The 72,089-nt window shown below is 32.6% G+C and overlaps 1 protein-coding gene across 1 annotated transcript; it reads right to left on the bottom strand.

Annotated features, from left to right (window-relative positions):
- Positions 1–34,832: 34,832 nt before the first annotated feature.
- LOC141326087 (opsin-VA-like) lies at positions 34,833–70,509 on the bottom strand. Its single transcript, XM_073834785.1, has 5 exons — positions 69,667–70,509; positions 61,682–61,892; positions 52,164–52,281; positions 48,799–49,038; positions 34,833–36,926 (listed from the first exon to the last, which is right to left on the bottom strand). The coding sequence occupies exons 1-5, from the start codon at positions 70,004–70,006 to the stop codon at positions 36,687–36,689; spliced, it is 1,149 nt and encodes a 382-aa protein (XP_073690886.1). The 5' UTR covers positions 70,007–70,509; the 3' UTR covers positions 34,833–36,686.
- Between the last annotated feature and the right edge of the window lie 1,580 nt (positions 70,510–72,089).

The following is a 72,089-nucleotide window of genomic DNA, read 5'->3' as shown; positions in this document are numbered from 1 at the left end:
AATTGCAATCACACAATTCTGAGAAAAAGTCCAAATTGTTTGAATCATGCAATTCTTAGGAAAAAGTCAGAATTGTGAATTTATATCTCGCTATTGTGACTTTTACATCACAATTCAGAGAGAAAGGGTCAATATTGTGAGTTTGAATAATTGCAAATTCTGACTTGATTTATTGCAATTGTGAGTTTATGTCATGCATTTCTGAAAAAAAAAGTCAGAATTGTGAGATAAAAAGTTGCAAATTCTGACTTGATTTATTGCAATTGTGAGTTTATGTCATGCATTTCTAAAAAAAAGTCAGAATTGTGGCTTTATATCTCAAAATTGACATCACAATTCTGAGAAAAAGTTGTTGAAAAAATTGTGAGATTGTATAATGCAATTCTGCGAAAAGAATCAAAATTGTGAGTTTGTATCATGCGATTCTGAGAAAAAAAAGTCAGAATTGTGACATAAGTTGCAATAACCTTTTATTTTAAGATCTGAAAATAAAAAGTCTAAAAAACAAAATTCACAGAAAATCAAATAAAGCCAAGCTGCTTCAGTCCAATAAGTGTTCATCTGGAAATATGACTAGAGTTAGTCTGATATTTACTTGATAAAAACCAATTGCAACTGCGAAATAAACCTGCGATTCTAAAAACATATCAGTATTTTTTTCCCTCAAAACTGGACTTAAAAAAGTCACTGTTGTGAGAAAAACGTTGCGAATTCTGACTTTATAACTCGCAATTGTGAGTTTATATCATGCAATTCTGAGAAAAATCTAAATTGTAAGATAAAAAGTGACAAATTCTGACTTTATTTCTCGAAATTGTGAGTTTATATCATGCAGTTCATAGAAAGTCAGAATTGTGAGATGAAAAAGACTTGATTTCTTGCAATTGCAATCACGCAATTCTGAGAAGAAAAGTTTATTTTGTTTGTATCGTGCAATTCTGAGGGAAAAAGGTCAATATTGTGAGTTTATATCATGCATTTCTGAAAAAAGGTCAGAATTGTGAGATAAAAAGTTACAAATTCTGACTTGATTTCTTGCAATTGCAAACATGCAATTCTGAGGAGAAAAAGTCAGAATTGTGACTATATCTCACAATTGGGACTTATATCACAATTCTGAGAAAAAAGGCCAAAACTGTGATTTTGTATCATGCAATTCTGAGAAAAAATCAGAGAAGTCGCAAATTCTGACTAGATTTCTTGCAATTGTGAGTTTATATCATGCATTTTTGAAAAAAATGAGAATTGTGACTTTATATCTCGCAATTGTGACATTTGAGAAAAAGTTGTTGAAAAATTGTTTGTATCATGTAATTCTGAGGAAAAAAGTCAGAATTGTGACTTTATATTTCGCAATTGTGATGTTTATATCACAATTCTGAGAGAAAAGGTCAATATTGTGAGTTTGTATGATGCATTCTGAAAAAAAAGTCAGAATTGTGAGATAAAAAGTTGCAAATTCTGACATGATTTCTCGAAATTGTGAGTTTATATCATGCATTTCTGAAAAAAGTCAGAATTGTGACTTTATATCTTGCAATTGTTACATCACAATTCTGAGAAAGAGTTGTTAAAAAAATGTGAGTTTGCATTCTGAGAAAAATAATCAAAATTGTGAGTTGGTATCATGCAATTCTGAGAAGAAAGTCAGAATTGTGAGATAAAAAGTTACAAATTCTGACTTGATTTCTTGCAATTGCAATTATGCAATTCTGAGGAAAAAAAGTCAGAATTGTGACTATATCTCACAATTGGGACTTATATCACAATTCTGAGGGGAAAGGTCAAAATTGTGATTTTGTATCATGCAATTCTGAGAAAAAACGTGAGAAGTCACAAATTCTGATTTGATTTCTTGCAATTGTGAGTTTATATCATGCATTTCTGAAAATAAGTCAGAATTGTGACTTTATATCTTGCAATTGTGACATTTGAGAAAAAGTTGTTGAAAAATTGTTTGTATCATGTAATTCTGAGGAAAAAAGTCAGAATTGTGACTTTATATTTCACAATTGTGACGTTTATATCACAATTCTGAGAGAAAAGGTCAATATTGTGAGTTTGTATGATGCATTCTGAAAAAAAAAGTCAGAATTGTGAGATAAAAAGTTGCAAATATGACATGATTTCTTGCAATTGTGAGTTTATATCATGCATTTCTGAAAAAAAATCAGAATTGTGACTTTATATCTCACAACTGGGACTTTTATATCACAATTCCGAGAAAAAACGTGAGGAGTCAGAAATTCTGACTTGATTTCTTGCAATTGTGAGTTTATATCATGCAATTCTGAGAAAAATCTAAATTGTAAGATAAAAAGTGACAAATTCTGACTTTATTTCTCGAAATTGTGAGTTTATATCATGCAATTCATAGAAAGTCAGAATTGTGAGATGAAAAAGACTTGATTTCTTGCAATTGCAATCACGCAATTCTGAGAAGAAAAGTTTATTTTGTTTGTATCGTGCAATTCTGAGGAAAAAAGTCAATATTGTGAGATTGTATGATGCAATTCTGAAAAAAAAAAATCAGAATTGTGAGATAAAAAGTTGCAAATTCTGACTTGATTTCTCGAAATTGTGAGTTTATATCATGCATTTCTGAAAAAAAGTCAGAATTGTGACTTTATATCTTGCAATTGTGACATCACAATTCTGAGAAAAAGTTGTTGAAAAATTGCGAGTTTGCATTCTGAGAAAAATAATCAAAATTGTGAGTTGGTGTCATGCATTTCTGAGAAAAAAGCCAGAATTGTGAGATAAAAAGTTAGAAATTCTGACTTGATTTCTTGCAATTGCAATCATGCAATTCTGAGGAAAAAGTCAGAATTGTGACTTTATATCTCACAATTGTGACTTTTATATCACAATTCTGAGAGGAAAGGTCAATATTGTGATTTTGTATCATGCAATTCTGAGAAAAAATGTGAGAAGTCACAAATTCTGATTTGATTTCTTGCAATTGTGTTTATATCATGCATTTCTGAAAAAAAAGCTCAACATGCAAACTCACAATTTTTCAACAATTTTTTCTCAGAATTGTGACTTTATATCTCGCAGTTGTGACATCACAATTCTGAGAAAAAGTTGTTGAAAAATTGCGAGTTTGCATTCTGAGAAAAATAATCAAAATTGTGAGTTGGTATCATGCAATTCTGAGAAAAAAAGCCAGAATTGTGAGATAAAAAGTCGCAATTACCTTTTTTATTTTTTATTCAGTGGCTAAAACTGCATCCATAGATGTGAGAGTAAAAAGTCTAAAAAACAAAATTCATAGAAAATCAAATAAAGCCAAGCTGCTTCAGTCCAGTAAGTGTTCATCTGGAAATATGACTAGAGTTATTCAGACGTTTACTTGATAAAAACCAGTAAAGATTTGACAGCAAAAACAGACATTAAGGGGGACATTTGTACAACTCACAAAAATAACTTTTACTTCATTAAATCTAAATTGTCAATCAGACAAAAGAAGACATGGTGTAAATTGTGTGTGGAACAGATTTGAAAGCAAAGTTTTGATATGATACAGCAGTTTCATAGGGAGATAGGGAGAGTGTCTGATTGGTCTGTAATGTCACCAGTGCTGTGTTTGTTTCTGGCCGGATGATGTTTGAAGGTGAGCTGTTGGGTATCATTCAGGTCGAGAGCTGATGATAGATCAGTTTTGACAGATTGAGGACGCGGCGCTGGCCGAACGGCATTAGTTTCTTTTCTCTGTTTTTAATTCAGCTTCTGTGTCCAGCATCTGAAAGTCCTTCGTGAGCGCTGCGGGCTGCTGAATTTCAAGCATGCATTTGTCCTGAATGTGAGTCACTGGAGGATGAAACATGTGGCTCAGAGGAACGCAGATCTGCTGAAGGCTTCACTTGATGCTTCAAGGCAAAACAGTGTCAAACGATGCCGCAGAGAGCGATTGAATAACACCAGCTGAGAGGTTAAAGATGGAGGTTATGGATCAGATCTAGACCAGAGGGATCTTGTGTATATGGACCTTCAGTCAGCTTGAGTTAAACTAGTTTAGAAGACAAGGTGACCATCTTTATGTACATTAGTGCTACAGGTTTAATTGAAATAGAACTGAAATGGCAGGACACCTTAGTTTGATAATTAAATTGCAAAGACGATTTGATTAAATAAATGACTGCTTTGTGTTTTAGGTGCCAACCAACTTCCCAAATCTGTAATAAGCGCTTATCAACAACAAAAACTTTAGAGCTTCCTGCGGTTTTGCATTTAAAAAATTAAGTAAATAAAATTGATGGTTTGAAGGAATGAAGAAATCAAGACAGCTATAATTATTCGTATTGTAATTTCTAGTTTTAATGGAAAATAAAATAATTATTGTTATATATATATTTTTTTAAAATATGAAATATATTTTGCTATCTTTATTTGATATATTAAAATAATAAAATTTATTTTTTGTATTTTTTTTAGTAATTTAATAATAATAATAATAATAATTGTTGTTATTTTATAGTCCTATAAACAAGCAAAGCAAATCTGGAGTGATTATTTATTTATGTATTTATTAATTTATGTATTTATTTATTTATTTTCATTACAATATAGCTGAATCATGTTTTAGCATAAAATGTGACCCTGGACCACAAAGTCAAAATTGTGAGTGTTTATCTCACAATTCTGATGAAAAAAAGTCTAAATTTGTGACTTTATATCTCGCAATTGTGACTTTTATATTACAATTCTGAAGAAAAAAAGTAAAAACTGTAACAAATGTGTAATTAGCACTTATAGACAAAAACAAAAACTTTAGAGCTTCTTGTGGGTTTGCATTAAAAAAATAAATAAAACTAATGGTTTAGCATTTGAAAATCAAGAAATGAAAACAGCTATAATTATTAGTAAGTATTGTGATTTTTCAGTTGTAAAGGAAAATAAAATAATTATGTTGTTTCTGTTAAATATTAAACATTTTGTTAAACATTTTGTAAAAATTTTTACTTTGTTGTATTTTTTTTATAATTTAATAATAATAATAATAATAATAATAATAATAATAATTGTTGTTATTGTTATTTTATAGCCATATTGTTGTTTAATCACACATTTTTGACCAACTTGTCCAGTCCTACAAACAAGCTCAGCAAATCTGGATTGATTATTTATGTATGTATTTATTTCATTTTATTTTGTTGAATCAGTTTTTAGCATAATATATGATGCTGGAGCACTTAAAGCACTTTAAGTCTTAAGTAGCACGGGGATATTTATAGCGATAGATAGTCAAAAATACATTGTATGGGTCAAAATGATACAATTTTCTTTTTAGTATGTTAATTAAAGATCATGTTCCATTAAGATATTTTGTACATTTGTATACCGTAAATATATCAAAACTTAATTTTTGATTAGTAATATGCATTGCTAAGAACTTAATTTGGACAACTTTAAAGGTGATTTTTTTTTTTTTTTTTTTTTTTTGCACCCTCAGATTCCAGATTTTCAAATGTTGTCCTATCCTAAAAAATCCCATACATTACTGGAAAGCTTATTTATTAATTGTATTACATTCAGATGAAGTATAAATCTCCTTTATAAAGTATTAACTGACCCTTTTGACTGGTTTTGTGGTCCAGGGTCACAAATGTATCATTTGCTTCCCCCGAATCGTAATTAAAGCCATGTTCACATTGCTGTTAAATATGGAGTCACTCCTCTTTCAATAATGTTTTGATGGCAAATCGAGAACAAAACTTGAGCTGAAATAGAACTAACGGTTCTATTGTTTTCTTTAGAGCTGCTTTTAAAATCATTTAATAACTTCATAAATTAATTTAGCAAGAGACTGTTATTGAACTGATATGAATCAACATTAAATTGAATAGATTTAAATAATGACTATTGTCTTCGGTAGATTTGCTTTAACGCTAAAACTAAAGTCTCTTTATCTGATTTTGCAATATTAATATTTCTGTGAAGTTGCTTTGAAACAGTCTTATTGTATAAACTGCTTTATACAGAAATATAAAAAGCTGGCTCTTTTATCAGACATTCATGCAAAGTAAGTGCGCTGTGGGAGGAACACATCATTAAAAAAGCATTTATGAACCACTTTTCTGACTGAGGGCATTCAGACAGTCCCAAATGGAACTCACACTTATTTAGATATAGAAATGGGGACACTGCATATTGCAAAACCTAAAATACGCCATCATTTTTGCTCATAAATGTGAGAGTAATACGTCATTTGGAACTGCAAAAGGTCTACTTTTATTTGTGTGCACTCACAATATCAACTAAACATTGTGCTTTTGTAAAATGGCTAAAGAAAAAAAAAGCGCTTTCTGCCGTCTCTGTCTTGAGGAGGAGTGCTTTACAAAAATGATCCAAACTCAGTGAATATTTGCCTCACAGACATGAGAAATGTATCTATAGAATTTTTTTAAATTACTACTTTAAAATGAAACAATTCATGTCATATTGCATAAAGTTAATGTGAAAATTCCGCAGTGAAAATAGTCAGTGGCATCCAACCTGTCTTCACATTTAACATGAAACACTGATTTATGAGAAAAAGAAAACTTTGGCAAAGTTATAGGCTTGTTGGATTTTCTGAGGTAGGCTAAATGTTATGTTACTATAATTATGACTTATTCACCAGATGTTTTGAGTTTTGAGTCCGATTTATTGATTTTATGAGACATCGTGTTTATTATTTTTTTCCATGCATTCAAATATTTTTTCATGTTTATTTTGTGTTGCGAATATTAAAAAGGAAAAAATCATTGATTCACATGCCACTTGATTTAAGGCAATTATAGTTCCCCTTCAGTCGAATCACTTCGACGTTACATGGGATCTCGCCCGAGAGACCGATCATCTCTGAGCCTTATATAAAAAGGCCAATTGCAAATTGGCGAGTGGACGTGCGCGCCGGCCACGCCCCGTACATACGGGTATATAAGATGGCCGCGCGCATCACTCAGTTAGACTTTTGCTTTCAGAGCCTTTCTGCTCGAGCCTTACAACTTCAAAAGAAGAAAGACGAACGTTCCTGAGCTCTTCTCCGCTGACGTGCTGCCATCTAAAAGAGATTTACTAAAAGAGTGTCTTTGGCAGCCGTCAGCGGTATCCTGCGGGCGGCCGTTTTAACGGCCATTAAAAGCCTCCTGCGCTCCAGCGAGCAGCCCCAGCAGTGCACAGAGTGCCGCGGTTCCTCCCTGGGCAGACCAGGATCTACAAGAGCAATTTCTCACGGCCGTGAAGCGTCCTTTTCAGGATGGTATTCCGGCCGTGCGCTACTGGATGTGGCAGTTTCCTCACTTCTGAGGACGGACATGAACGCTGCCTCACATGTCTGGGCTTAGAACATGCTGAGGCAGCGTTCACGGATGGTTCATGCGAGCATTGTGAGTGCATGACCATGGTCACGCTGAAAAACCGCCGCTCTTTTGCGAGACGGCTCCCCTCTGCGCCCCGCGGCCCGTCGTTAAGCCGTCAGTGCTTTTCGGCCGCCGTGGCGAGGCAAAGGGGGGATTTAAAGGTTACGGTGCAGAACGCGCCGCCGGCTTTCAAAGCCCCGCGGCCGTCTGCACCCCAGCGTGGCCCCGTTGAGTGGCCAGAGCAGTATGCTTCCCCGGTATCCGGGCCGAGCATCTCCTTTGGCTCTCCACCAGAAGAAGAGATGTCTGTCGCTGCGTCAGAGGGTGAGTCTGACGGCGAGGCGGATATCTCGCCGGGCCAGCGCCCTCCCGTGGTTGCTGCTCCGGCTGACATGGACGCTGAGCTGTCAGCTATGCTCCTCCGTGCCGCCAGGGGGATCGGCCTCGAGGTGTCAGATCTACCTCCTGCCGATCCCTCTAGGCTTGGCGACTGGTTCCTGAGGGGGGCGCCTGCGGTTCCGCCGCGCCCTCCCTCCGTTCCATTCTTTCCGGAGGTGCATGAGGAGCTGGTCAAAACCTGGCGGGCGCCGTTTTCATCGCGTCTCCGCCCCAGCTCCTCCCCCCTCACCACCCTCGATGGCGGGGCAGCCCGGGGATACGAGTTGGTTCCCCAGGTGGAGCGCGCTGTAGCGGTGCATCTGTGCCCACGTGGCGCCACCACCTGGCAGGACCGACCGCATCTACCCTCCAAAGCGTGTGAGCGCTCGTCCGCCCTTGCGGGCCGCGTCTACCGCGCTGCTGGACAGGCTGCCTCTGCCCTCCACGCCATGGCCACCTTACAGGTCTACCAGGCGCAGGCGCTGAAACAGCTGGACGAGGGTGGTCCTGATCAAGAAGTGATGCAGGAACTCCGCGCCGCCACCGACTTCGCCCTTCGAGCGACGAAGGTCACGGCGCGGTCTCTTGGTCAGGTGATGTCCACGGCCGTGGTCCAGGAGCGACACTTGTGGCTCAATCTGGCTCAGATGGCGGACGCCGACAAAGCTCGCTTTCTCGACGCCCCCATCTCCCAGAGCGGCCTGTTCGGCGACACTGTCGAGGATTTCGCCCAGCAATTCTCGGCAGTCCAGAAGCAGACGGAGGCCATCAAACATATCTTGCCCCGCCGCGAAGTCAACATCCCGCCGCCGGTGGCCCCGCCTCCGCCTGCCCATCGCCGAGGGCGCCCCCCAGCGGCCAGTAGGTCAACTCCAGCTCCCGCCGAGGGTCACGAAGCCGGGATGGCTACCCGGCGCAGAGCCGGCCGCAGGAGAGCGGCGCCGCCCGCCTCTCAGGGACCGGCCCGAAACACTCGCAAGAAAACTGCGAAACGTCCCTGACGCGGGCCTCCAGAGGTGATTGAGACTGCTCTTTAGGGGATGCTAACATCTACGCTCCCCGCTCCACGCTCCCGGTGGAGGGCCGGGAGCCACTGTGTACTTCAATGCTGCAGTCGGCCATCCGTCGACGGCACCCACAATTTTCTCAAAAAGAGCAAAATTCTCACCTCTGGTTTCGGCCTCGAGTTTCTTTTCTGAGCAGCACTTACACTCCTCAGAACCAGACTCGCGGCCGGCCTTCGCCAGCGCGGGATCCAGGGAAGAAGGTAAGCACTGCTTAGTGCAGTTAGACACTTCTCCAGGACGTTCATCCTTCTGGGCTCTGTCTCCTTCCCTGTCTCCCCCTAGGCTGCCCCACCACGGTCACGTCGGTCAACGTTCCCTTGATACCACTACGCTGGTTGATACGGACGGTACGGCCCGGCCCCAGGCGTCCGCCCAGACTCAGAGGTACCCCTTACATTCTTATTCGGGCAGGCGTGCCTCTGTTCTGCCTGCGGAGGTCGCGTTCCTACTGGCGAAGGACGCGATCCAGCCTGCCCCTCCCCCGGGACGAGGTCGGGACCCCTCAGTTCCGACTTCACGTGCCCAGTTAGTGTGGTGGGTTAATATCCGCCCTGGATGGAGCTCTGTCCCGATCCCTTCTCAGGCTGTCGGCACACTCGCTCACGACGAAGCACATACAGCTATGTTTCCGTCTCCAGGGCTGGGTTGCAGCCATCTGCCTGAAGGGCACCCGCTGTCGCGTCTCGATTTCCCCCCGACACACACCCCCTCGGCGGTCTGCTCCGGGGGTCGAGCTCTTCAGTGTGAGGTGCTTCCATTTGGCAAGTCCCCCTCCTTCCTGCCTTTTTAGGCCATGGGAGCTCCCCTGTCCCCTCTTGGCAGACAGGAGTTCGCATCATCAACCGTCTCTTCGGCTGGTGCTTTGTATAGCCCACTCGTGAGTTCCGTTGTGCGAACATAGGGACCTGGTGCTTCGGCACCCCCGCCATCTGGTCCTTCAGGCCAGCCGAGGGGATTCGTTTCCTCGGTTAGGGAGCCGACTCGGTCCAACAAGACAGCCGCCTTACTACAATAGAGCGCGCAGTCAGTGCTGTAATCCCTGAGTTAATCAGACACAATACAGCGGTCCCTCTCAAAATCAGAGACTCCTGGGGCACATGACAGCTCTAGCCGCTAAGAGCTGCTAAGCTTGTTTTATGTGAGACCGCTTCAGCACGATCGAGTCCCATGATGGGCATGGCATCTCGGCTCACTCCGGACTGGCGTTTTCCCGCAGTATGGCCGACAAGCCAGCTCGTGGCTTACCACGGGTTGGGTTGCCATGTACGATGGAGGCTTACAACCTCCCCATCTGCTCCCATGGAGTCCAATGTGGCAGATTTTGCTACTTGCCATTCTCTTGAAGCAGGTAAACTCAACCGTGCAGTCTATCGGCTCTCACGGCAGTAGAGAATCCACCCACCTGCAGGATGGCGACTCCACCCCGTGATGCAGCTAGTTGGAGTATATCGGTAGGCCAGCCACATCCGCTCGTCTTCCGATTCCTCTCATTGCCAGCTGCCTCTTTCAGAGTAACGCCGGCACACAGCTGACCTCCGGGGCCCAAGTACGCCCTTCCCCAGCGAGCCTCCTTGCACAGACGCTGTGCAAGTCCAGGGAGGACGAGGAGTAGTCTGTTGGTTGCGCTACAAGGATGGCCCACCCGGACTCAGGTCTTAGTAACCTCTCCCTCGCGGCAGTCCCTCCCTGTAGGGCACGAAAAGGTTGACACCCCAGACCTCTCCGGCCTTCACAGGCCGTGATACAACTATCACTCGGTACCGAGCTCCCTTGACCAGGCAGGCTTACGCACTGAGATGAGGTCTATTTGCTGGCATTCCTCTCACTAAAAAGAGAGGACCCACAGAGATACACGATTACTGTAATGCTTCCCTTCCTGCAGGAGAGTTTGAGCGCAGGCTGTCCCCTCGACACTCCAAGTATATGCCGCGGCTTCGCCGCATATCACATGCAGTAGATGGAGCAAAGAAGTAGGTAAGCATTTTCTGGTCGTGAGGTTTCACAGAGGTGCCCATAACGCACCCCATACCCTCTTGGGACCTTCCCGTCGCCTTCAGAGCCGTGGGACGCTCCTATTGAACCATGGGCCTCAGTCGAGCTAGCATTCCTGTCATTAAGACAGCGCTCCTGACTGCCCTGGCTCCCGTCAAGAGGGTAGGAGACCTACAAGTTTTCTCTGTCAAGAAATACCTCATACCCTCTGGGACCCCCCGTCGCCTTTCAGGGCCACGGGTTGCTCCCTAGGATCCGTGGGCCTCAGTCGAGTTAGAATTCCTGTCATTAAGACAGCACTCCTGACTGCCCTGGCTTCCTTTAAGAGGGTGGGGTACCGACAAGCTCAGGTTCCTCGGAGGTGCTTAGCACGCACCTCATACCTCTTGGACCTCCCCGTCGCCTTTCAGGGCCGCGGGTCGCTCCATTGGAGCCACTGGCCTCAGTCGAGCTAAAATTCCTGTCATTAAGACAGCACTCCTGACTGCCCTGGCTCCATTAAAAGGGCCTACAAGCTTCTCTGCCAGCAAAGTGTGTCGAGAAATTTGGGCCCGGCGTCTGCCACGTTACCGTCGAGACCCCGGCCCGGTGCCCAAGGTTCCCACCACGCTTTTCCGCGATCAGGTGGTGAACCTGCAAGCTCTGCCTCGGAGGAGGCAGACCCAGCCTTGCGATGTTGTGTCGTTAAAAATGTGAAACTAATGAATCACTCGGCACTTCAGCCGCACCAAGCAGCTTCATCTGCCTCGGATTCAGCAGAAAGGGAATGCTCCCCGAACTGAGGTTGGCTAAATGGGTGGTAGATGCCTTCTCCCTGTTATACTCAGGGACAGCCGTGATCCTTGGTTCATGGCACCTCACCAGCAGATGTAAAAACCAGAAGCTGCGGGCTGGGCGACACCCTACCTTCGCTTGGTTCTACAACCTTGCGTAGAGGCCGTTCTCCCATGTCCTAACATGAGGACTCACAGGCGAGCGGGAAGACCGGCTGGTGTCGGCTTGCTGCGCCATTCCCATGTGGATCCGTGCGCTATTTCCCAGAATGTTCCCTCCGGCGAACCCTGGGTCCTCCTGCCCCGCAGTCAGGGCTAGGCGCGGAGTAGTCCTGCACTGTGATCCTGCCTGGGTCTCCTTCGCCCCGCAGGTTGTGGCTTAGTTTTTTATTATTCCAGCGGAGGAGACCGCTGTTTCCCTCGTGTATCCCTAAAAACCTTTATGGATATATTGAATTATTCTCATTTCCACATGTAAAGATTTCATGTGCTCCGCCCCCCCAACCCATGCTTCAGTACAACTGGCATCCCTGGAAGGGCCCCCTTATTGGGCCCCAGGGCGTTGGGAAGGTTACGTTACACTTCGCCTCCCGGCACGTATACTTGTCAGTACGTGAAGTTGTTGCGTAACGCGGCGTCAGGGTCGTGGCCTTTTCCATAGGGCTAGTTCCCATGTAACGTCGAAGTGATTCGACTGAAGGGGAACGTCTAGGTTACGAAGGTAACCCACGTTCCCTGAAGGAGGGAACGGAGACGTTACATTCCCCTGCCACGTCCTGACGTCGCGCTGACGCCGGCTCGACCGGCTCTTCAGCAAAAGCCTAACTGAGTGATGCGCGCGGCCATCTTATATACCCGTATGTACGGGGCGTGGCCGGCGCGCACGTCCACTCGCCAATTTGCAATTGGCCTTTTTATATAAGGCTCAGAGATGATCGGTCTCTCGGGCGAGATCCCATGTAACGTCTCCGTTCCCTCCTTCAGGGAACGTGGGTTACCTTCGTAACCTAGACGTTATCTCACTACAAACTCAAGAGCATAAAAACACATTTATTGTTTGTATTTTATCATAAAATTGAGAGAATCTGACTTGCTAAAGTCAAAATATAAGTTTAAAGTTTAATAAAGTAGGAATATTTTGAGAAAAACGTTGATATATTTGGAGAACAAAGTAGAAAATCTGAGAATAAAGTCTAAATGTTTTGATGATAAAGTCGAAATTATGAGAATAAAGTCAAAATATAAGTTTAAAGTTTAATAAAGTAGTAATTTTTTGAGAAAAATGTTGAAATACTTGGAGAATAAAGTAGAAAATCTGAGAATAAAGTCTAAATATTTTGAGAATAAAGTTGAAATTATGAGAATAAAGTCAAAATATAAGTTTAAAGTTTAATAAAGTATTAATATTTTGAGAAAAATGTTGAAATATTTGGAGAATAAAGTAGAAAATCTGAGAATAAAGTCTAAATGTTTTGATTATTAAGGTGAAATTACGAGAATAAAGTCAAAATATAAGTTTAAAGTTTAATAAAGTAGTAATTTTTTTAGAAAAATGTTGAAATACTTGGAGAATAAAGTAGAAAATCTGAGTATAAAGTCTAAATATTTTGAGAATAAAGTTGAAATTATGAGAATAAAGTCAAAATATAAGTTTAAAGTTTAATAAAGTATTAATATTTTGAGAAAAATGTTGAAATATTTGGAGAATAAAGTAGAAAATCTGAGAATAAAGTCTAAATATTTTGAGAATAAAGTTGAAATTATGAGAATAAAGTCAAAATATAAGTTTAAAGTTTAATAAAGTAGTAATATTTTGAGAAAAATGTTGAAATATTTGGAGAATAAAGTAGAAAATCTGAGAATAAAGTCTAAATGTTTTGATAATAAAGTCGAAATTATGAGAATAAAGTCAAAATATAAGTTTAAAGTTTAATAAAGTATTAATATTTTGAGAAAAATGTTGAAATATTTGGAGAATAAAGTAGAAAATCTGAGAATAAAGTCTAAATATTTTGAGAATAAAGTTGAAATTATGAGAATAAAGTCAAAATATAAGTTTAAAGTTTAATAAAGTATTAATATTTTGAGAAAAATGTTGAAATATTTGGAGAATAAAGTAGAAAATCTGAGAATAAAGTCTAAATATTTTGAGAATAAAGTTGAAATTATGAGAATAAAGTCAAAATATAAGTTTAAAGTTTAATAAAGTAGTAATTTTTTGAGAAAAATGTTGAAATACTTGGAGAATAAAGTAGAAAATCTGAGAATAAAGTCTAAATATTTTGAGAATAAAGTTGAAATTATGAGAATAAAGTCAAAATATAAGTTTAAAGTTTAATAAAGTATTAATATTTTGAGAAAAATGTTGAAATATTTGGAGAATAAAGTAGAAAATCTGAGAATAAAGTCTAAATATTTTGAGAATAAAGTTGAAATTATGAGAATAAAGTCAAAATATAAGTTTAAAGTTTAATAAAGTAGTAATTTTTTGAGAAAAATGTTGAAATACTTGGAGAATAAAGTAGAAAATCTGAGAATAAAGTCTAAATATTTTGAGAATAAAGTTGAAATTATGAGAATAAAGTCAAAATATAAGTTTAAAGTTTAATAAAGTAGTAATTTTTTGAGAAAAATGTTGAAATACTTGGAGAATAAAGTAGAAAATCTGAGAATAAAGTCTAAATGTTTTGAGAATAAAGTTGAAAATCTGAGAATAAAGTCAAAATATTTTGAGAATAAAGTTGAAAATCTGAGAATAAAGTCTAAATATTTTGAGAATAAAGTTGAAATTATGAGAATAAAGTCTAAATATTTTGAGAATAAAGTTGAAATTATGAGAATAAAGTCTAAATATTTTGAGAATAAAGTTGAAATATAAGTTTAAAGTTTAATAAAGTAGGAATATTTTGAGAAAAATGTTGAAATATTTGGAGAATAAAGTAGAAAATCTGAGAATAAAGTCTAAATGTTTTGATTATTAAGGTGAAATTATGAGAATAAAGTCAAAATATTTTGAGAATAAAGTTGAAATTATCAGAATTATATCATAGCAATTAAAGTTATAATATTTTGATAATATATTTTATAATGCTGTTTTACAGGATTTTTGGTGAAATAAGTAAACAGAAGGAATGGGGAAAAATGGTATAGTCTAATTTTTATTTTATTTTACTTAGTTATATTATATTTTGTGTCACACACAGATTCTCTCTCAGACTTTAGCCACTAAACGAACAGCTGTAAGTCTTATTTCCCAAACTGGAGCGTGTTGATTCATGCAGATGAATCCAAAACACACAGCTCTTTAATCTTCTCTTCTATCTCATTAAATCAAACACAGAGGATTGGCTTTCCTCATAAACAGGTCCTGATGGAGACGAGTGTGTGATTAAGATGATTTGGATCAGCATCACTCCAGCTGTTAACCGCAGTGTAAACGCCTCCTAATGGCTTCACTGTTGTTTCCAGTTTAAGTTAATCCCGAGGCGTTCGCTCATTAGTCATTCGTGTCTAATTTGTGTCTTTTCTGTCTGTAGGAAAGCATGTGAACTTCAGTGTCTTCAGTTTTGTCTCGGAGAAGAACAGAGAGCTGTGGATTAAAATAATCAAAAAATACTGGAAAAAATAATTTTATCACAAGATTAATTTACATTTTAGCATATATTCAATTCAATATATTATTTTCAGTTGTACTAATGTTTTGCAATATTGCTGTTTTTACTGTATTTTTGATCGAATAAATGCAGCCTTGGTAAGGAGAAGAGACTTTTTCAACCTTTTGAAAAATCTCACCGACCCCAAATTTTTGGACACAATAAAACCAAATTTAATTTAATTTAATTTAATTTAATTTAATTTAATTTAATTTAATTTAATTTAATTTAATTTAATTTAATTTAGAGATTCAATGATATACATAATCAAAAATATAAAATGAATTAAATTAAAATAAAAAATAAACTTAGCAAAAAAATGTATAAAAAATTATAATAAAATGCTAAAATCCAGGGATATACAAAAATTAAATAAAATAGATAAAACATAAAATAAAATATAGCTAAAAAATTCAGTGATATACAAAATAACTTTAGAATATAAAATTAAATAAGTTTAGAATTAAACATTTCATTTAAAATTAAATTAAGTAAATTATACAAAATAATAAAAAAAATATTTCTTAATATTGCTGTTTTTTTTACTGTATTTTTGATCAAATAAATGCAGGAGAAGAGGTTTCTTTCAAAAACATTGAAAAATCTCACAGACCCCAAGCCAAATTAAATTAAATAAATAATTAAATTTTATATTGAAGTGTAGTGATATACATAAACAAAGTTATAAAATGAAACAAAACTTAGTTAAATAAAAAATAAAAGCCATAAATAAAATGCAAAAATAAATATACAAAATAAAAATAACTAATTAAATATTATAAATAATAAATAAAATTATTTGGTAAGGTCTTGGTAAGGTGAATATTTCACAAACATGAAAAAAAATCTCATGACCCCAAACTTTTGAACAAAATAAAATTAAATAAAACCCAAGTTAAATTAAATTAAATTAAATTTTATATAAAAAATTTAGTGATATACATAAAGAAAAAAAATATATATATATAAAATAAAATTAAAATTAAAAAAATTAAATGCTGACATCCAGGGATACACAAAGATGTATAAATAATAAGAAATATATAATAAAATAATTTAATTAAAATATAAGTAAAATAAAACTGTCAAATGCAGAAATTCAGTGACAAAAAATAAGAAATATGAAAATAAAGTATAAAATGAAATCAAGTAAAATTAAGTCAATTAAAAAGTAAAGTGTACTTTATTCAGCTACACTAACAACATACACATTGAACTTTACACAGTCCCTGTAGACTGTCCCAGTGTGACAATTATAATCAGACAAAGCCCTGATAGCCGCTCTGCATCAGTTTGCATCACATATTTCCGGTTGTTTATCATGTTGTTATTGAGAGTAAGCCATTGATTCTCCTCCAGCCTCTTTGTTTCAGTCCTAACTATTAAACTCTGGCTTTGAATGTTTGATATGATAATTGAGCTTCACTATTGATCCCTCCATAACTCGTGTTCCTCGAGCCGAACTCTGACCACAATGGGATTCTCAAACGGGTCGATATCGGGCTGAGAGCTTCAGACATGAAGTAAAACCAGATCCTGGTAATAGATGAAACCTCTGTGTGTGAGAGAGAACAAGTGTTTTCAACATTGATAATAATCAGAAATGTTTCTTAAGCAGCAAATCAGCATATTAGAATATTAAAGATCACAGTCATGATGAAAATTCAGATTTGATCACAAGAATAAATTACATTTGAACAGATATTCACATAGAAAACAGCTGTTTTAATTGGGAATAATATTTTACTATTTTTACTGTTTTTTATATTTTTTAAAAATCAGCTTTGGTGAGCAGATTTAAAATAAAATCATTCCAGCCACAGATATTTTTCTGTATTAAACAATAAGATAAAATACAATTTGTGGATTCATAAAATAAAATAAAATAAATAATTAATAGTATAAAATACAAAATAAAATCTGGGTGTAAAAATCAGCTTTTGGGAGCAGATGATTTAAAATAAAATCATTCCAGACCCAGATATTTTTTTTGGAATCCTTTCATAAAATAAAATAAAATAAAATAAAATAAAATAAAATAAAATAAATAAAATAAATAAAATAAAATAAAATAAAATAAAATAAAATAAAATAAAATAAAATAAAATAAAATAAAATAAAATGTAAAGTAAAGTAAAGTTCAGGGATCAGTTCTTGAACGCCTCCTCTTCTCCATATACACTACATCTCTGGGCCCCATCATACAGGCATGTGTGTATATATATATATATATATATATATATATATATGTCATTTTTTGAGTGAAAAAAAGCTTTTTTATGAATAATTTTAACAATAAGAGATAAAAAATTAACTGTTTCTCACACTAGTGTGCTTTAATGTTTAATCAGGAAGTTTGCTTTTAAATGCTTTCATTTTGTACAAAATTGCAAAAAGTCTCACTCGTGGTGTTCCCGGGTCAAAAATGACCGGCCTCCAAACAATTGCTTTTAAATCTCTCATTCTGCTATATTAGCACCAGAAATTGGATTCAATCTCTTTGTCAACTTGTTTTCTTTCATTTAGGACTGGTTTTGTGTTTCTATTTGCATCTGAGTAATCGTAAATTTGTAAATTTTCACAATATCAAACAAAAAATTATAACAATTTGCATTGTTTATCACACTAGTGTGATGCAATGTTTAATCAGGAAGTTTGTTTTTAAATGCTTTTGAAAAACTGAATCCAGAAAATTTTGAAAAAATAAAACTCTTATTAAAAAAAATTCACAGAGGCCCTATTTATTTCATTTGTGTCTGTTTTATTGTATTTGTCCTTTAGTTTGTTACTTGCATCTATGTTCTTATTAATAATAACAAAGATAAAATATCAAAATTGACTATATTGTTATAAATTATTGTGAAATAAAATGACTATATCATGAAATAAGATTTGGCTTTATCCTTTTAGCTCTTATCAAAGTTGCAAAGATCTCTACATACTTGTAAACTCGCTAGTTGCTCACCATGGTCCTGTGATTTTTTTTTAATTTATTTATTATTATTATTTTATTATTTTTTAAATGCTTTTTTTAAATAGTTACAATAACTATAACCTCTATTTGGATCCTCTATTATTTACTTTTCCTGTCATTCTATGTTTTTGTCATAGTATCCGTTCAGTATTTAGTATGGTGACAACAAGTAGCTTCTTTCAGTGACTCTCTGAGTGTGTTTACTCTCGCTGTTGTTGTCCATCCCAGGTGATCTGATTCTAAGTGGTCAATGGAGATAGATGAGCATCTCAAGAGTGTCTCTTGTGAACGGATTTGTGATTGGATTTGTAGGAAAGCTGTCAAGATCTTGAGAAGTCATGAGCTGATCTCTTGCTCTTTATTTTCTTCACACACTGAGATTAATGAAGCAGCTCATGATCTTTCCATTCTGTTAGAAGATGCTCATCGACCGCATCTGTCCATCTATCTTTTTCTCTTTAGGGACTTTTAGATGTTGAGGGAACAGATAGACAGAATGTTAAAAACAGAATGTATAGTCTGATTACCAATCTTCCATATTGTATATACGTAAAAAATAAAAATTAAAAAAAATATAAAATGAAATAAACCTAAGAAAAAAAAATTCTGAAATTTAGTGGTATAGAAAAATTAAAAATAAAGTAAAACTAAGTAAAATACTATAAAATAAAATAAAATAAAATAAAATAAAATAAAATAAAATAAAATAAAATAAAATAAATATACTGAAATTCATTAGTATAAAAAATTAATTGAAATAAAATAAAAAATAAATTAAAACAAAATAAAAAAGTACAATAAAAAATGCATTCTGAAATTTAGTTGTAAATTAAAAAAAAGGAAATAAAACTAAGTAAATAAACTAAAAAATAATTTTATGCTGAAATCCAAAAAATAAATACATGAATCAATCCCTTAAAGAAATAGAACGATTTCTTATTATCTCAGCACATAGCTTCATAATGCAGATCCTGTCGAATTACAATAAAAATATCCAAAAGAGCTTATATTTAAGAGTTTTTTTTCTGCTGTGTAGAAAGTGATAAATTAACTGAAATTTGTCCAGGGTTTAGAGAAAGTCCCAGCGTGCATTGAGTTAACCAGCAAGTTATCAGCCTGAAGCGGGTGTTTGTGACGGCAGGTTCACTGGCTGCTGTATTTCCTCTCTGAATCGGCTTCAGTAATGTGAGAACATGGGGATTTATTTCATGTTTAATTCATGCTTTTGCATCTCTGGGCTTCAGACTTACATGAGCTCACAGTTCTGATCCTGAAGCTCATGTAAGGTTACATACAGTACCAGCTCATCCATAAGACATAAGCATACTTGTTTTTACTGCACTATGACTATTTCTGACTCTTGTTTGTAGTTTGGAATTGTTTGGTTTTTGGTGTGATCGTCTTTGTATTATTAGTCCAGACAACTGTAGATTTTACAGCAGAAGCACAAAAGATTCCAGTCTGTCTGATGATATCGCAGTGAGACATTGAATATAAAACTAATTTGGTGTGAAATGTAGGACATTTTGTAAGTGGTTTAGTTTGAGTCGCTCTTGATTTAATTGAACAGCAGTAATTCTGCTGCTTTAGTGTCCTTAATCATGCATGAATCTTTTGTAATTTGCAACAAACAGAGCAAATTAAAACACAAGAACAACTTGTAACTACAGCTCAATTCAGTGCTTCGCAACCCACTGTCATTGTCATGGAACTTCTGTTGCCTTTGGATTTTTTTTTTTTTTTTTTTTTTTTTTTACCTGAATGTTGGTTATTATGTATTATTTCAGCACATTAGAGGAGCTGATTTGATTTCTGTCTGTCTGACTGCATTTTATTTTACTTTGTTTTAGTTTATTGTCATTGCCATTAGGGGTTGACCGATATGTGGTTTTCAGGGCTGATGCCAATTACAGATCAAGCAGATTGATAACCGATATTTTGAACCGATATTTCGATATATATATTGGGTTTTTTTAGGATTCTTTGATGAAAACCACAGCTTTTATTTGAGTAGACCAATATTTTGAACTGATATATATGTCTGGTTCAAAAATATAAATGACTTTCAAAATTAAAAATTATCAAGGGCTCTGGCCCAGACCTTTTTTTAAATGCTTTTAAATTATTTTATTGGCAAATCTGTTTTGAAAATGACAGATACGGATAGCCATAAAATGCTTGATATTGGCATATTGATATTTTGGGGAAAAAATATTAAGCTATATAATACTTTTTTTCAGGATTCTTGGATGAAAAGGACAGCATTTATTTGAAATATTGATTATTACGGATCAAGTAAACTGATAACCGATATTTTGAACCGAACTATATGTCTGGTGTAAAAATATAAATGACTGTCAAAATTAGGAATAACAAGGCTCTAACAAAGGCTATCTTTGAATGCTTTTAAATAATTTTATTGGCAAATCGTTTTTGAAAATGACAGATAACCATAAAGTGCTTGATATCGGCACCGATAATCAGCCAGGCCGATAATTGGTCGACAACTATTATCATTCTTTAAAATAGTTGTGTTGCTTAATTTTTTGGGGGGAAAATATTAAGCTATATAATTCTTTTTCAGGATTTTTTAAAAAGAACAGCATTTATTTGAAATACTGATTATTACAGATCAAGTAGAATGATAACCAATATTTTGAACCGATATATATGTCTGGTGTAAAAATATTACATATTACAAAATATTACAAAGTGACTCAAAATTAGGAATATGAAAGGCTCTGAAAAAAAAATTAAATGCTTTTAAAAAAAATTTCGCAAATCTGTTTTGAAAATGACGATACAGGTAACCATAAAATGCTTGATATCGGCACCGATAATCACCCTAAGCGATAATCGGTCAACACCTATTATCACTATCGATTATTATAGATCCAGTATATGTCTGGTGTAAAAAATAAATTACTGAAAATTAAGAATACCAAGGGCTCTGATAAAAACTTATTTAATGCTTTTAAATTATATTATTGGCAAATCTGTTTTAAAAATGACCGATAACCATAAAGTGCTTGACATTGGCATTGATAATCAACTAGGCTGATAATCGGTTGACACCTATTATCAATCTTTAAAATAACTGTGCTACTTAATAATTTGGGGGGGGGGGGGATATTAAGCTATATAATGTTGTTTTTTCAGGATTCTTTAAAAAGAACAGAATTTATTTAAAATAAAGATTATAACAGATCAAGTAGACCGATAACCAGTATTTTGAACCGACATATATTTCTGGTGTATAAATATAAATGACTGTGAAAAGTTAAAAATATCAAAAACTTTTTTTGAAATGCTTTTAAATTATTTAATTTGCAAATCTGTTTTTAAAACCATAAAGTGATTGATATCAGCACCGATAATCAGCCATGCCGATAAGTGGTCAACACCTATTATCAGTCTTTAAAATAGTTGTGTTGCATAATATTTTTGGGAAAAAAATATTAAGCTATATAATATTTTTTTTTAGGATTCTTTGATGAATAGAACAACATTTATTTGAAATACAGATTATTACAGATCAAGTAGACTGATAACCAATATTTTGAGCCCATGTATATGTCTGGTGCAAAAAATATAAATGTTAAAATTAAGAATAACAAGGGCTCTAACAAAAGCTATCTTTAAATGCTTTTAAATATTTTATTGGCAAATCGGTTTTGAAAATTAATGATAACCATAAAATTCTTGATATCGGCACCGATAATCAGCCAGGCATATAATCGGTTGACACGTATTATCAGTCTTTAAAATAGTTGTGTTGCTTACAATTTTGGGAAAAAAAAAATATTAAGCTATATAAAGTTTTTTTCAGGATTCTTTGAAAAGAACAGCGTTTATTTGAAATACCGATTATTACAGATCAAGTAGACCGATAACCAATATTTTGAACCAATATATATGCCTGGTGCAAAAATACAATTGACTGTTAAAATTAATGGTATCAGGGGCTCTGACAAAACCTTTTTTTAAATGCTTTGAAATTATTTTATTGGCAAATCTGTTTTGAAAATGACCGATATGGATAACCATAAAATGCTTGATATCGGCACCGATAATCAGCCAGGCCAATAATCGGTCGACACTTATTATCAATCTATATAATAGTTGTGTTGTTTGAATGATGAATTTTATTTCTCAGGATTCACAAATAAATAGAAAGTTTTGAAATAGAAATCTTTTGTAACATTATAAATGTCTTTACTGGCACTTTAGATCAGTTTTATGCGTTCATGATGATAAAAAGTATCAACTTCTTAACTTAAAACTCTAAATACTAACTTAAAATATATAGCCAGAACATGAGGCTGAAGGGTCTTATTCTTCACGTATGCCAATGGTGATGTTTCTTTTTCAGATCGATCCCTATATGATTTTATTAACCTGCAACCCTTGTTGTTTTACAGAAGTGTTAGCCGCATTAAATCAGTGGTTGTGTATTAAGAAAGTGTGTGTTTGTGTCTTTCTCCTCAGTTTGAGAATGATGAATCACACGCAGCTCTCGTCTTCATGAAGCGCAGCTCCACAGCGCTGATGTTCTGCTTTCCATTCATCTTCAGCACGAGAGTGTTTTATCACATATGAGGAAACATCAGCATATATGAGGTGACCAACCATTACTCTTTCTCCTGTTCATTCTGATGAGTGTTTTCATTAAACCAGCACGTCATTCAGAAAATTAAATTACTTTAACGAAGACAGATCATTATTCTTATTGTCCTTTTAGAATAGTTTCAAATTGAAACGTAAACCCAAAACACTGAGAATGAGCAGCTGAGCTCTGGAGGAGGATGATGATAATGATGATGTGCTCTTCATCTCTATCTCTCTGGATGAGTGTGATGATGAAGAGCATCTGTCAGCTTCACTGCTCTGAAGATTCATGAGGCTGCTGATGTACGGCTCCATATTACATTATTAACAAGACAAACAGAAAAACATGCTTTCAGAGTCACACATCCGCTTCTTCTGCTGGATAAAGCTCTGTTCAGAGTTATTACACTGCATAAAAATGCTGTCTTGTTTCCAGCCAAAATATCGAAAAATTCTTAAATCAAGAACGATTTTCTAGACTAGTAATTTTTTTTCTCCAGAAAAAACAAGTCAAAATTAAATGAGTTTTTGCTTAGAACAAGCAAAATAATCTGTCAATAGGGTAAGAAAGATAATCTTATATCAAACAGAACACAAGATTATTATTATGGCAGATTATTTTGCTTGTTTCACTTTATTTATTTACTTATTTATTTATGTACAGAATTTTGAGAAATTCTGAAGGAAAAGGCAAAATTGTGAGATTAAAAAGTTTAAGCAATTAAAATTATTTATTTATGTATTAATTGTTTTGGAAAAACAACAATTTAAAGCAGTATTACACTTATTATTTTTATGCATAAACCCTTTTTCTTCTTTGACCCATAAGTGTTTTTGCCTTTTATTGTTTGCATGTTACATTATTGTTACATGCAATAGTGGATAAGTCTATATCATAAATATGCACAATTATTATTTGCAAAATAACAAATTAAATTAATTATTATACTTAAAATTAAGTATACTTAATAATTATATATATTTAATCATTTTTAATTTATTTATTTTTAATTTTTTTTAATCTAAACAGTCTTCAGTGTCACATGATCCTTCAGAAATCATTCTAATATGCTGATTTGCTGCTCAAGAAACATTTCTGATTATTATCAATGTTGAAAACAGTTGTGCTGCCCAATATTTTGTGGGAAAATAACATTAAAAAACTATAATAAAATAATTAAACGAAAATGAATAAATACTATATAGACTAAAATAATAAAAATGAAAAAACACGCAACAAAAACGCTAAAATTAAAGTCAAACAGAAAAAAATACATATATTGTACAAAATGTCAAAATATGAACAAAGGCTATAGTAGTATGCATTCCTTTTTTCTTTAATTTTCGTCAGGGTTTGTGTTTGATTTATGCTGCATGAGAACTCAAAATAACAACTTAATCAAGAAAATTAGAAAAAACATCTAAATTATTGGAACTTGAACTTTAAAATGAAAGTAGAAAAAATATATATTTTGTTTTCTTTTACTATAGTAAATATATAAATTTTTATTTAAATTTTTTACACAAAAAATTTGTTATATATATTTTTTATATATATAATTTACTAATTTGAATTTTATTTTAGGTAAAATGCATATTTTTTGAAGAAAAAATTTTTTTAGTGGCAACATTTTTCATGTTTTTGATCGAGTTGCTAGATCTCATTCAGCATAAATGAAACACAAACCCTGATGAAACTGAAAGAAGTATATATAATAAAAATGACAAAAACACAACAAAATATTGAAACACAAAACTTAAAGTCAAAATACATACAGTATATTTTACAAAAATTCTAAATATGACCTAAAACTATAGTATATTAGTGATACCAGTCAGCTGCCTTTTCTTCTTTATTCAGTTTGATCAGGGTTTATTTGATATATGCTGCATAAGAACTCGATTGCAGAACTAAAGACAGTCGTATGTTATTCTCTGTGTGTGTGACATGAAATCCGTTCCTGTTCACCAGTTCCTGCTGAGTGATTTCCAGTCTAGTATACAGTGCTGAAACGGCTCATGAACTATTAATACAGTGATAGATGGAGAAAAAACGTGACCCAACCCAATAACAAAACAATTTATCACACAACATCAAATTAAATGTCACTCACTTGATAATTAATATGAACAGCATAAGCCCAACAACATTTGTTATCTTCTGTTTTTAGTTTGTATATGCCTCTTGAATTTCAATGATTCAATTAATGCATCACCAAACAAAACCAGCTTTATCCGTGCTGTCAGCAGAGCTGTATTTAATGTCATCCAGGGTGTATTTATATAGTGTTGTTGGTTTTTTGAGGATGAGGGTGTCACGCAACATGTCTGTGTTTATCTGACTGATTTGACAAGATTTTCCTGCAACAAAAGATACTGAACACGTTTTTGTAAATATGCATGTGAAAAGGGTTTGCATTTTATTTTTTTGCATTTTACATTATTTGTTACAAGCAAAAGTTGATGAATCTTTATATTGTAAATATGCATCTAATAAGGCTTTATACTGTAATTATGCATGAGGAAAACGTTTTTGCATTTTATTATTTGCATGTTACATTATGTTCCATGCAAAAGTTGATGAGTCTTTATATTGTAAATATGCATCTAATAAGGCTTTATAATGTAAATATGCATGAGGAAAACGTTTTTGCATTTTATTATTTGCATGTTACATTATGTTCCATGCAAAAGTTGATGAGTCTTTATATTGTAAATATGCATATAATAAGGCTTTATACTGTAATTATGCATGAGGAAAACGTTTTTGCATTTTATTATTTGCATGTTACATTATGTTTCATGCAAAAGTTGATGAGTCTTTATATTGTAAATATGCATATAATAAGGCTTTATACTGTAATTATGCATGAGGAAAACGTTTTTGCATTTTATTATTTGCATGTTACATTATGTTCCATGCAAAAGTTGATGAGTCTTTATATTGTAAATATGCATCTAATAAGGCTTTATAATGTAAATATGCATGAGGAAAACGTTTTTGCATTTTATTATTTGCATGTTACATTATGTTCCATGCAAAAGTTGATGAGTCTTTATATTGTAAATATGCATATAATAAGGCTTTATACTGTAATTATGCATGAGGAAAACGTTTTTGCATTTTATTATTTGCATGTTACATTATGTTTCATGCAAAAGTTGATGAGTCTTTATATTGTAAATATGCATATAATAAGGCTTTATACTGTAATTATGCATGAGGAAAACGTTTTTGCATTTTATTATTTGCATGTTACATTATGTTCCATGCAAAAGTTAATGAGTCTTTATATTGTAAATATGCATATAATAAGGCTTTATAATGTAAATATGCATGAGGAAAACGTTTTTGCATTTTATTATTTGCATGTTACATTATGTTTCATGCAAAAGTTGATGAGTCTTTATATTGTAAATATGCATATAATAAGGCTTTATACTGTAATTATGCATGAGGAAAACGTTTTTGCATTTTATTATTTGCATGTTACATTATGTTCCATGCAAAAGTTAATGAGTCTTTATATTGTAAATATGCATCTAATAAGGCTTTATACTGTAATTATGCATGAGGAAAACGTTTTTGCATTTTATTATTTGCATTTTACATTATTTGTTACAAGCAAAAGTTGATGAGTCTTTATATTGTAAATATGCATCTAATAAGGCTTTATACTGTAATTATGCATGAGGAAAACGTTTTTGCATTTTATTATTTGCATGTTACATTATGTTTCATGCAAAAGTTGATGAGTCTTTATATTGTAAATATGCATATAATAAGGCTTTATAATGTAAATATGCATGAGGAAAACGTTTTTGCATTTTATTATTTGCATGTTACATTATGTTTCATGCAAAAGTTGATGAGTCTTTATATTGTAAATATGCATATAATAAGGCTTTATACTGTAATTATGCATGGGTCAAAGATGTTAAGATGTCCACGTCAAAATACATTTACAAAAGTGATTTTATGTCCATAGAAAGCATGTTAAATGTAAGTAAAGTGTCTACTTTTAGGGTTCTAATTAAGTTTTTGGAGATTACAAGTTACATTGTCATTCAGTGTAACACAATATTTATGTAAAAATTCAAACAACATGCTTATTCTGACTTGTACATATTAAAATATATAAAATAATAAGGGAGCATATTACATTTTATTGTATTTTAAATGAATAAAAAAATCTTACTGACAAATGGACAAAACCTAGGATAGTGGCAAATTTTACTAATGTAGAATTAAAACTAATTAGTGTTTGGGGTGAAAATAATTCATCTTTTAATATGTCATAAAACGATTTTGTTGTAAATATGCCTGATAAGATTGTTGCACTGAATGGCATTTTAGTGGGTGTCTTCTGTAAATTAGGAAAAAAAAATGTATGATATTTATTTTTTTGCACAAAAAAACAAAAACAAAATGCAATTAAGTTAAACAGAAAACTTTTTAATATTTTTTTGGAAAAACAATTTAAAGCAGTATTACACTTATAATTACAATGCTTAAACCCTTTTTCGTCTTTGACCCATTAATGTTTTTGCATGTTACATTATTGTTACAAGCAAAAGTAGATAAGTCTATATCATAAATATGCACAATTATTATTTGCATAAAATTATTTATTACATGCAAAACTTGAGTACGACATTTACCTATTATTTGCATGTAACATATTTCCAATATAAAGACTTTCTCAACTTTTGCATGTAACAAATAATTTTTGCATTTTATTATTTGCATGTAATACTATTTGTTACATGCCAGAGTTGAATAAACCTTTTACTATCATATATGTGACACTGGAGCACAAAACCAGTCTTAAGGAGCACTAGCTTAAAATATATTGTATGGGTCAAATAATCAATTTTTAAACTTTATTTATTTACTTATTTATTTATGTACAGAATTTTGATAAATTCTGAAGGAAAAGGCAAAATTGTGAGATTAAAAAGTTTAAGCAATTAAAATTATTTATTTATGTATTAATTGTTTTGGAAAAACAACAATTTAAAGCAGTATTACACTTATTATTTTTATGCATAAACCCTTTTTCTTCTTTGACCCATAAGTGTTTTTGCCTTTTATTGTTTGCATGTTACATTATTGTTACATGCAATAGTGGATAAGTCTATATCATAAATATGCACAATTATTATTTGCATAAAATTATTTATTACATGCAAAACTTGAATACGACATTTACTATTGTATACTGTATATATGTTTTAGTATTTGCATGTAACATGCATATTTCCAATATAAAGACTTTCTCAACTTTTGCATGTAACAAATAATTTTAGCATTTTATTATTTGCATGTTATACTATTTGTTACATGCATGAGTTGAATCAAGCTTGAACTATCATATATGAGACCCTGGAGCACAAAACTAGTCTTAAGTAGCACGGGTATATTTGTAGCAATAGCTAAAAATACATTGTATGGGTCAAATTTATTTTATTTTTTTTACTGAATTTTGAGAAATTCTGAGGGGGAAAAAGGCAAAATTGTGAGATTAAAAAGTTGCAATTAATTTGACCTAATTATTATAATTATTTAGATAATTATGAAACTTATAATTCAGATAAAATGTCCAAATTGTGAGTTTATAAACTTGCAATTAACATTATTTATTCATGTTTTTTTTTTGTTGAAAAAACTATTTAAAGCAATATTACACTTATTGTTTTTATGCTTAAACCCCTTTTCATCTTTGATCCATTAATGTTTTTGCCTTTTATTGTTTGAATGTTACATGCAAAAGTGGATAAATCTATATCATAAATATGCACAATTATTTTTTGCATGTTGCTTTATTTTATAAAATTATTACATGCAAAACTTGAATACAACATTTACTATTTTATTATTTGCATGTAACATGCATATTTCCAAAATAAAGACTTTTTCAACTTTTGCATGTAAAAAATCATTTTTGCATTTTAATATTTTCATGTAATACTATTTGTTACATGCCAGAGTTGAATAAAACAAAGTTGACAACAAAACCAGTCTTGAGGAGCACAGGCATGTTTGTAGCAATAGCCAACAATACATTGTATGAGTCAAAATTGTCGAATTTTCTTTTATGCCAAAAATCATTAGGATATTAAGATCATGTTCCATGAAAATATTTTGTAAATTTCCTATTGTAAATATATCAAAACATAATTTTTGATTAGCAATATGCATTGCTAAAAACTTAATTTGAACAACTTTAAAGCCGTTTTTTTTTTTCAATATTTAAATTTTTTTGCACCCTCAGATTGCAGATTTTCACATAGTTGTATCTCGACCAAATGTATAAATATTTATTCAGATTTTTGCATTTTATTAATTGCATGCAACAAATTTTTTCTGCTCCTCAGAAACTCTTAAAACAGACCCGAGAGCAACAGAAACACTGAAGCAAGCGTTTTAAACCGTCTCTCTCTTTCTGACTCGACACAACTGTAAGCACTCCATCGGACAATTAATCATCCTGAAGGTGTGCATTTGTGTTTCCTCAGCCTGATGAATCAAAATGAGCTGCGGAAGTGCCTCACTCTATATAAACATGTAAATCACAGTTTGCATTAATCTCCGTCTGCAGACTCTCATCTCACTCACATTCTCTCCTTATTCTGCTTTCTCAGAGACGGTGGAGTGTCTGGAATCGGCGGCGGAGTCTCATTTATCATCGTCCTGTGCGAGCGCAGCGTCCCAGCGGGTGAGTGTGTTTTATTCAGTGTGGTCTAGAGGAAGAGGCACAGCATGGGGTTAATAGGACAGAGCCGCTGATTCCACCATCAGATGCAGACACACACTCACATCAGCCCTCAGGAGTTTATCTCGCCTCACATTTATATGGAAACTTGTTTCCAACCTGGAATAAAAAATTAAAAAGCTAATTTTATCTCACAGTTCTGACTCTCTCAGCTCTCTAAATCATTCTGAGGGAAAGATTGCGAGATTTCAACTCAAATTGCAAAAAATAGTCAGAATTGCATGATGTTATAACTTAAAATTGAGACATAAAAGTCCAAATTGTGAAGTTAAAAAGTTGCAATTAGCTATTTATTTATTTATTTAACAGAATTTTGAGGTAAAATTACATTTATGAAAAAAATTGTGAGGTTAAAATAGGTGCAATGAACTTTACTTAATTGATATTATTATTTAAAGAATTGTAAGATGTAAACTTAGAACTCAAAGAAAAAGTCAAAATTATGAGATAAAAAAAACTTTTTTATTCCATGCCGCAAACATATATATTCCCCCTGCAATATATGAAATCAGAACTCCAAGAAAAATGTATTTTTTATGAAAACAGTAAACTTGCAATTTGAAGAAAAAGTGTCTGCAAAATTTCTTAGAATTGCAAGAATAAAAAAAACCATCAAAATTACAATATATAACACCATAATTGCAAAATGTTCAACTTGCAAGAGTTCATAACTTCAGAATGCAAGAAAAAAATCTAAATTGTGAGATTAAAAAGTTGCAATTAACTGTTGCAATTTAGATTTCTGCGGGGGAAAAAGTCGAAATTATAAGATAAAAAGCAATTGCCTTTTTTATTCCATGGCACAAAAATCTCAGCAAAATATAATAGAATATCAGAATTCCAAGAAACAATAATTTCAAGAAAACAGTCAACTTGCAATTGGAAGAAAAAGTCATAAATGGGAGCTAAAATGTCAAAATTACATTTTTTTTTAAATGTTTTATTCTGTGGTGGAAACAAGACAAAAAACATTAAGAATTAAAAAAAAAACATCAAAATTGCGAGATATAAAATCATAAAATGGCAAAATGTTAAACTTGCAAGAGTTTATAACTTCAAAATGCTAGAAAACAATCTAAACTGTGAAATTAAGTTGCAGTTGCACAATAAATTCTAAGGGAAAAGTAAAAAATGTTAGATAAAAAAAAGTTGAAATTACCTACTTTATTATCATCGTTTACAGAATTGTAGATTAAAAAAGTTTCAATTAACTTTATTTTTATTTATTTTACAGAATTGTAAGATGTAAACTTAGAATTCTGAGCAAAAAATTCAAAATTTTGAGATAAAAACCAATTACCTTTATTAAATCACAATTCCAAGAACAAAGAATTTAAAAAAGATAAAAAAAGGTTGCAATTAAATGTTGCAATGAATTCTAGGGGAATACGTCAAAAATGTTAGATAAAACTCACAATTACCTTTATTAGATTTTTTTTAAAAGACAGAATTATGAAGTCAAAATTGTGAAATTAAAAAGTTGTAACTGTACTTATTATTATTGTTATTGTTGTTGTTGTTATTATATGCAGAATTGTGAAATGTTAACTTAGAATTCAAATAAATGGTCCAAACTGTGAGATTAAAAAGTTTTATTTAACTTTATTTTATTTATTTGTTTATTTTACAGAATTCTGAGGTAAAAAGGAATTAGCTTTTTATTCCATGGCACAAAAAACCTGCAAAATATAAAATCTGAATTCCAAGAAAAAATTATTTCAAGAAAACAGTGAACTTTGAAGAATTGTGAAAACAAGAAAAAAAAATTCTTAGAATTACAAGAATAAAGAAATTGCAAGATTTAAAATCATAATTGCAATTAAAAAGTTGCAATTGACTTTTTTTTTATACAATTGCAATAAATTCTGAGGGAAAAGGTAAAAAAATTTTGATTAAAAACTCAATTATCTTTTTTATTCCATGTCAGAAAAAAAGTACTGCAAAATATAATCTCTAATTGCAAGAAAAGTGTGACTCTTAAGATGTAAACTCAGAATTCTGAGGCTGTATTGTAGATAAAAAGTCACCATTACATTCTTCAAATTTTTATTCTGTGGTGGAAATAAGCTTCCAAATGTGTAAAACACACCCTGCAGTGTCACATTCAGAAAAAAATATTTAATGCATGCTGGAAAGTCAGTGAATATTTCATGAACTTTGCATGTTTTTAAAGTCATTAAATGCAATCATTGCATTTAACCTGAATCACATGACCACAAACATTTAAGAAAGTAAAGAGATTTTAATTTCATGTTGATGCAACAGAAAGATTTTACATGGATGACTGTGTTTTTGACAAATGTTTACTGAAATACATTCTTTGATTTACAACATGCACGCAGAAAATGACACTAATTGAGTTCAACGTGACTAAAAACAGAACCAAATCGCTGACTGAGACTCAGATCATTCTAGAGTGAATCAAATCAAAATTTGTAAGAAATAAAACACAAAATACAGTCAGTTCGTCCGAGAACAATAAGAGTCTCAATAAACCTCAGTGACCCTCTTATATCTGATCCATGACTCCAAACCAAATTAAAAAATGACACACAAACTCACATTATTATTGTTCCGGCTTCTTAAGATGACACTCGTGTCCAGATGACCTCAAGAAAATGAGGCAGAAGTATCATCATAATGCCAGATTTCAGTGGGCTTCCGTATGTTTGGAAACCTCATTATTTTTGCAATTCATTTTAGTGACATTTTTATTTCTTTCAGTGATTATATGAATTAATGTTAAGACCAGACTGATCGCTATGTGTAATGCTATTGCTCTTTCTAATGTATGCAGGTATTAATATTGGTTTGGCAGACAGTCTTAAACAGTTGTTTAAATGTAAATTCAGAGTCAGAAGTGAGTTTGTAAAAAACAAAAAAAAATTATGGAGCAAAAACAAAAACTTGCAAAACTGCTAAATGTTTTAAAATATAAAAGAAAAAAAATGCAGATTAAAAAGTTGCAATTAACTGTTGCAATTATTATTATTTTTTTAACAAATGCAATCAATTCTGAGGGAAAAATCAAAATTGTGAGATTAAAAAGTTGCAAAAAAAGAGAAACCTGCAAAAAAAAAAAAAAATATATATATATATATATATATATATATATGTGTGTGTGTGTGTGTGTGTGTGTGTGTGTGTGTGTGTGTGTGTGTGTGTGTGTGTGTGTGTGTGTGTGTGTGTGTGTGTGAACTTTTTAATCTCACAATTTATTTTTTTTCTTGCATTTTTTTAGTTAATCATTTTACAATTATGATCTTGAAAAAAAAAATTATTCTACGATATAAATCCATAACTGCAAACTGTTAAACTTTCAATAGTTTGGAAACAAGAAAAAAATGTTAATTGTTTAACTTGCAAGAATTTATCATTTCAAAATACAAGAAAAAAAAAATCGAAATTGTGAGATTAAAAAGTTGCAATTAACTGTTGCAATTATTATTATTTTAACAAATGCAAAAAGGCAAAAGTCAAAAATGTTAAGATAGAGTTGCAAAAAAAGAAACCTGCAAAATATAAAATCAAAATTCTAATAAAAACTAATTTTAAGAAAACAGTCAACATGCAATTGGAAGAAAAAGTCAGAATTGTGAGCTAAAATGCCACAATTACATTTTTTACTCTGGTGGAAACAAAAAAACAACAACTGCAAAATGTCTTAGAATAAAAAAAAATTGCAAGATATGAATTCATAACTGCAAAATGTTTACAACTTCAAAATGCAAGAAAAAAATCCAAATTGTGAGATTTGCAATTTACTTTTGCAATAAATTCTGAGAGAAAAAGTCCAGAATGTTAGATAAAAATGACCTTTTTTTATTCCATGGTGCAAAAAAAAAAAAAAAAACCCTGCAGTCTCAATGTAAATTCAAAGTCAGAAGTTTGATGACTGGCTGACACTGCAAACTCACGCTAACCTTAGACAATCAATGTGTGATCTAGACAGATTCAGATGTTTGATTGATGCTATCAAAACTATCTGTGCAACGGTGTCCTATTTTTCTGAATGGGTTCAGTGCTTTCGTCAGTCAGTGGGTGAGTCGATGCTGCTGTAATTAAACAAATGATCAATATTTAGCAGAAAATGTCTAGAAATGCTGCCCTTGTTTACACTGCAGTTCAGTTCAGTGTTACCTCAGTTATTTACTGAAGTGAAAAATACATTTGACGTTATTGTGACTTCACACAATTCTGACAAAAAGTCAGAATTGTGAGATTTAAACTTGCAATTCTGCAAACATATCAGTCTTTTTCTTCTCAGAACTGGACTTTATAACTTGCAATTGCAAGTTTTTAATCTCTTAATTCTGAGAGATACAAAATCGTAATTACCTTTTAATTTTTTATTCGGTGGCTTTTGTTCAGGGTTGTTGTGTCTTATCACAATTTTGACTTTTTTCCCACACAATTATGATTATAAAAAGAATAATCAAAATTGAAAGATATAATAACTTCAAAATGCAATTAACTGTTTTTAACAAATGCAATAAATTCTGAGGGAAAAGTAAAAAATGCTAGATAAAACCTCACACTTACCTTGAGTTTTAAGAAAACATTCAACTTGCAATTGGAAGAAACTGTCAGAATTGTTAGTTAAAATGTGAAAAAAAAAACTGAAGCAAAACAAAACTGATAAAAAAATGATTTTTTAGAATTGTGAAGCTAAAATGTGAGATTAAAAAGTTGCATGTAAAATCAGAATTCCAATTGCAATGAGAAGAAAAAGTCAGAATTGTGAGCTAAACATTTTTTATTCTGTGGTGACGAAAAAATGAGCAAGAGTTTATAACTTCAAAATGCAAGGGAAAAAATTCTAATTTTCAGAATTCTGGGATAAGTCAAAATTCCATTTACATTTTTTTATTCAGTGGCAGACACATTTATGCTACTGAATAAAAGGTTATTGTGACTTCACTATTCTGACTTTTTCCCCTCCAAATTGTGAGATGGAGACTCAGAATTGCAATATAAACTCACAATTGTGATATAAACTCGCAATTCTGAGAGAAAAAAGTCTGAATTGCGGGATGAAAACTTTTTTACCTTTATTCAGTGGCGCAAATGCTGAAAATTCAATTATGCATCACGGAAATCAACTACATTTTACAGTATATTAACTATGGAAGCCAATGTAGTTGATTTCTGTTATGCATAATTGAATTTTCAGCATCATTACTCCAGTCTTCAGTGTCACATGATCCTGCAGAAATATTTCTAATATACTGATTTGCTGCTCCTGATTGTTATCAATGTTAAAAACAGTTGTGCTGCACAATATATTTTTGTTTAAACCATCATTTTATTTTTTTAGAATTCACAGATGAATAGAAAGTTCAAAAGAACAGCATTGGTTTGAAATAGAAATCTTTACAACATTATACATGTCTTTACTCTCACTTTTCACCAATTTAATGCGTCCTTGATGAATAAAACAACTTGTTTTTTTAAACAAAAGTGCAAACAGAGGTGAACTGAATCAGAAGCTGCGTTTCCATTACCCTTTAAATTGCGCAATTTATGATTGAAAATACTAATTGAAACGCGTCAAATGCACAAAAACTTCCATATATCGCAAAGTTTTGCGCTTGCATGAGGTTTCAGGAAATTCGAAAAAGCAATATTTTCACAAAACTGCAATGGAAGCGTTTTTTCTTTTTTTTTTTCTTTCACATTTACAGGTCACATTCGATTAAATATAGCCAAAAACCCACAAAAATCCATTGCCATGACTTTTTGCAAGAGGAAAAATATTATGTGTTAGTCGCATAACATCAGTTAATGTAAACCCCGTCATTTCGCAGTACTTTTTAATCGACGTTTATAAAATCTGGAAATGCACATTGTTAATCAGATCTGCCTGAACTCAAAAATCTGAATAAGAAGAGTGTGTCGTAAGTCTTTCATAAAGGAATAAAATAAAAACACATCCTGCTGTGGAGAAAGCTGCATCCTCAGAGCTTCTGTGTGTGTTTTTCTGTGGCTGGTCAGGAGTTCAGAGCATACAGTAAACATATAATTCATCAGTACAGTCAAATATGCCAGTGACTCTCAGGAAAAAGATAACATGCAGGCCGCCAGCGGAAGGTGATTTGATCTTGGCACTTGTACTTTTTGCTTGTTTGCATGTAGACTTTTCCATCATTTTAAGTGCATGATTAATGTGCATTCAGATTGCTTTCTGTCTGGTTTCTTGGAAATCTGTGCAAATGTTGCAGTGAAAAAGCCTCTAAAATCCATCTTTTATGCAGTGCTGGGGAGTAACTCACGAAAAAGCAACCTTAATGCTTTTTCAGTAGTTCAGCTGTTCAAAAATGCAATATTTTAGATTTATTGTGGTAATACTGCTCTTCCAATCAATTATTTGCATTACTTTGGGGTTCAACGTAAATATTGTGATATAGTATGACATATATGGACATACCTTTAGAGTAAGGTTAGTTTTAGGATGGTATGAGACACTATTGACATTATTTGAAGCCTTTATATAATACATGATTTTTCTATATAATGCATGATTTTTCTACAATGGTGGGGGGAAAATGCAAAATGTAAAGTCCAAATTGTAAGATAAAAACTCACAATTATCTTTTTTTATATTTTAGTAATAATTGCAACCACAGTTATATTTCATAATACTTATCTATTCATTGTTACACCTTTAGAAAGTATAATGCATTAAACAGATAACAACCAATTTCAGATGTAACATGCAAATCTGCAAATATAATGCATTTTAACTTTGGTCACATTTATTTATGAATACCTATGTAATGCATAAAGGCCTAAAGTGCTACTATGTATTAAATAATTTTATTGATTTTTTTTTTTTACTTTTTGCATCCATATTTGTGAAACTTGTTAAATAAAGCTTTGAAAAAAAAAATATTTTTTTTTTTTAAGAAACTACTTTTACAGAAACTAGTTAGAAATGTTATAGTTTCGTCCCCAACACTGCATGTTTCAATGTTTTTCTGTAACTTTAACAGTGTCTGTGTCATGCACAAGCTACAAAATGTAATGCTGGATGAACGTCATTTAATCTAAAGTTTGGATGCCAGCATTCAAAAGAATAAATGCATTCAGCCAGAGAACACGAGTGACAAACAGCTGTGTTCACATCGGACATACTTTGTTCTCAGGAATGGGAATTTGGGCAAACGAGCTGCGTTCATTGGGATGCTCTTCTGTTTTAGGTGGGACGGTTCCAGTGGCAGAGATGCGTGCAGCAATGGTGGACATCTCTCCTGTGTTGCTCTCATTGGTCATGCCTGCACGCTCTGTGGTCTGGTTGATATTCCCCTCGACGATGGTGACGTCACTGCAGCTCAAGAGCTGAACCACACACTTCCTGAACTGGGGAGATCACAGGTAAGAGAAATGAAATAGATTATTCTCTAGCGATCTTTGTTGAGCACTTTAACTTTGCCCTGAGCTAGAAAAACATACTGGAAATGTATTTGACCTGCAATGAAAAAAAAAAAAAAAAATCATAAACTCAAGATTAGGGTTCAGCATGGCTAAAGCAGCGAGTAGAGTAAATCAGTTTTTTGTTGTCCCAAAGTGTGTTACAACAGATTGGAAGGCATCACAGATGAAGATGGTTAACCTTTTAACTAATAGATACCTTCACCTTCGTTCACCACTGATTTAAATTAGTACATTAAAAAAAAACTTGACAACAAAATCAAACCAATTTGAACTATTACAGTTAATGTTTTTTACAGAGGGGATTTTGGATTTCTCCTTTTATCGCTTCATAAATTAGCCATGAAAAAAAGTAACCATGTTTTTAGGAATGCAATGTTATATAAATCAGTGTGAATTAAATCTCTCAGTAAAAACCTTCAGCATATAGATAGGAATAAAACTGAAAAAAAGAATTTTTATTGTATTTGAAATTTTGCAGTTACAGATTTTTAAGAATGTTACATAAATTAGTAAAATGTTATGAACAAACCCCTCTATAAAAACCTTCAGAATACAGATAGAAATAAAACTAAAAATTCTTCTAAAGTCTGTAAGATTTTTCTCCACTTTAGTAACACTTATAAACACCAAAATTTACATTAAATCTGCAGTTGCAAATGGATAGATTTTTAGGAATGTTACATTAAATTAGGAAAACATTAGGAACAAACCCCTCTATAAAAACTTTCAGAATATAGATTGGAATAAAACTGTACATTTTAGTGTTTATAAGTGTTACTAAAGTGGAATAAAATCTCATAGACTTTAGGAAAATGTAATCTATTTGCAACTGCAAAATTTCAATTACAATAAAAATTATTCTAAAGTCTATGAGATTTTTCTCCACTTTAGTAACACTTATAAACACTAAAATTTACAGGTTTATTCCTATCTATATTCTGAAGGTTTTTACAGAGGGGTTTGTCTGTAACATTTTCCTAATTTATGTAACATTCTTAAAAATCTATGAACAAATCCCTCTATAAAAACCATCAGAATATAGATAGGAATAAAACTGTAAATTTTGGTGTTTATAACAGTTACTAAAGTGGAGAAAAGTCTCTTAGACTTTAGAAGAATTTTTATTGTAGTCAAAATCTGCAGTTGCAAATATATAGATTTTTAGGAAAGTTACATAAATTAGGAAAATGTTACAGACAAACCCCTCTGTAAAAACCTTCAGAATATAGATAGGAATAAAACTGTAAATCTTGGTGTTTATAAGTGTTACTAAAGTGGAGAAAAATCTAACAGACTTTAGAAGAATTTTTATTGTATTTGAAATCTGCAGTTGCAAATAGATAGATTTTTCGGAATGTTACATAAATTAGGAAAATGTTACAGACAAACCCTTCGATAAAAACCTTCAGAATATAGATAGGAATAAAACTGTAAATCTTGGTGTTTATAAGTGTTACTAAAGTGGAGAAAAATCTAACAGACTTTAGAAGAATTTTTATTGTATTTGAAATCTGCAGTTGCAAATAGATAGATTTTTCGGAATGTTACATAAATTAGGAAAATGTTACAGACAAACCCTTCGATAAAAACCTTCAGAATATAGATAGGATTAAAACTGTAAATTTTGGTGTTTATAACAGTTACTAAAGTGGAGAAAAATCTCAGACTTTAGAAGAATTTTTATTGTATTTGAAATCTGCAGTTGCAAATAGATAGATTTTTCGGAATGTTACATAAATTAGGAAAATGTTACAGACAAACCCATCTATAAAAACCTTCAGCATATAGATAGGAATAAAACAGTAAATTTTGGTGTTTATAACAGTTACTAAAGTGGAGAAAAATCTCTCAGACTTTAGAAGAATTTTTATTGTATTTGAAATCTGCATTTGCAAATAGCTAATTTTTTAGGAATGTTACATAAATTAGGAAAATGTTATGAACAAACCCCTCTATAAAAACCTTCAGAATATAGATAGGAATAAAACTGTAAATTATGGTGTTTATAAGTGTTACTAAAGTGGAGAAAAATCTCAGACTTTAGAAGAATTTTTATTGTATTTGAAATCTGCAGTTGCAAATATATAGATTTTTAGGAATGTTACATAAATTAGGAAAATGTTACAGACAAACCCGTCTATAAAAACCTTCAGAATATATATAGGAATAAAACAGTAAATTTTGGTGTTTATAACAGTTACTAAAGTGGAGAAAAATCTCTCAGACTTTAGAAGAATTCTTAGAAATGTTACATAAATTAGGAAAATGTTATGAACAAACCCCTCTGTAAAAACCTTCAGAATATAGATAGGAATAAAACTGTAAATCTTGGTGTTTATAAGTGTTACTAAAGTGGAGAAAAATCTAACAGACTTTAGAAGAATTTTTATTGTATTTGAAATCTGCAGTTGCAAATAGATCGATTTTTCGGAATGTTACATAAATTAGGAAAATGTTACAGACAAACCCGTCTATAAAAACCTTCAGAATATAGATAGGAATAAAACAGTAAATTTTGGTGTTTATAACAGTTACTAAAGTGGAGAAAAATCTCTCAGTTTTTAGAAGAATTTTTAGAAATGTTACATAAATTTGGAAAATGTTATGAACAAACCCCTCTGTAAAAACCGTCAGAATATAGATAGGAATAATACTGTAAATTTTGGTGTTTATAACAGTTACTAAAGTGGAGAGAAATCTCTCAGACTTTAGAAGAATTTTTATTGTATTTTGAAATCTGCAGTTGCAAATATATAGATTTTTAGGAATGTTACATAAATTAGGAAAATGTTACAGACAAACCCCTCTGAAAAACCTTCAGAATATAGATAGGAATAAACCTGTAAATTTTGGTGTTTATAAGTGTTACTAAAGTGGAGAAAAATCTCACAGACTTTAGAAGGATTTTTATTGTATTTGAAATCTGCATTTGCAAATAGATAATTTTTTAGGAATGTTACATAAATTAGGAAAATCTTATGAACAAACCCCTCTATAAAAACCTTCAGAATACAGATAGAAATAAAACTAAAAATTCTTCTAAAGTCTGTAAGATTTTTCTCCACTTTAGTAACACTTATAAACACCAAAATTTACATTAAATCTGCAGTTGCAAATGGATAGATTTTTAGGAATGTTACATAAATTAGGAAAACATTAGGAACAAACCCCTCTATAAAAACTTTCAGAATAGGAATAAAACTGTACATTTTAGTGTTTATAAGTGTTACTAAAGTGGAATAAAATCTCATAGACTTTAGGAAAATGTAATCTATTTGCAACTGCAAAATTTCAAATACAATAAAAATTCTTCTAAAGTCTATGAGATTTTTCTCCACTTTAGTAACACTTATAAACACTAAAATTTACAGGTTTATTCCTATCTATATTCTGAAGGTTTTTGAAGAGGGGTTTGTTCATCACATTTTCCTAATTTATGTAACATTCTTAAAAATCTATGAACAAATCCCTCTATAAAAACCATCAGAATATAGACAGGAATAAAACTGTTGGTGTTTATAACAGTTATTAAAGTGGAGAAAAATCTCTCAGACTTTAGAAGAATTTTTAGGAATGTTACATAAATTAGGAAAATGTTATGAACAAACCCCTCTGTAAAAACCTTCAGAATATAGATAGGAATAAAACTGTACATTTTGGTGTTTATAACAGTTACTAAAGTGGAGAAAAGTCTCTCAGACTTTAGAAGAATTTTTATTGTAGTCAAAATCTGCAGTTGCAAATATATAGATTTTTAGGAAAGTTACATAAATTAGGAAAATGTTACAGACAAACCCCTCTGTAAAAACCTTCAGAATATAGATAGGAATAAAACTGTAACTTTTGGTGTTTATAAGTGTTACTAAAGTGCAAAAAAAAATCTAACAGACTTTAGAAGAATTTTTATTGTATTTGAAATCTGCAGTTGCAAATAGATAAATTTTTCGGAATGTTACATAAATTAGGAAAATGTTACAGACAAACCCTTCGATAAAAAACTTCAGAATATAGATAGGATTAAAACTGTAAATTTTGGTGTTTATAAGTGTTACTAAAGTGGAGAAAAATCTCAGACTTTAGAAGAATTTTTATTGTATTTGAAATCTGCAGTTGCAAATAGATAGATTTTTAGGAATGTTACATAAATTAGGAAAATGTTACAGACAAACCCATCTATAAAAACCTTCAGCATATAGATAGGAATAAAACAGTAAATTTTGGTGTTTATAACAATTACTAAAGTGGAGCAAAATCTCTCAGACTTTAGAAGAATTTTTATTGTAGTCAAAATCTGCAGTTGCAAATATATAGATTTTTAGGAAAGTTACATAAATTAGGAAAATGTTACAGACAAACCCTTCGATAAAAACCTTCAGAATATAGATAGGAACAAAACTGTAAATTTTGGTGTTTATAAGTGTTACTAAAATGGAGAAAAATCTCACAGACTTTAGAAGGATTTTTATTGTATTTGAAATCTGCAGTTGCAAATAGATCATTTTTTTAGGAATGTTACAGAAATTAGGAAAATGTTATGAACAAACCCCTCTATAAAAACCTTCAGAATATAGATAGGAATAAAACTGTAAATTATGGTGTTTATAAGTGTTACTAAAGTGGAGAAAAATCTCAGACTTTAGAAGAATTTTTATTGTATTTGAAATCTGCATTTGCAAATAGATAATTTTTTAGGAATGTTACATAAATTAGGAAAATGTTATGAACAAACCCCTCTATAAAAACCTTCAGAATATAGATAGGAATAAAACTGTAAATTATGGTGTTTATAAGTGTTACTAAAGTGGAGAAAAATCTCAGACTTTAGAAGAATTTTTATTGTATTTGAAATCTGTAGTTGCAAATAGATAGATTTTTAAGAATGTTACATAAAACAGCCACGCAAATACATAAGGTGCAATAGTAAATCATTTGAGCAATATATGAACAAACCCTTCAGTAAAACTCTACAGAATACAAGTAGGAATAAAACTGCTAAGTTTGGTGTATGTAAGTGTTGCTGAAATAGGGAAAAAAAACTTTAGAAATATTTGTATTGTATTAGAAATTTGCAGTTGCAAATTTTAGGAATGTTACATAAATCAGGAAAACGTTATGAAAAATCCCCTCTATAAAAACCTACAGAATATAGATTGGAATAAAAATTTACATTTTGTTTTTAAAACAAAAAAAAACTCATGGCTTTAAAAATATACATTGGAATTAAGATTCACAGATGCAATTAACTTAAAAAATATATATATTTAGATATAGGCAAGATGTTTTCTTTGCAACCAGTGCATGGAACATCAATGGTTTTGCCTGTAGTTTCACCCTAAATAAATGACTGAATACTGATCATTACATCCAAACACTTTTACTAATGCACTCAGGTTACTAAACTAGCAGTGAAGTCGAGTCGTCAGTTGATGCAGTGTTTTGCAGCTGACGGCTGTGTGTAACACAAGGGTACAATTAGTCAATCATGATGAGGTCATAATTGCACAGTAATCATTATTTGTTTCCACATTAGCCTGCGGTTCACATCGTCCTTCTCAATCTTCATTAGTCCCTGTCGTTAAACTACAGAGTCCAATAGACACTAATTACTTTCTGCAGTGAAGTCACTTTAAAAACCTGTCTGTGTCTCTGCAGTTCTGCACAGTATGTGTTTGTCTAGTATAGATCATGTACACTACCACTCAAGTTTAGGATCAGTAAGATTTTTAATGTTTTTTAAGGAAGATTCTTATGCTCATCAAGGCTGTTTTACATTGTAATAATATTTCACAATATTACTTTTTTGATCAATGTTTTTCTATATTAATACACATTAACCTTAATTTATATCTGTAACTAAAGTTGCTTAATTTTTTTGTTGGAACCTGTGACATTTTCAGGATTCTTTGATCAATAAAAGAATAAAAAAGAGCAGCATTTATTTAAAATAGAAAGGTTTTCTAACAATATACACTACTGTTCAAAAGTTTGGGGTCAGAAATTTTTTATTCTTTTTTTTTTTGTTGAAGAAATTAATACCTGTATTCACCAAGGATATGTTAAATTAATAAAAGTGATATATTTACATATATACATATACCCAGAAAATAAATAAATCACAGGTTCCAAAAAAATGTTTCCAATATTGACAATTCTAATAATAAATCAGCATATTAGAATGATTTCTGAAGAATCATGTGACACTTAAGACTGGAGTGACACCTAAAAAAATTCAGCTTTGCATCACAGTAATTATATTTTAAAAGTATAGTAACATAAAAAACATTTTATATAGTAATAACATTTTGCAATATTACTGTTTTCTGTATTTTTGATCAAATAAATGCAGCCTTGATGAGCATAAGAGAAAAAAACATTACAATTCTTACTGATCCCAATCTTTTGAGCAGAAAAAGCATATCTTGGCTGTAGGTTTATAATCACTTTTAACATGCAATTCACTAAAATTACACTGTAAATAGTTATTATAGTAACAGTTTTGCTACTTTTTAAATATTTCGTACAATTCAGCCATTTCTTTATGATTATTTGTGAAATTTACTTGCATTTTCAGATTTGAAAATAAGTTCAAAGTAAATCCTAAACCGTTTTTTGTTTTCACTGTGCACTTAATAAAACCAGTTTTACTCAAAAAATTACTGTAAAGTTCACAAGTACAAAGACACAGCAAGAAACACTGAAATAAACTAATTTAAGTATTATTGAGATAGGATTATAGTTGAGATAGAAATTATAGTTTATTAATATTTTGCATCATTTCAATTTTATACATATGGATCAAAGACGTTAAGATGTCCACGTCAAAAGAAATTTACAAAAGTGATTTTGTGTCCATAGAAAGCACATTAAATGTAAGTAAAGTGTCTACTTTTAAGGTGTCAAATTTTGGTTGAAATAAGGTTACATTGTTATTCAGTGTAACACAATATTTATGTAAAACTTCAAACAACATGCTTATCCTGACTTGTCCATATTAAAAATATATAAAAGTATAAGGGAGCATATTACATTTTATTGTGTTTTAAACTAGTAAAAAAATCTTACTGACAAATGGGCAAAACCTAGGATAGTGGCACATTTTAAAAATGTAGAATTACAACTAAATAGTATTTGGGGTAAAAGTAATTTGCCTTTTAATATGTCATAAATTGATTTTTGTTGTAAATATGCCCGACAAGATTGACACTGAATGACATTTTAGTGAGTGTCTTCTGTAAATTAAGGAAAAATGTATGACATTTATTTATTTTTTTGCTCAGAAAAACAAATGCAATTAAATTAAACAGAATTCCCTTAAAAAAAAATTTTTTTTTTAAAAATTTGAAAAACAATTTAAAGCAGTATTACATTTTATGTATAATCATTTTACTGTATTAATTAATTTGAAAACATTTTCTTTTTTAAAATCATCTTAAATGTTCTTAATTTTGTTTTTATTGTTGTGATTATTATTTTAAATTTTTATGATTTTTATGCTATTGTGATTTTAATTTCCTTTTTATGTACAGCACTTTGAATTACCATTGTGTATGAAATGTGCTATATAAATAAACTTGCCTTGCCTTACTGCTTTTATGCTATTTTATGCTCTTTATTATACTTGTAAAACTCACATTAGTTTCTTTATTTACAAGTTTGCAAAAAAAAAACATTTTTAGTGTAATACTGCATTTTCAAGAATATCTGTTTTTATTTTTTCACTTTTTTTCAAACCATTTTAAGTGCATCAAACTGACAGCGCAGCAGCCTCCAGCAAATATATCAGACCACTGACAACATTATTTAGACTGAGACGACCAACATTGTGACAAAAATCACAAGCAAACAAGCATGTCCTGTTGCCGTTCACATATTTTTGCAGGTTTCTGAACAGGAGAGCTCTTCCTGACAAGTGAGGACAGCATCCAGATGTCAGCGTTTGAATGGAGGAAACCAGCAGCTAAACTGACAGCTACCGCTCAGCGGGACGACGAAGAGACGCAGCGCTGCCAAACACTGTTTACGTCCAATAACCTCCACAGCTACTCAATAATTCAGCATCTTCTCCTTTGGAGCACGCCGGGTTTGATCCAAACTGCAGGTATTTATTTATTATTTATTTTAGTAATATATGTCAGATATGTCAGCTCTAGTGAAGCCATATCATCCCTCCATGACAGCTTTAGGGTTTTTCTAAATCCATAAACTGTGTCCTGCTCGCCTCTCCAACACAGTATGGGGAAGCAACCTCAATCCTGAATGGCTTGCATAAGGACTTATTTCTGTCAGATGAAACCTTCAAGCTCTTTCAGCCACAGTAACCTATTTATCAGCAGGGGATTTTAAGTGGGACAGGAAACTTTCTCGCCGCGCCTTGAGATCTTCATGCAATATTACGCTTAAGATAAAAATTTAAGTACAAGTGTTGCCATAAATCATTGAGCAAAGCAACTTTCTAATCTTATAATTAGTTAGTTATATTGGATATTAATTAGAAATGCTAGAAGAATGCTTGTAGAAATGATGGAAGACTCCACTAGTTCATAAAAAAAGTGAATTTATATATATAAACTCTTAAAATCAAAATTAAAAAGTCTGAAATTTGAGTTAATAATTCTTAAAAGTTTTGAGAGGAAAAAAAGCATCATTTAAAAAAAAAAATTAAAAATGTCAAAAGTCTTGGATAAAAAAGTTTTTTTAAATTTTATATATATATATATATATATATATATATATATAATAAAAAAAAATACTTTTTTTTATCCAATACTTTTTTGACATTTTTAATATAATTTTTTTTAAATGGTGCTTTTTTTTTTTAATTGAAATCATGAAATGTAAAAAGAAGTCATTAAAAAATGCACAATATAGAATATAATAATAAATCTAATATAAAAATGCATTAAAAGCTTTGTCTAATGTTGATGTAATATCACTGTAATCAACATTGAAGTCATTGAAATGAAGATGTTTTATGCAGCTTTACCTACTGTCTGTATTTTAAAGGCAGTAGAGTTGTATTTCTATTGGGCTTCTGTTCATAAGCTTACATGTTAAAAAAATTAAACTCAATCTTTTGATCATTTAAACTGCTCTATTAAATGACGCCTCTATTAAAAGATCATTTAATAATAAAAACAGTAAGAGAGAGATGCAGGTTACCAAAGCAAGTCAATTCAGCTTAAAACCATCTTGTGCTCGCTTCAGGCTGCATTTTACTCATTTATTGATGATCCATGTATTTAAGATGAAGCTGGTGACTAACAACACCAATCAAAGTGTGAGTTTATGTAATGCTGTTGCTCTGATGTTCTAATAACACACGATGATGAAGATGGATCATCTTCATCTGACTTCTGCTAGTAAACAAACCAATGGAAAAGGTGAGGCTACTACTGAGTCTATGTATAGAGATCTTTGCAACTTTGATAAGAGCTAAAAGGATATCGTCATTTTATTTCATAACTATATCGTTATATAGTAATTATTTGTGCTTTTATCTGTTATTAATAAGAACATAGATGCATAGATGCATGCCTAATTAATTTAAATCATGAAATGTACAGGATTTAATAGCAATTAAAAAAAAATTCTCAAACTCAGCTTCATTTTGATCAAATGCATTCCATTTTAATAATTTCCCTCATGATTCTGAGTTCTGACTTTTATCTCAGAATTGCGCCTTTATATTTTTCATTCTGCTTTTTATTTTTTTCCTGACTTTTGATTAAAATTTACATCTTGCAATTCTATGAGATATAAACTTAATTTTGAGAAATTCTGAGAAAAAAATCAGAATTACAAAATACAAAACTAGAATTCCAACGTTTTTCTTACAACTCTGTCAGAAATGTAATAAAATGTAATCAAATATAATATTATATTTGTTTTATTCCCAAATTCCATTTTATTTTTTCCAAAATAATTTGTAATTTGTACAAAAAAATAAGAAAGTCTAATTTAAATCATGAAATGTATACAATTTACAAACAGAAATTTCTCTATAAAAGGCCCTATAAAATGTTTTATTTTTCTCAAATTCAGTTTTCTATTAATTTCATTCCAACTGCATTGCATTTTAATAGTTTTATTAACTAGTATGTCTAATTATTATTAATTGTTTTGTTCCTTTTTTCATTAGTTCATACCTCTGAGTTTATATTGAGTTTTTTTAGTTTTTATGCAATAAAATAAAAATAATAAAGCTCTCAATTTTCAGTTTATATATCAATTATGAAATTTGTATCTTGCAATTTGTACTATTTTCCCCTCATTATTTTCAGTTCTGACTTTCTCTCAGAATTGTGCCTTTATATTTCTCATTTTCTGGATTCTGTTTTTCCCGTTTATAATTTTTCTAACATTTAAATAAAAATAAAAAAGCATGTCTAATTAATTGAAATGAAAAGTATTTGATTTAACAGAAATTTCTTAATGTAGCAAAATGACATTTTAAGGCCCTATAAAATGTTTTACTATTTTTCTCAAAATCAGTTTTGTTTTGATCAAATTCTGTGAATTGGTTTTCTATTAATTGCATTGCAACTGCATTGCATTTCAATCATTTCATTAAATTTGAATACTCAAAAGCATGTCTAATTGACTTATAAAGATTAATTTTTCAGAAATACTGTCTTGTGTATTTACAATTCTCTTGTAAATAAATTCTGGTAAATTTTGTTTTAATAATTTTAGTGGTAGTAAAAATGTTTCAATGCATGTAAAAAATAAAAATAAAAAAATAAACACGATGTCTAATAAAAATCAATCAGAGTTAAAAAAAAAAAAAAAAAAAAAAAACTCAGAAAAGCCAACGAGCAAATAACTTTGCCAACATTGGCTGAATTATGAGAAAAATAAAACGGTTAACTGAGTTGAAGTCTACATTTTTATTGCCGTTTTTCTTGTTAAATGTGAAGACTGCCTGTTTTTTTTTTTTTTGTGCAAAGTAGGCGGAATTTTCAATCATCTTTACTCAATTTAGCATGATTTTATTACATGAATTCTTTCGTTTTAATGTAGTACTTTAAAGCATTCTATAAATTATATATTTACCATATCTGTGAGGCAAATATAATAATAATATGAGTTTCGGACAGGGACGGCAGAAAGCACGTTTGTTTTCTTTAGCTATTTTACAAAAGCACAACGTTTTGTTGATATTGTGAGTGCACACAAATAAAAGTAGACCTTTTGCAGTTCCAATAATGTATTACTCTTGCCTTTATTAGCATAAATGATGGCGTATTTTAGGTTTTAACTGTTATAAAGGAATAAAGTGATCACACTGTGTGCTTTAGCTTTCACTCTCCGCACAAATGATTAGATATGCATCTAAAAGCACACATTTATCTAGGTTAAATGTTTATATCAATATTGTGAAATGCATCAAGTGTTTTATGTCTACAGATTTTATTTTAGGCAAGTGGTGTTGATTTGAGAAGGCTAAATTGATCAAACATGCTCAACTCATTGCCGCTGGCCACTTGGTCGTTACTTAAAAAAAAAAAAAAAAAAAAAAGCTTGAATCTTGCAAACATAAAACATTCCAAACTTATTTCTAAATAAACCTAAAAGAAAGAAAAGAAATCTAGTCACTTTGCCATTAAAATCCAAAACTGAAGTATTTCAATAGTGAATAGTTTCATAGTTTAATGACGTTTGATCTTTTAGAACCTTAGAAATGTTATCAGTTTCAAACCCATGATGCATTATATTTGATACAAACATGTTTACACTGAATGCATTGTAAGTCACTTTCGCTGAAGCCGTCTGTCAACTGCATGAATGTATACGTCACCTGTTTGTTCATGAACACGTAGATGATGGGGTTGTAAACCGCCGCGGTTTTAGAGAAGAACGCTGGAACGGCTGCCAGCCGCGGGTCCAGGTGAATGCTGGGACAGACCGTGACCACGATGGAGAACGCGGCGTATGGAGACCAAGCCACCATGAAAGCCACGATCATCACAACCACCATACGAGTCACCTGACGCTCCGGCTTCCTGGCATTACCCAGCCTGCCGTGCGTGTTGGACACCTGCAAACATACACCTAATGTGTGATATAACATTACTGGCATCATCAAATCTAACCATGATACCAGTTGATTTGAAAAAAAAAACTATTGTTCTTAAAGGATTAGTTCACTTTCATAACAACAATGCACCGATAATGTACTCACCCCCTTGTCATCCAAGATGTTCATGTCTTTCTTTCCTCAGTCGTAAAGAAATTGTTTTTTGAGGAAAACATTTGAGGATTTCTCTCTTTATAATGGATATGGATGGCGCCCCGAAGTTTGAACTTCCCAAATGCAGTTTATATGCAGCTTCAAAACGATCCCAGTCGAGGAGGAAGGGTCTTATCTAGCGAAACGATCGGTTATTTTCTAAACAAATTGGCAATTTATCTACTTTTTAACCTCAAATGCTCGTCTTGTCTCATCTCTGTGCAGCTCAAGTGAAGTCTGTGTGATTCGGGTAAATACAGTTAGGGTACGTCTAAAAACTCCCATCTCGTTTTCTTCCCTAACTTCAAAATCAACTTAGATCACTGCAAAAGTACCGACATAGTGTTTACAAAGTGAACACACAAAGAAACTCAAACTCCCTTTACAAAAAAGGGTAAAAACAGCATTATAGGACAATTTTGACATTGAAGACATAAACGAGATGGGAGTTTTTAGACGTACCCTAACTGCATTGAACCAGATTATACTGACTACACATTAACTGCGCAGAGATGAGACAAGATGAGCATTTGAGGTTAAAAAGTATATAAATTGTCAATTTGTTTAGAAAATAACCGATTGTTTCGCTAGATAAGACCCTTCCTCCTCGACTGGGATCGTTTTGAAGCTGCATTTAAACTGCATTTCGGAAGTTCAAACTTCGGGGCGCCATCCATATCCATTATAAAGAGAGAAATCCTCAAATGTTTTCCTCGAAAAAACTATTTCTTTACAACTGAGGAAAGAAAGACATGAACATCTTGGATGACAAGGGGGTGAGTACACTGTAAACAAAATCTGTAGAAATTACAGTATTACTGGCAGCTGGTTGCCAGTAACTTACTGTAGATTTTAATTTATGCTATTTACTGGCAACAGTTTGTTCAAAGTTAATTGAACATTAAACATTAACAAGTCTTTATCTTTACAGAATAAAACTAAAATAACAGCCTCATGCAAAGCATTCTGGGAACCAAAATCTGAAGAAAAAAACAGAAAAAGGTTGATGAAGGTTTCTGGTTCCCAGAATGCTTTGCAGTAGGTTGTTATTTTATAGTTTTATTCTGTAAAGACAAAGACTTGTTAATGTTTAATGTTCATTTAACTTTGAACAAACTGTTGCCAGTAAATAACATAAATTAAAAATCTACAGTAAGTTACTGGCAACCAGCTGCAGAACTACAGCAAATTTTTTACAGTGTACATTATCTGTGCATTGTTGTTATGAAAGTGAACTCATCATTTAAAATGTTTAACTTTCGAACCACATATCCAATTTGAATGGTCTAAAAAGTCTCGTTAATGCACAAAGTCTACTCTTTTCATGTTATCGCATGCGTCTCATTCATATTCAGAGGCTCCGGAGTGAGCATGATTACGTCATCACATTTCCTCAGCACTGATTCATCAGATGAAACCAATGCATTCGGTCGTCTGAGCCAAACAGGAACGATTGTTGATGCTTAGTCCCACCCCTGTGTCCAGATTGGTTCAAACTGTCATCTATTCAACCAATAAAAAGGTTTTGGTCTTTTGAACCACCGATTAGCATGTTTCTTTGGAAATCTGAACAAACGCAAAGTGAAAGTTAAGGTCTTGCGTGCATGAAAACAAAGGCAAAATAAGACATTTGCATGACAGCATTCTTTGAAAAAAGCACAGAAATACTCAGGACAGAGCCCTTTGACAAAACACAAACCAAAAACAAGGATGAAACAGCAGTACATATGGGATAAAGCACTGGAGTTTAGGTTTTTGCGTCCCAGTAAAATAGATTCGGACGCAGACTACAGCCAGCAGATCTAACTAATTTTTATAAAGTTTGTACAGATATTTTGTAGTGTTTTTTTCTGTTGCACTCTGTATATTTCTCTCTCATGATGTGTAGCTTGTTTATATTTCTGTTGCACAAAACAATTTGTGCAGTTGATTTCACTACTTCCTACACTGTTCATGTTTATTGTTCATACTCAGATTAAGAATATATTTATCTGAAAAAGAATGTTTTTTACTGTATTTTGCTAATCTGCCCTCCAAAGGCAAACTGCAGTAACTACGCCAACACTGAAACTGAGAAAAATGCCTTTAAAGTTTTTATGCTGGCTAGTCAAACATGCTGACGCTCTCGTTTCTCTAAAATGGGATAAAATTGAACCAGGAGACTTTGCCACAAGACAAAACAGTTGTCACAAAGTCCAATTTAAGCCTTAACTCAATTTTTACCAAATGTGTAGTTACTGTGCTTTGCCTTTGGAGGGCAGTAATATATAACACTGTTTCTGCTATGAGTTTACTCCTGAAACCTTTTTAGACAGGTCTATATTGTCAATCAACTAAACAGGCCGGTTTTTAACTGAAAAGTGCCTATAATAATACGGTTATAAATGGCTATAACCTGCTTGGGGAATGTTTTATATAGACAAAATAGACAAAATTTTATTTGTAAGTGTAAAACATCTAAATAGAAAAAAAAAAACCTTCAGGAGTTTTTGTTTGAGTACACAGTAAAAACCACCCAATTGTTGCTAGCGTTTTTCCAAAAATTCTGGAAATTCACTCATTTTTAGAGAAAACAAAAGAAAAGTTGTAATTTTAAACCTCTAAAATTAGTTAGACAAAGTATAAGTTCTTATGTTTAGACTGATTTATGACAATTGATGCTGACTGGTAGAATAGGTCTGAAAAAAACAAAACAAGAAATGTACAGATGCCTCAGGTGCCCAAAAATGTTCTAGGTCTCTAAAAATTAAATAATGTCTACTGTGAAATCACGTTTTCACACATGGCAACTTTAGATGATTTTTATGGTTTTTCTCAGTGAGCAGAGGTCAGTTTGCAGTTGTAATGAGATCAGAAAGCACATTGAGATCATTAGGATTAGTATGATTCACTCGTCTAATGAGCCCCAGTTCAGATGTTGTGGAGAGACTGACCTTTCTGAGCTTCCGGAGCAGTTTGCAGTAGCAGACGATGATCACACCCAACGGAAAGATGAAGCAGGTGGTGAAGAACGTGATGATGAAGGTGTGATCGTGGAAGTTTCCCGAATACCTGTGGAGGAACAAAATTAATGAGCACAAAGATCTGATGAAGAGAAAGCGTTCTTGCATATTTAGAAAAAAAAGTCTCTTATGCTTATCAAGGCTGCATTAATTTGCTCAAAAATACAGAAAAAATACTGTTATATTGCAAAATGTTCTTACAATATAAAATAATGTTTTTTTATTTTAATATACTTTAAAATATAATTTATTTCTGTGATGCAAAGCTGAATTTTCATCAGCCATTACTCTGGTCTTCAGTGTCACATGATCCTTCAGAAATCATTCAAATATGCTGATTTATTACTCCTATTATAAATGTTGAAAACAGTGCTACTTAATATTTTTATGGAACCTGTGATATTTTTTTTAGGATTCTTTGATGAATAAAAAAGTTAAAAAGAACAGCATTTATTCAAACTTTTCTAACAATGTAAGCCTTTACGATCACTTTTTATCAATTTAACACATCCTTGCTGAATAAAAAGTATTAATTTCTTTTTAAAGTTTTATCAAAGAGTCACAAAAATATTAAGCAGCACAACTGTTTTCAACACTGATGATAAATCAGAATATTATAATTATTTCTAAAGGATCATGTAATGCTAAAGACTGGAGTATTGATGCTAAAAATTCAGCATTGCATCACGAAAATAAATTAAATTTTAAAGTATATTAAAATATAAAACCACTATTTTGAATTGCATTAACATTTCATAATATTACTTTTTAAATCAATTAAATGTAGCCTTGATGAACAGAAAAGTCTCCTTTAAAAAAAAAAAAAAAAACGAGCGGAAGGTGTATAGTTGCAATAACTCTTCAATTACTCTCTTTCAAATTCAGTTCAATCTTTTAAAAATTCCATACATGCTTATTGAAAGCACTGATAAATAATTTCCACACAATTAACAATAAATTGGTTATTATTAAAATGGTTACTAAATGTTACATTTACATTTGTTAATTTAGCAGACACTTTTATCGAAAGCAACTTATATATTTATAGTACACAATTTATATATTGACTGCATTTATTGTTAATTAAATATTGTTATATAGTTAAATATAGTTAGTTTAATTTAATGCATTAAGTCATTATTTTGTAAGTGGTGTTTGTATAAATAAAAAGTCTGTTTAAATCACCATAGTAAGAGTGTTTGACAGAGTTTTATAATACAGCTCATGGTGAATATGAGATGAGAGAGTGAAAGTCTTATGCAAAGTAAAAAGCAGAAGAAAGGAGGTCATAATGAAGAATGAAGAATGACAGCATAAGCCAGTGACAGAAGCGGGACAAACAAAATATTACAGCTGGAGGTTATTTACCCATTGCTTACACAAACACCAGCACCGCTGACAATGACTCTAAAAGGAAACGTGTTTAAAGTCAAGTCAGTTTCGTCAGGTGTTTACATCAATAACACTCAAATGATGACCTGATGTGCCAGTTAGTAAGATATTTTAGTTTTCTGATGATTGTGCAATTCTTTATTATATAACATAATATGTTTACTCTCATTTCATGTATCACATGCAGTCTAATGTGTAATGTGATGTGTATTTTTGACCAACCTACTCTTTTTCAGTCACTAGCCTGCCAGACTAAAACAGAAATAGGAGATATAAACTAAGAATTAGGGGATATAAACTAAGAATTGTGAGATGTAAACTCGGAATTGTGAGATACTGTATAAACTCGGAATTGTGAGATGTAAACTCGGAATTGTGAGATACTGTATAAACTCGGAATTGTGAGATATAAACTCGGAATTGTGAGATGTAAACTCGGAATTGTGAGATACTGTATAAACTCGGAATTGTGAGATGTAAACTCGGAATTGTGAGATACTGTATAAACTCGGAATTGTGAGATACTGTATAAACTCGGAATTGTGAGATGTAAACTCGGAATTGTGAGATGTAAACTCGGAATTGTGAGATACTGTATAAACTCGGAATTGTGAGATGTAAACTCGGAATTGAGAGATACTGTATAAACTCGGAATTGTGAGATGTAAACTCGGAATTGTGAGATGTAAACTCGGAATTGTGAGATACTGTATAAACTCGGAATTGTGAGATGTAAACTCGGAATTGAGAGATACTGTATAAACTCGGAATTGTGAGATGTAAACTCGGAATGGTGAGATGTAAACTCGGAATGGTGAGATACTGAATAAACTTGGAATTGTGAGATATAAACTCGGAATTGTGAGATGTAAACTCGGAATTGTGAGATGTAAACTCGGAATTGTGAGATGTAAACTCGGAATTGTGAGATGTAAACTCGGAATTGTGAGATACTGTATAAACTCGGAATTGTGAGATGTAAACTCGGAATTGTGAGATACTGTATAAACTCGGAATTGTGAGATATAAACTCGGAATTGTGAGATGTAAACTCGGAATTGTGAGATACTGTATAAACTCGGAATTGTGAGATATAAACTCGGAATTGTGAGATGTAAACTCGGAATGGTGAGATACTGTATAAACTCGGAATTGTGAGATGTAAACTCGGAATTGTGAGATATAAACTCGGAATTGTGAGATGTAAACTCGGAATGGTGAGATGTAAACTCGGAATTGTGAGATACTGTATAAACTCGGAATTGTGAGATGTAAACTCGGAATTGTGAGATATAAACTCGGAATTGTGAGATGTAAACTCGGAATGGTGAGATGTAAACTCGGAATTGTGAGATACTGTATAAACTCGGAATTGTGAGATATAAACTCGGAATTGTGAGATGTAAACTCGGAATTGTGAGATACTGTATAAACTCGGAATTGTGAGATGTAAACTCGGAATTGTGAGATGTAAACTCGGAATTGTGAGATACTGTATAAACTCGGAATTGTGAGATACTGTATAAACTCGGAATTGTGAGATGTAAACTCGGAATTGTGAGATGTAAACTCGGAATTGTGAGATACTGTATAAACTCGGAATTGTGAGATGTAAACTCGGAATTGAGAGATACTGTATAAACTCGGAATTGTGAGATGTAAACTCGGAATGGTGAGATGTAAACTCGGAATGGTGAGATACTGAATAAACTTGGAATTGTGAGATATAAACTCGGAATTGTGAGATGTAAACTCGGAATTGTGAGATGTAAACTCGGAATTGTGAGATGTAAACTCGGAATTGTGAGATGTAAACTCGGAATTGTGAGATACTGTATAAACTCGGAATTGTGAGATGTAAACTCGGAATTGTGAGATACTGTATAAACTCGGAATTGTGAGATATAAACTCGGAATTGTGAGATGTAAACTCGGAATTGTGAGATACTGTATAAACTCGGAATTGTGAGATATAAACTCGGAATTGTGAGATGTAAACTCGGAATTGTGAGATACTGTATAAACTCGGAATTGTGAGATATAAACTCGGAATTGTGAGATGTAAACTCGGAATTGTGAGATGTAAACTCGGAATTGTGAGATGTAAACTCGGAATTGTGAGATACTGTATAAACTCGGAATTGTGAGATGTAAACTCGGAATGGTGAGATGTAAACTCGGAATTGTGAGATACTGTATAAACTCGGAATTGTGAGATATAAACTCGGAATTGTGAGATGTAAACTCGGAATTGTGAGATGTAAACTCGGAATTGTGAGATATAAACTCGGAATTGTGAGATGTAAACTCGGAATTGTGAGATACTGTATAAACTCGGAATTGTGAGATATAAACTCGGAATTGTGAGATGTAAACTCGGAATTGTGAGATGTAAACTCGGAATTGTGAGATGTAAACTCGGAATTGTGAGATGTAAACTCGGAATTGTGAGATACTGTATAAACTCGGAATTGTGAGATATAAACTCGGAATTGTGAGATGTAAACTCGGAATTGTGAGATGTAAACTCGGAATTGTGAGATGTAAACTCGGAATTGTGAGATACTGTATAAACTCGGAATTGTGAGATGTAAACTCGGAATGGTGAGATGTAAACTCGGAATGGTGAGATACTGAATAAACTCGGAATTGTGAGATATAAACTCGGAATTGTGAGATGTAAACTCGGAATTGTGAGATGTAAACTCGGAATTGTGAGATGTAAACTCGGAATTGTGAGATGTAAACTCGGAATTGTGAGATGTAAACTCGGAATTGTGAGATACTGTATAAACTCGGAATTGTGAGATGTAAACTCGGAATTGTGAGATACTGTATAAACTCGGAATTGTGAGATGTAAACTCGGAATTGTGAGATACTGTATAAACTCGGAATTGTGAGATGTAAACTCGGAATGGTGAGATGTAAACTCGGAATGGTGAGATACTGAATAAACTCGGAATTGTGAGATATAAACTCGGAATTGTGAGATGTAAACTCGGAATTGTGAGATGTAAACTCGGAATTGTGAGATGTAAACTCGGAATTGTGAGATGTAAACTCGGAATTGTGAGATACTGTATAAACTCGGAATTGTGAGATACTGTATAAACTCGGAATTGTGAGATACTGTATAAACTCGGAATTGTGAGATGTAAACTCGGAATTGTGAGATACTGTATAAACTCGGAATTGTGAGATATAAACTCGGAATTGTGAGATGTAAACTCGGAATTGTGAGATACTGTATAAACTCGGAATTGTGAGATATAAACTCGGAATTGTGAGATGTAAACTCGGAATTGTGAGATACTGTATAAACTTGGAATTGTGAGATGTAAACTCGGAATTGTGAGATGTAAACTCGGAATTGTGAGCTGTAAACTCGGAATTGTGAGATGTAAACTCGGAATTGTGGATGTAAAGTTGGAACTGTGAGATACTGAATAAACTTGGAATTGTGAGATATAAACTCGGAATTGTGAGATGTAAACTCGGAATTGTGAGATGTAAACTCGGAATTGTGAGATGTAAACTCGGAATTGTGGATGTAAACTCGGAATTGTGAGATACTGAATAAACTTGGAATTGTGAGATATAAACTCGGAATTGTGAGATGTAAACTCGGAATTGTGAGATGTAAACTCGGAATTGTGGATGTAAACTCGGAATTGTGAGATGTAAACTCGGAATTGTGAGATGTAAACTCGGAATTGTGAGACGTAAACTCGGAATTGTGAGATACTGAATAAACTTGGAATTGTGAGATATAAACTCGGAATTGTGAGATGTAAACTCGGAATTGTGAGATGTAAACTCGGAATTGTGGATGTAAACTCGGAATTGTGAGATGTAAACTCGGAATTGTGAGATGTAAACTCGGAATTGTGCGACGTAAACTCGGAATTGTGAGATGTAAACTCGGAATTGTGGATGTAAAGTTGAAACTGTGAGATGGAAAAACAGTCACAATTACTTTTTTAACTGTTGGAAATGAAGTTTCAAACTAAAAGCACACAATGTTTGAAGATAGAGATGTCAAAGGTAAAAGAGTTAGAACAAGTAAGAAATCCTGGCAGTGAGTATTTCATTTTGTCAAAATGAATTTACATAAATTAGCTTGCCAGAACTAGGCTGGCATTTATGGATAAAGGGACTAATTAGCAGAGAAGAGACAATAAATCTGTGCTGGTTAATTAGCTGCTGGTTTAGGAAAAGAGTTACACAAGCTCCATCTATTAAACCTACTCATCCAAAATTGTGATGTCCCTTACTTGAAAATGAAAAGATTTTAGACAATTATACAAAGAGCCTTCATTTACAGCGTCCTCTCTGATACAAGCCTGAAAGATTTTCCAAGATGAAATTCTGCCTCACAAAATGACAATAATGACCCTAGAAATGGCCATTTACACAATAGACACTGATCAAATCACATTGCCATGCAGAGCTACAGCTGCTTCAGCATCGGTGTCTAAACATCCTGTAGAACACTTCTGCACTGTTTGTTGTGTTAAGATAAACACTTTCTATAAATGGCATGCAGATGAATCAGGAACATGCTTACAAAAATATGTTTTTAAGAACATTTTGCCAGTGTTGGGTGTAATTTAATGACTTTTCCCTTTAATTGATTACTCTAATTTCTTCAGTCATTTTAATTAGTTACTTCTTATGTAATTGAACTTAATACCGTGTATAGACTGTAGAACATTTATATACAATACAATAGTGGATTCAACATCACAATTTAAAGTTTAATCTTAAAATGCATGCTTTGTGTGTCCTTCTCATACTTTTTATGAAGGAAGAAAACTACATAATACTCCAAAAAAGTTCTAAACATTTTAAAGCATCTCACAATACTCCAAAATGACTTCTGGTTGTACATGAAAAACATCCAGTGTGCTTTTTTTTTTTTTTTTTTTTTTGGAGGAAGAAAATTACACAATACTCCAAAAATGTTCTAAACATTCCAAAGATGTTGTGAGAACATTATTTCTGATTGTACATGAGAAACATCACATTTTTTAAAGGTAAAAAAAAAAATTGGATGAAAGGTAAAAAAAAAAAAAAAAAAAAAAAAATCGTAATGCAAATATTAAGGGAATTTTCCTTTACATTAAGTTTAGTCTTGAACGTTCTCTTAAATCAAGTCCTATGAATTTTAATTCTTGAACATTCAAATAATATATGAAATACTAATAAATTATTTTTTAAACTTTTTCTAATGCACATGTTAAGGGAACATTCCATTTTATAATGTTCCAAATGTTTTTTCACAATTATGAAAAAAATTAAGATAAAACAAAACAATAATAATAATAATATTTTTCATTTTTTAATGTTCCAAATATTTTCACAATTCTGAAGAAATTTTTTTTTAATAATAATAATAATATATATTTTTTTCTTCTTCATTTTATAATGTTCCAAATGTTTTTTCACAATTATGAAAAAAAAAATTATAATAATACCAATATTTTATATATATATATATATATATATATATATATATATAATTGTATAATATAACATTACTTATCTGAACATTCCGAAACAAGTAGTAAGATTTAAAAAACGATTTCAAAGATGAATGTCCAATGAACATTGTATAAGCAGAATATTATCAAAGTCCGGATCTGAACAAATGCTCTATTAACATTACTGGAAGAACACTTTTCATAACCAAAATGACCTGAGAATGTTCCTTGTTAAGTGGGTTTGCAAAGCAAACATTACTTTGAATTCATGCTGATCTTCTTTAAAGGGCATTTGTCAGACAGTGATCTGAGAAAACATGAGTGACAGTGACTCTTTCTGATGCATCAAAATTGAGTTTACTTTTATGGAAATGAGCAGCAGTGCAATGCAGTGATTATAAATGAGAGCAGAGCATTAAACTGCAGTTGAGACGAAACACCTACTAACTACCTACAGTAAAGCACAGCAACTGACCTTATCACTGTCTGTGTGGAAACACCTGATGAACAAGCCTTTATCAAACCAACATACACTCAAGCTTACACACATTCAGCTCATATTGATCCTCAGATTTGAAGAGATGGATAAACTGCTTCATTATCAGCTGAATGGAGTTATTGAGCTGAATTGTCCTCTAGAGATCTACATGTCAAGTGTGCCATTTACAGGTGATGTTAGATAGCATTTAACCTTGATTTAACCCCAGAGCTTTCAGGTCCTGTTGATAGTCTGGTCAGAATTATTGAATGCTTCTGTTTTGTGATTGACGCAAATGTTAAAGTGAACCTGACCGTCTGAAGGTATATAAATGATCTGCATGTAAATGCAATGTGTTGAGTGGAGAGAAAATGGTTTGACTTTGCAATTCTTTTCAGTTCAAAGTAAACAAAACAATTATGGACACTTCAGAAATGGCATGGAAATTTCACAAATAATTACAAAAAAGTAACACTCAAAAGTTTGGGATCAGTAAGATTTTTAATGTTTTTAAAAGAAGTTTATTTTGCTCTTCAAGGCTGTGTTCATTTGATCAAAATTACTAAATGAAGGTTATATTGTGAAATATTATTATGATGTAAAATTAACGTTTATATCTGTAATTAAAGTTGAATTTTCAGAATCATTACTCCAGTCCTTAGTTTAAAAAATCCTTAGAAATTTAATATTTTAATATTAAAATATATATTTTTTTAGAACCTCTGATACTTTTTTTAGGATTTTTTGATCAATGAAAGGTAAAAAACAGCATTTATTTAAAATAGAAAGGTTTTCTAACAATATGCACTACTGTTCAAAAGTTTGGGGTCTGTAGATTTTTTTCAAAAACATTAATACGTTTATTTTTTATTTTGTTAGAAAAGATTTATATTGGGAGTAAATGCTGCTCTTTTTAACTTGTTTAATTATCAAAGAATCCTGAAAAAAACGTTGACAATTCTAATAATAAATCAGTATATTAGAATGATTTCTGAAGGATCATGTAACAGCTTAAGACTGGGGTAATAGCTGATGAAAATTCAGCTTTGCATCACAGAAATAAAATATATTTTCAAGTATATTAAAATAAAAAACATTATTTTATATTCTAATAACATTTTGCAATATTACGTTTTTTTCTGAATTTAATACTGGAGTAATAGCTGATAAAAAAAATCAGCTTTGCATCACAGGAATAAATTATATTTTCAAGTATATTTAAAAAAACATTTTAAATTGTAATAACATTTTGCAAATGTACATTTTTTTCTGTATTTAGGACTGGAGTAACAGCTGAAAAAAATCTGATTTGCATCAAAGAAATAAAATATATTATCAAGTATATTAAAATAAAAAACATTATTTTATATTCTAATAACATTTTGCAATATTACTGATTTTTCTGTATTTAAGACTGAAGTAACAGCTGATAAAAATTCAGCTTTGCATCACAATAAACTATATTTTCAAGTATATTAAAATAAAAATCATTATTTTATATTCTAATAACATCGTGCAATATTACTGATTTTTCTGTATTTAAGACTGAAGTAACAGCTGATAAAAATTCAGCTTTGCATCACAATAAACTATATTTTCAAGTATATTAAAATAAAAACCATTATTTTATATTCTAATAACATTTTGCAATATTACAGTTTTTTCTGTATTTAAGACTGAAGTAGCAGCTGATAAAAATTCAGCTTTGCATCACGGGAATAAATTATATTTTCAAGTATAATAAAATAAATCCATTATTTTATATTCTAATAACATTTTGCAATATTACAGTTTTTTCTGTATTTAAGACTGAAGTAACAGCTGATAAATTCAGCTTTGCATCACAGAGATAAATTATATTTTAAAATTAAACAGTTATGTTACATTGTAATAACATTTTGCAATATTACAATTATTTCTTTATTTTTGATCAAATAAATGCATAAATATACATACGTGCATACATTTTTTTTTTTTTACACAAAGTATGCAAGCATGTATGGGAAGCATTTTAGAAGCTGTAATCGGTCTTTACATCTTAATTTAATTTTGAAATGCTCCCCCAGAGTGATAAATGAGTGTTGGAGCTCCTCACCAGTTGGGTTCGCAGGTGGTGCCGATCTTGCTGACGGTGTAGCTGCTCCAGCCCAGGACAGGAGGAATGGTCCAGATGAAGGAGAAGGTCCACACAAACAGCAGACCCAGAGCGGCGTGTTTGCCCCGCAGACGGATGTTCCCCAGCGGACGACAGATGACGAAGAAACGCTCGAACGCCAGGACGGCCAGAGACCACAGAGCCACGATTCCTGCAGATTCAGACAGAACCGTTAACAGCAGAACACAGAAGACTGAGCTGCATTATTCAGAAGCACTCATTGCATGAGTTATGGGTCATTTTAGGTGTGTTTTAACTAACATTGTGTACTGAAAACCAGGTGGTAAATTTTCAGACAGGTTCTAGCTGCACATAAGTGGTCCGCGACCAAAAATAAGAAATTCACTGTGTAAATACAGCGGGGAAAATAAGTATTTGACAAAGCATTTTTATCAGTAAGGGCATTTCTAAGTGGGCTATTGACACAAAATTTCCACCAGATGTATCCATCAAGCCAAATATTGAATTCATACAAAGAAATCAGAACATTTAAGTATACAAGTTGAGTCATAATAAATCAAGTGAAATGACACAGGGAATAAGTATTGAACACACTTTATTTAATACTTTGTAGAAAAGCCTTTGTTGGCGATTACAGCTTCTAGACGCCTCTTGTATGGAGAGACCAGTCGTCTGCATTGCTCAGGAGTGATTCTGGCCCATTCTTCCACACAAACGCTCTTTAAATCTCGAAGGTTCCTTGGGCCTCTTTTATGAACTTTGATCTTCAGTTCTCTCCGTAGATTTTCTATGGGATTTTGGTCAGGTGATTGACTGGGCCATTCAAGCAACTTGATTTTCTTTCTTGGAAACCACTTCATTGTTTCCTTGGCCTTGTGTTTGGGATCATTGTCTTGCTGAAATGTCCATCCTCTTTTCATTTTCAGCTTTCTGGTAGATGGCAGATGTACATTTCTCCAGTCATCCTTCCTTCAATAATACGAAGTCTGCCCTCCCTTGCTGAAAAAGCAGCCCCAAACCATGATGCTTCCACCCCCAAACTTAACTGTTGGTATGGTGTTCTTGGGGCGGTGTGCAGTGCCATTTCTTCTCCAAACATGGTGTGTAGAATGACTGCCAAAAAGTTCAATTTTGCTTTCATCTGTTAGTCTCCCAATAATCCACAGGCTTCTCCAAATGCTGTTTCGCAAACTTTAACCGAGCCTCAACATGCTTTTTGTTCATCAATGGAGTCTTGCGTGGTGAGCGTGCATGGATGCCATGGCGGTTCAGTGCATTGCTTATAGTTTTCTTTGAAACAACAGTACCTGCTGATGCAAGGTCTTCCTGAAGTGGTTCTTGGCTCTTGGAGAACTCTCCTGATTATTCTTTGGACTCCTCGGACAGGGATCTTACGTGGAGCACCTGATCGTGGCCGGTTTATGGTGAACTGATGCTCCATTTCCGGATAATGGCCCCCACAGTGCTCACAGGAACATTCAGCATTCTGGAAATGCACCTATAACCATTCCCATTGAAATGCTTGTCAACGATAAGATTACGAAGATCTTGAGAGATTTCTTTTCTTTTACCCAACATGAAGTCTTTCCTGTGTGCCTTCTGGGTAATGAGAAGCCTTTATAGGCCATCAATTAGGACTAAAGCAGCTGATATCAATTAGTACTGATAGGGGACAGGGTTTCTCTCTCAATACTGGCTTTCTATGTCATTTTGCACCTTGTTATCTTCATGTGTTCAATACTCATTCCCTGTGTCATTTCACTTTATTTATTATGACTCAACTTGTATACTTAAATGTTCTGATTTCTTTGTACGAATTCAATATTTGGCTTGATGGCTACATCTGGTGGAAATGTTGTGTCAATAGCCCACTTAGAAATACCCTTACTGATGATAAAAATGCTGATGTGTCAAATACTTATTTTCCCTGCTGTACGTAAGTTCAGAGTGTGCACTTGCCAATGCACTCCAGAAATCAACAGACGGCTACATTGCTTCTGCTGCAAACAGGTTTTAAATCGAAACTGCATATTCTTGCACTTAATATTCATATTTATGTTATACTAATTGTTCTTTCTGCTTTTGTGCAATAGATTATTTTTTTTTATGTTTCAATATTTTGATTTTGTTGGAGTCCTGCAAATCATTTTCATTTTCACCCACACTGGCTCATCGAGTTTTGTCCCGCGCCAAACTCTGTTGCATCAGGTCCTGCTGGAGTGCAGGTCTCTACTTGCCGGCAACCCACCAAAATAAAATCTTGCTAATTTTAAGTTTATGAAAATTTATGAAAAATCATATAAAAAAAAGTCAATATAATTTTAAGTTTACAATCAAGTTACTGTATTCTTATTTAGTACTTCCTTTGTATTTTAAAATATAATAGTATTGCCACACTTTATTGTTTGTTTATGGGTCAAAAGACATTAAAATGCCCACGTCAAAACAAATTTACAAAAGCGATATGTTTATAGAAAGCATTAAATGTTAAAGTGTCTACTTTTAAAGTTTCAAATAGGTTTTTGGAAAATAAAATGTCAAAATTCGGCTGAAGTAATGTTACATTGTTACTCAGAGTTATACAATTCAATATTTATGTAAAAACTCAAACAACATGCTTTTTCAGACGTGCATGTTAAAACAAAAGAATAAGGGAGCATATTCAGTTTTATTGTGTTAAATGAGTAAAGAAATACTGACAAATGAGCAAAAGCTAGGATAGTGGCAAGTTTTTAGAAATGTAGAATTAGAACTAATTAGTATTTGGGGTGAAAGTAATTCATATTTTAATATGTCAAATTGATTTTTGTTGTAAATATGCCTGACAAGATTGACACTGAATGACATTTTAGTGGGTGTCTTCTGTAAATGGGAAAAATTTATGATATTTATGTTTTGCTCAGAAAAACAACATACAAAATGCAATTAAATTAAACAGAAATCTTTTATATTTTTTTGAAAAAAAAAAAACACTTAAAGCATTACACTTACTGTTTTTATACTTAAACACTTTTTCCTTTTCGTTCCTTATTTCATTTTTTTTATAAAATAAGTCCAATGTCCAATTAACAGTTTCTGTATCATCTATGAAATTTGCAACAACTGTTCTCAAAAATGATATTGTTTTCTGTAGAGTTGCTTTTTAGATGAATCAAACTTTTCACAATTTAATTTTGAAACATAGACCGTTATTATTTAACTGAAATGCATTCACATAGACCTGAATTCATGTAATGTATTACATGACTATTGTCTTCTGTAAAGCTGCTTTAAACTGTAGCTGAAGTGAATTCATTTCATAATTGATTAACTTTCCACCATCAACACTATTATTGAACTGAATTGAGTTAACATTCAACAAAATTGAGCTAATAATGACACTATTGTCTTTTTAGCTATATCGAATTCATTTCATAACTGATATTCTTGCAACTTTTTGCAATTGTTGTTCTATTTGCGTTTTTTTTTTTAATGTATACAACTATTTAAAATACTATTTAAGATACAACCATTTAAAAATCTAAAAACTGAGGGTGCAAAAATAAAAATTTAAATATTGAGAAAATTTGCTTTTAAAATTGTCCAAATGACATACTTATGGTGCGTTCACACCGCACACTTTGTCTGCGTCAGGCAACGCACCTAACGCATCTAGTTTGACTCATGTACGTTGAAGCTGCCAACGCTTGCTTTTTGGTGCGTTCACACCGCACACGTCAGGCAACGCTCCCAACGCATCTAGTTTTTTGCACACTTCCCCTGAATAAACCATGGCAAACTATTGGGACTGGACATTTTGGAATCCTCTCATGACCATGTTTCGCTAGCTAACGAAATGGGAAATAATTACGTTGAGAAAAGATTTGACATCCCGATCTCTTCAGCGATCTTCATCCAAGCAAGTTCCTTTACATTCCTGTCTTTATACAACAACGAGGACGGATCATACAATTCTCTGCGATTGCAGACGGCTAGAATAAGCTTGTAGCCGTCTGCAATCGCAGAGAATTGTATGTTGTTGTTTTTTTCTGCTCCCGCTTCATTCAAAATACGTGTGGTGACGTCGCTACAGTGAGACGCTCTGATTGGTTGACGCACTGTGTCAAGTGCGTCAAGTCCGTCAAAAGTTCAGCTAGCTGAACTTCTGCGTTGCTTGCGTTTGCTGCGTTGACGCTTGAAACGCAGGTAACGCTTGAAAAGTTGACGGATCCAACGGACACAACGCAACGCAGAGCCTCTGACGGACCTCTGACGGACTCAACCATTGACTTTACATGTAATCTTGCCGCAACTGACGCATGACATTTGGGGCGGTGTGAACGCAGCATTAGCGATGCATATTACTAATCAAAAATTAAGTTTTGATATATTTACGGCAGGACATTTACAAAAATATCTAATGGAACATGATCTTAATATCCTAATGATTTTTGGCATAAAAGAAAATGTATAATTTTGACCATACAATGTATTTTTGGCTATTGCTACAAACACACCTGTGATACTTAAGACTACTTAAAAGGTTTTGTGCTTCAGGGTCACATTTATTACTGTGAAACTGCTTTAGATCAATCTCTATTGTATAAAGAGCTATAAAAAAATTAATGTGACTTAATGCATTGCAGTTCATTTCTCAGAAATTAAAACAAACTGAACAACTACATTAAAAATTAAACTACATTCACCTTGTCTCGTTAAGATTCTGGTGCCAGAAAACTTCCATTTGTTTTTTTTATTTATTTATTTATAATCATTTTGGTTGGGTCATTTATTTTAGTTGATTTTATATTAATAGTTTAAGTCTACACTTAATTACCATGAACTAGTTAAATCAAGATCTGAGAGAAAATAAAATATCGAAAGTTGTTAATTTACAACTTTTGTGATACGTTAGTCTTAATAGATCAATAACTTGGTGCATTTTATGCATTTAAAAAGTGATGTTTCTATCATAAACTTCAACAACTGCACTAAATATGACCAGATGTTACATAACTGACCATAACTGTGAAATCAATGTACATGCTTTTTTTTTTTTTTTTTCCGGTGATAATGTTGATGACTTGATGAAAGTTACTTTTCAAAGTAATGCATTACAATATTGAGTTACTCTCTAAAAAATTAACTAACAATGTTACTTAGTTACTTTTCATGGAAAACAATGTGTTACGTTACTTTTGGTTACTTTTTAAATCTGGGCAGGGCTTGCTTGTTTGTTTTTAATATAAAAAGTTCTATTTTTGTCAAATGTGAAAGCCTTTTTCACCAAAAGCCTCAGGCTTAGAGACAGTAAATTGACGTCTGTACAGTAGACCGCAGAAGAACAAATGTCAACTCTTCAGCAATTAAAAAAGGAAAACAAATGTTAGATTATTGTGAGTAATTTTTGCTTATTAGTATGGATGAATTGGACCATCGAAGGTCGGCAGCAAAGACATCGGTTAATAAAATGGGATTAAATAGATTAAGGATATTTATATTATTTAACATATTTAATTATTGCAGGTTTGCTTGAATTTGACCGTTTTTATTCATTTTGAAGAACACTGTATCATCTTTTTTAGTGAGTGAGATGAATTAATGCATGTTCACAATTATTCTAGAACTAAAGTAACATCTTACAATTTCTCAGCATGGGGACAGGAGAGCTTTTAATCAATAAATGAGGGGGGAAAGTAACTCAGATATTTTCTTGTCAATTCAAAAGCGATGCGTTACTTTTTATTTCCAAACAACAGAAGCAACTTAACAGAGAAAACCTGTGGGACTTTTTGACTTTCGTGTCTTGCTAAAACATTTACACAACCAGCTGCATTAAAACAGAACATGCAGGCATAGAGAATAAATAGCAATTAACCTTAAAGAGAATCAATCACAGCTGCTTAGCCAAATTTAGTGTAAATGTGGCTCTGCATCAGATGAATGGCAAATACTGACACCTACAGGTGTTTAACAGATGTGAAAGCAGATGTTCATCTGGGTTATTGTTTACAGTAGCAAACAGTCTTCACAGGCACATCAACTACAGCTAATGACTTTGCATGCAAATTTATATACTGTGTTCGTTTTATTAGATTACATTTTATTTTGAGTTTGACTGAGGTCCCAGAGACCAGAAAGGAAGAAAGAAATGTAATTGTTAATAATAATAATAATAATAAGTTTATACTGTTTTTTGCATTTGTGTTTGTTAATATAACTTCTAAAACTTTAATTATAAAATAATAATTAAAAAAATAATAATATTATGGTTTAAAAATGTAAATTGACCTAATTCCTCCAAATTTCCCTGATTTAATAAAGTTCCTCTGATCTAATTAAATCCCATTAGACAGACACTGAAGTTATAAATCTATGTTGAATCACTAAGTAGACATTTTTTATAAATTAATATAAATTAAAAAAAAATTTGATATAATATCAATTGTATGAATATAAAGTTATACATGTAAATATTTTCAAAATATATATGATATAAGTGTATTCATATAAATATACACAGTAGACATGAGGACTAATAAAATAAATAAAAAAATAAATAAAAAGTAAACACATATATATTTGTAGCAACAGCCAAAAATACTTTATATGGGTCAAAATTATTTTTTAAGTTTCTTGTATGCAAAAAAATCATTAAGATATTAAGTTTCATTATTAGTTCCATTAATATTTTTTTAATTTCCTACTGTAAATATATCAAAACTTAATTTTTGATTAGTAATTTGCATTTCTAAGAACTTCATTTGGACAACTTTAAAGGCGATTCTCTCAATATTTAGATTTTTTTGCACCCTCAGATAGCAGAATTTTTAAATAGTCGCATCTCAGCCAAATATTGTCCTATCCTAACATACTACACATCAGTTTTCAGATATATAAATCTCACTTTCTCAAAAAAAACCTTATGACTGGTTTTGTGGTCCATGACTCTTAAAAATAAAGGTGCTTTAAAAGGTTCTTCAAGCCATGCCATAGAAGAACCATTTTTGGTTCCACAAAGAACCATTCAGTCAAAGGTTCTTTAAAGAACCATCTCTTTCTTACCTTTTTATAATCTGAAGAACCTTCTTTCGCCACAAGGAACCTTTTGTGAAACAAGGTTCTTTATGGAACCATTTAGACAAAAAGGTACTACTATGGCATTGTGAAGCACCTTTATTTTTAAGAGTGAGGGTCACATAAAATATATAAACAAAAACTGTTATTTTAAATGCGATTAATCGTTTTAAGGGCAGCTGTCAAGTTAGAGATTTGGGGCTTTTTGGTTTTTCATAAAGTGTTTTTTCAGACTATAGTGGAAAGAAAACACCCAAAAGACACTGTTAAGTCTTTCTTTTATAGCACTTTATCTATTTGTGTCAATAGATTTCAATTACAATCCATATTTTTAAAGGCCAAGAGTTTTTTCTCCTACACTGAGCCATAAATCTCCACTTCAGTAGCACTTACACACATCAAACTTTACATTTGTATTCCTGTCTATATCCTGAAGGTTTTAACAGAGGGATTAGTTCAGATAGAATTTGCTTGATTTTATACAACATTTTTTTTCTTTAAATTTTTTTTTAAAAAATATAGTTTCCTGTCTGTTCTAAATCTTTTCTGAATTCTGTCATGACAAAATGAGATCTCAACCAGAGTTTTAAAACTGACTTCATCCAGTGTTTAGATTTTTGTACTAGAAATGTATGCAAATTAGCGCATATTTCATTAAATAATGCTCATTTGCATATTTAAACCACATTTTAGAAAACTTGAAATGCAAAAAATGTTTGCAGTTATCGATTTAATCAATCAACTGGGTAAGTAAGGTCATAAGTGGCCCCCACAGCACTTTTTATTTTTGTTTCCTAGGATTTTTAAAACACAGAAAGATGTCATTTACGCAAGCGATCAAGCTGAAAGTGTGATTAAGAAAAATCACATGAACATGAGCAAAGTTCTAATGCAAACTTTTGACTCACCAAAAAAGGTGACTGCAAATCCCTCCAAAACACAAGCCCATCTCCCCAAGAAGAAATAGCCGTGGTAGTTAGTCGCAAAACTTATCATCCCTCCAGTCAGCGACACCAGAAAGTCCGCCAGAGACAGATTGACGATGATATAATTAAGCGGCTGTCTGAGCTGCTTAAACCTGAAGGTGACCAGCATCACGGTGAAGTTCTCTCCGAGAGACACCGCGGTCACCACGAACATCAGCGCCGCCAGGACTTTATAGTTCCAGGGCGCGACGGACGTGAGCGGTCCCGAGAACGGATCCTCGGTGAACGAGACGCCATTCACCGCCACTTCAAACGACTCCATCGCTTCAAACGAGTCAAATCGAGCAGCGAAGTCCTGCTAAATCTGGAGAAAGTCCGCGTGCATCTTAATCCAGAGTGTTTAGGGATTCTTTCTGCGTCCTGTCTCTCTACATTAACATCATAATCCACGTCTAGCGGAGTTTTTGAGCGTGTTTCGTGGTCCACAATCTAAAAGTGCTGACTTTCTCTTGCTGGATGGGGTTTATATAGGGTATCATCACAGCTCAGGGTCAACCACGTAACTGCGCCTTCATCATCATCATCATCATCATCATCATCATCACTTATGGGGAGAAGTCCAGTCAGTGCGCCTCAGCCTGAAGGAATCACTCGCTCCAAGCTTGCGTTTAGAAGATATATTCATAACTTCATCCATTCGGCTTTACGCGCAAGCGTCTCGTGCGTAATTCTGGTGAAAGGTCGACGCGCGCATTGCCGCAAACTCCCCTCATTGAGCGCGCAAACGGCGACTTTGCATTAGAAATGGCACTGCTAACCTGTCGATTGTCTTTCTCAGTCCTTCTCTGCGGAATGAGTGGAGTGTGTGGAGAGGATCGATGTCGGAGACCCAGGAGAGCCGCTCTGATTCATCACACACTCCAGCTGGTCCGCTGGACGCGAGCGCGCTGCATTAGTGCGGGTCAATACAGTGCATCATCCCACTGCACAGAAACCCTGGTCGCAATCTCACGACAAGAGTTACGCATTATGATGAGACTTCGTTAAAATAATGGATTCTACGGTTTAATTACGCAAACATGCAAAATAAGTTTTAAACAGAAATGGACTCGAAAAGTCAGATCTACTGTAACGCTGGCTGTTGCACGGAAGACTGCATTGAATAGGGGACGGTTGCAACATGGCTTATTTCTTCAAGCAGGAATAAGATAGAGAGATGATATTCAAACTGCACATGCTTCATTGGCCCCTCATTCTTCCTGGAAGAAATCAGCCACATGTGATCATTCCTTCTACAAAAAAAAAAAATCAATCAATTTCATGGTAAAAAAAAAATATTTTTTGTAAAGATGAGATTTTTGGTCATAGGTTGTTTGTGTGACGCATTGTAAAAACATAACATTCTAATCAGTGCATTCTGAGCTTCTAGTGTTTGTCAATGATATTGTGTCTAGCTAATATACCAATTTTATCATGACTATCACTGTAGACACACTGTTGCAACCATCCCAACATGCTGTCCCGTACCACAACATTGATTTAAAAGCTTGCCATAACATTACGTAATTGTAATTTTATAATGATAATAGCAATAAGCCCCTTTAATAGTTAGGTATGTTACTTAATGTTCTTCATTTACTATTCTTAGTTTTTATACAGCCAATTTACATTTTTAAAGTCAAGTCAAGTCACCTTTATTTATATAGCGCTTTTAACAATACAGATTGTGTCAAAGCAACTTCACAGTATTTAAAAAAGCACAATAGTGTGTAAGTAATGCATTATTGTAAACAATCAATTTTCAGTTAAAGACCCTGACTGGGCACAAATAAAATTAAGAAACTGCAAAATGATATTTAAGAATGATTTAATTACATTTTATTGAATGTTGCAACTGTCCCTATTGTGGGGACAGTTGCAACATTTCACTTTGTCTATTTAAGTGTAAATTGTATGCATATTGTCATATGTACACATGTTGCAGCTATGAGTGAGTAGCTGACAGATGAGGCTTTATTGTATTAAAATGTCAGCTTTCTAATACAAACAGTCTCTGAGAAACTTAGGAAATGCAAAAAGTGTTGCAACTGTCCCCACTGTCCCCTACTTCCATTTCTCAGGGAGACAAATTCTCTATAGACAGAAGGTCCAAAAAAAAAAAAAAAGAAAGAAAGAAAGAAACACTGAACATTGTGGCAAGATGTCACAATGTGAGCCTGCCCTTATGGGCTTTTAAAGCAGATCTGAATACAAAAATGTGTTTTTTTTCTATTATTTTTTTGTAAATACACTCTTAAAAATAAAGGATGGTTCCATTAAGAACCTTCAACATCCATGGAACCTTTCAAATGCAGGAAGAAATGTTCACTGAAAGGTTCTATGGTGAACCAAAAATGGCTCTATGG

The sequence above is a fragment of the Garra rufa genome, chromosome 2 (genome assembly GCF_049309525.1).
Source record: "Garra rufa chromosome 2, GarRuf1.0, whole genome shotgun sequence".
Taxonomy (NCBI): Eukaryota; Metazoa; Chordata; class Actinopteri; order Cypriniformes; family Cyprinidae; genus Garra; species Garra rufa.
This window is presented reverse-complemented; position numbering and strand designations above follow the sequence as displayed.

Excerpts from the sequence above, each read along its gene's own strand:
- LOC141326087 (XM_073834785.1), bottom strand. The coding sequence starts at position 70,006 with ATGGAGTCGTTTGAAGTGGCGGTGAATGGCGTCTCGTTCACCGAGGAT. Across the intron at positions 61,893-69,666 it reads ATTTGCAGTCACCTTTTTTG|GAATCGTGGCTCTGTGGTCT; the intron begins GTGAGTCAAAAG and ends CTGAATCTGCAG. Across the intron at positions 36,927-48,798 it reads ACGTGTTCATGAACAAACAG|TTCAGGAAGTGTGTGGTTCA; the intron begins GTGACGTATACA and ends TGATCTCCCCAG.